The sequence below is a fragment of the Lytechinus pictus genome, chromosome 3 (genome assembly GCF_037042905.1).
Source record: "Lytechinus pictus isolate F3 Inbred chromosome 3, Lp3.0, whole genome shotgun sequence".
Lineage (NCBI taxonomy): Eukaryota > Metazoa > Echinodermata > Echinoidea > Temnopleuroida > Toxopneustidae > Lytechinus > Lytechinus pictus.
Window position 1 is genome coordinate 61,815,481 of NC_087247.1, and position 62,182 is coordinate 61,877,662.

The 62,182-nt window shown below is 36.1% G+C and overlaps 2 protein-coding genes across 3 annotated transcripts in view; one reads left to right on the top strand and one right to left on the bottom strand.

Annotated features, from left to right (window-relative positions):
• LOC129255437 (D-ribitol-5-phosphate cytidylyltransferase-like) overlaps positions 1–7,479 on the bottom strand; it is an 18,287-nt gene extending 10,808 nt beyond the window's left edge. Inside the window, exon 1 of one of the 2 annotated variants that reach the window (XM_064097527.1) lies at positions 7,240–7,479. In XM_064097527.1, coding sequence (XP_063953597.1) covers positions 7,240–7,364 — 125 coding nt within the window. In that variant the 5' untranslated portion in view covers positions 7,365–7,479. The remainder of the gene's footprint in view (positions 1–7,239) is intronic. The other variant, XM_064097528.1, reaches the window with a different exon arrangement.
• A 5,238-nt stretch (positions 7,480–12,717) lies between these two features.
• On the top strand, positions 12,718–51,904 carry LOC129256848 (hepatoma-derived growth factor-related protein 2-like). The gene is made up of 17 exons (XM_054895041.2): positions 12,718–12,921; positions 24,842–24,934; positions 26,154–26,230; positions 26,673–26,811; positions 32,163–32,303; positions 32,748–32,801; positions 34,876–34,995; positions 35,450–35,654; positions 37,058–37,148; positions 37,686–38,352; positions 39,072–39,136; positions 41,345–41,367; positions 43,786–43,850; positions 44,857–44,964; positions 45,874–46,033; positions 46,655–48,026; positions 49,503–51,904. The coding sequence occupies exons 2-17, from the start codon at positions 24,857–24,859 to the stop codon at positions 49,558–49,560; spliced, it is 3,423 nt and encodes a 1,140-aa protein (XP_054751016.2). The 5' UTR covers positions 12,718–12,921; positions 24,842–24,856; the 3' UTR covers positions 49,561–51,904.
• The last annotated feature ends 10,278 nt before the right edge of the window (positions 51,905–62,182 follow it).

A 62,182-nucleotide genomic window follows, 5' to 3' on the forward strand; every position in this document is an offset into this window, starting at 1 on the left:
AAACTTTGAAAGTTATGACAGCAATCTAATAAATTACCTCTCAAATGGCCAAAGTTCAATGACCTTAAATGACATTTGACTTTGGACATGTGACCTGAAACTCACATGAGATGTTCAGTGATACTCGGTGACTCTTATGTCCAAGTTTTATGAACTAGACCAATATACTTACAGAGTTATGATGGTAATTCAACAAATACCCCCAACATGGCCAAAGTCCATTGACCTTTGACCTTGGTCATGTGACCTGAAACTCTCACAAGATGTTCAGTGACACTTGGTTACTCTCATGTCCACGTTTTATGAACTAGACCAATACACTTACAGAGATATGATGGTAATTAAACAAATACATGTACCCCCAACATGGCCAAAGTTCATTGACCTTAAATGACCTTTGACGTTGGTCATGTGACCTGACAGTCAGACAGCAGGTCCCAAGAGAGTGGCTTCTTTCATCCAAGTGATATTCATGACTTGAGATGTTTTGCATATTTAATGAGCTTGATGCGGACCAAAACACCTCTTTTCATTCGGTCATTGCTGCTCTAATTGTGCATCGAATTTCATGAATTTGGTATCAATATCATTGTAAAGAAAAATAATCATTCTTTCAGGTCATGTGTTAGAATTTACTAAAAGATTTTGTAATATAGGTTAAAATTTTGATCTAAAATATGCTACAAAATAATTATTTTCACCTGACAAAAGCTGCTATTTTCACACTTTATTTTTGTTTGAGCCCAAATGATTTTTAGATCATGATAAAGCTGAATATGTATGCTTTAAAATGGTTTAGGTTTCAAAATAAGAATTGGTTTAATCAGGTCAAGATCACACTTTTCATTGGCCAAGTACATAAAGCAGCTTGAAAACAAGAATACTGCACTCTGATTGGTCAAAGAGACCACACACTGGCAAATTTCAACGGTTCCAGTGCCTGGGTTCATCCAGCCAATCAGAACTCTGGATTTCATGCAAGTACAAAATTTCAGAAATCTCGTCTTGTACCTTGGTGGGAAAAGTGTGATCTTGACCCAAATAAAAGGTGCCGCATATCAAGAGTGGCATTGTGAGAAAGTACAGAAGTTCAGCTTTATGGTGATATAGATATAATTGAGGCTCAAAATAAAAAGTTTTGCACAATTTGCAAAAGAAACCAGAGGAAGAAAATTCAGTTTTGAGGCACATTTTCAGGCCAGAAATTTACTTATTTAACAAAATATTGTATACAAAATAAATGACCAATATGAAAGAGTAACATTTACTCTATCTGATGGTGTAATAATATTTAATTTAACTTGAGGTTAAAACAGGTAAATTCTTAGAGAAAGAAAATCTCACGAACCACGAGATTTTGCAAGGAGGATTCAGCCATGAGATGATTTGGATGAATCTGGCCTTTTTGCTCATTAGCATAGGGACCTGTGGTCTGACTGCTGATATTCGCACAGGATGTTCAGTGATACTTGATTACTCTTATGTCTAAGTTATATGAACTAGACCAATAAACTTTCAAAGTTAATGATGGTAATTCAACATAACCCCAACTTGGCCAAAGTTCATTGACCTTTGACCTTGGTCATGTGACCTGAAATGCGCACAAGATGTTCAGTGATACTTGATGTCCAAGTTTTATGAATTAGACCAATAAACTTTTAAAGTTATGATGGTAATTCAATAAATACCCCCAATTTGGCCAAAGTTCATTGACCCTAAATGACCTTTGAACTTGATCATGTGACCTGAAACTTGCACAGGATGTTCAGTGATACTTGATTACTCTTTATGTCCAAGTTCCATGAATCAGTTTCATAAACTTTCAAAGTTATGATGGTAATGCAACATATACCCCCAATTTGGGCAAAGTTCATTGACCCTAAACAGGGTGCTACATAACTTTTTAGAAGCACTGGCCCGGTTGGGCAAGTAAATTTTTAAATCGTTGGAATATACTTGCCCAAAAATCAAATTCACTTGCCTGAAAAAATCCTTGATAAACCATTGACCCTTTTCTCTCTTTTGACATGAAATGATCTACCTTTTTATTGCATTTCTTTTTCCAAAGTGTTTTTATTTTGCCTGCCATGACCAAAATTAATTTTGGTCATTCTACTGTGAGAATTTTGCTTGCCCAATTCGGGCAAGTTGTTTTGATCTTTACTTCAAAACACTTGCCCAACTCTAACTTTTACTTGCCCTGGGCAATCAGGCAAGTGCTTATGTAGCACCCTGCCCTAAATGACCTTTGACCTTGGTCATGTGACGTGAAACTCAAGCAGGATGTTCAGTAATACTTGATTAACCTTATGTCCAAGTTTCATGAACTAGGTCAATATATAAGTTATCCTGTCATTTCAAAAACTTAACCTTCGGTTAAGATTTGGTGTTGATGCCGCCGCCGTAGCGGCACCTAGTCTCACACTGCTATGGAGGTGAGACAAAAATAGTATGTGTGGCTCGAATTCACAAAGGTGGTTTTGAAAACCCACTGTTGAGTCCATGGTTTATGCAGATTTCTTGTATAAATTAGGCTTATTTTACCGCGTATATGAAAAATATGTCCAACGCTGATGTGCGCTTTCATCACAGTGTGCCAAATTGACTGGTTATCCACGCTAATTTATTCATGAGTCCACTGTTTTGAATAAATGAATCCACTCTTCAAAGGACTCATGAATAAAATAGCATATCTAACCATGGCAACAGGCATCAATTTGGCGCACTGTGACAAAAGCGCGCATCAGCACTGGACATTTTTTATACACGCACCCGATACGTGCTAAATTAAGCGTAATTTATACAGGAAATCTGCATAAACCATGGATTAAACCATGGGTTTTCAAAATCACTTTTGTGAATTCGGGCCAATGAGACTATCGTAATCCTTGTTAATCTGCACAATTTGCAAAGTGCGCAAGTAAGCCAAACTCTAGATACTGTGGTGCTCAAAATTCAGTGAAACCCACTAGAAAATGAATATATTTAGAGAGTTCAAGTTCTGCCATGTTTTAGATATTTAATTGTGAACTTCACAATTTCTTTGGGCAAGCCTAACATTGTAGTCAGAATTGGCAATTTTTTTCATTTAAAAAAAAAATAATTGGATTTATTTTATCTAAATCAGATTTTTTCCGTTTAAATTGGATTTTTTTTTAACAAAATTTTTTAAAACAAAGCGCACACCAAAAATATAATCATTTACACTGACATACATGTAAATTTCAAAATCATATATTTAACTACTAAAATTATTCTTAGCTTTCTATTTCATAATTAATTCAAGTCAAAATAAAATTTATAGAAAATATTAACGTCATGAAGTTGGTGTTACTATTATTCTTAACATGAAATAAGGATCAGTTTCTTTGGAAGAATTACATGACTGAGACTCACATTCTCCAAAGAGAAACACGCAAATCGCGCGGTTTGCGCGCTGGCGTCAAGCGAAAGACAATGAAATCAAGATGCAGGGCGACTTAAACACGGTGGCAAGTTCTTCCTGTCTTTTCATAAAATTTTTCTTGTTTTTTGAATGAATTCTTGTTTAGAAATGAAATCAATATCGTAGAAATGTCGGAAATGAAGTTGTATCCCATGTACATGATTTTTAGGGCTAGATCTTTTACTTTTAGAAGTAGAAATCTCGGGGGGGGGGGGGGGGAAGTTTCAGGTTTTTGGGCGGTGTCATGTACATGTATGGGAAGCAATTCCAGGACCGGAGCCTACGTATAGTTAACCCAGGGAGCTCCGGCCCGCTGCGCGGGCCGGAGCCCAGGGGCTTACCGTGTATTTGACCATACTCACGGGACTAGGGTGATTTATGGTCTAAATATTTCTCCAAATGAATTGTGAAAACAGAAATTATGCACTTACCACGATTATATGGATGAAGGTCTAACGAGTGGCAGTTTCCTGATTTCAAGGCACAGACTGGAACTTCAAAAAAACGAAAAGTTCTCTCCTTCTACCCCCGTCTCGATCGGCCATTTTTGTTATGAATCGTAACAAAATGGCCGATCGAGACTGGGGTAGAAGGAGAGAACTTTTCGTTTTTTTGAAGTTCCAGTCTGTGCCTCGTTGTCAGGAATCTGCCACTCGTTAGACCTTCATCCATATAATCGTGGTAAGTGCATAATTTCTGTTTTCACAATTCATTTGGAGAAATATTTAGACCATAAATCACGCTAGTCCTGTGAGTATGGTCAAATACACGGTAAGCTCCTGGGCTCCCGCCCGCTCCCTGGGTTAACGTATAGTAGACTGATTTGGCCTTATCGTGAAATAAGTCCCCTCTCTTCTCGTGTGTGTGTGCGCTCGTTGTGTACAACTACAAAGACAAGTCAAGACAATGGGAGAGGAAAGAAGTCACCGCCGCTGACGAAATAAACGGCAGTGAATCAAGTGGTGACTTAAACCACAATAATGCCACTGATTTTTACTCTCCAGGACTCAGGAGCCTCCAGGCTAAGTTAGACCAGTCGTGAATCAACATTCATGACCAGGCTTGTTCACGACATTCCCACGGTCTACGCCCAGCCTTGGAGCGGTGCCGATACCAGACTCTTCATCATCCGTCAGCGGAGAGTTACGGGTGGATTTCAGAAGCATGTCCGATTCAACTTAACCGTACGTTAACGTAAGTCTGGTATAGACCTTATCGCAAATAGATTCACGCAAAGGATCATGGGATCGCAAAGGGAGCAATAGCGCCGCTGTTGTCTGGATGCGACCATGCGAGCGCAAGCAGCCGACAATAAAGTGTACGATTTCCATAGTGTATCAAAATACGATCGACGCCCGCAGCCAACATTTTGCTAACTTCCAGTAAACGCCTCGTCATATTTGTTCCAGAGTCTAGCATCACTCTTCTTCTTAATCATGGGTGGCAGAGATAGATGTGCTGTCTATAGCTGCAAGAATTACCACAGATTTTATGAAGACAAGTGCAATTTTCTTTCATTTTCGCACTGTCTGTGCGTATTTTGAGCTGTGCAGCTGCTGTGCAAATCGTGCTTGTATATATGCACGGACAGCGGGCATGCACTCTCGGCCCAGGGGTACGTCGGCGAGGCAGTGGAGGAAACTGGTCCCGGAATTCCAAGCAATAATAAAATGATGATCAATAAAACAAACTCTGCAGTAGATTTGATTACTTTATTCTAGTTATATATTTTTGTAATATCAATCGATCAATCAGTCAAGAATACACGTTTTATAAATAATTATCTCAATCATGATTTTATTCAGAGTAGGCCTATAAACCGAGCTGTGTTTTCTTTTTCTCTCCACAGATAGGCTACATAATATTATTGCATATTATTCAGGATCGTGGTCGGACATTCTGAAGTTTTATTAGTGGCATGCATAGACAAAATAATGAATGAAATAGAAAAAAATGAGAATAGATAAAAGTATATTGAGAGAAAAATAAGCTAAAAAAAGAAATTAATGAGGAAGGTGATCTGTAAGAGAAGTGACTGAATGCGATGAAATTAATTGAAGATGTAAATGTTGAAATAAGATTTTTTATCAAAAGAATGGAATATATACCATTTATATGAATTAAATATCCATCTGCTAAGTCTCAGACAAAATAAAATTACAGAGAGGTTGGAGGGATAGGGCCTATACGGGATCATAAAATGTTTTAAATACAGGATTACAGGAATACAGGGATATTCTGCATGTGATGTCATAGGCCTATTATTTCATATGTCCTTAATATTATGTATGTATATCCCGGGGGGGCCACTTACATTGACGAGTGGATACCATGCGCGACCAAAAAAACACGTAAAAAGGATGTCTTTTTCACGATAGGGCACGTTACGTACGTAACGTGATAAGGGTGTCAAAAACACAAAAATAATGAAAAAAGGGTGTCTATTTCGCTAGGGCAATTACGTGTTTAGGGTCGAATTTGCGGGGATGATAAAACAAAATTAAAATGTTTTATAAAGGATGTCTTTTTTGCCCCAACACTTCGTGTTTAGAGTCCAATTTGCGCGAGGTGTAGAAGGTGGGGTTGTACTAAACCAAATAAGGTAAAGCCGACGACCGAAGGACCCGTAACAATAAAACATTCCTGTACTTGTTTAGGGGTTCATTTCAGGGAATATTTGCCAAGAGTATCGTTTTGTTTCCAATACTTGTTAAGGGTAGGGTTTCACACGCCAATACTTGTTAAGAGGTGCATTTTCAGAATATGGAAATTACGTGTTTAGGGTGCTTTTCGAGACCCCATGGTCGCGCATGGTATCCACTCGTGAATGGAAGTGGCCCCCCCGGGATGTATATATATACACTAGCTTATTTTTTGTCTCATGCATCCCCTATATAGAACTTGTATGATCAAACTAAACAGCCCGAGTTGCAAAAAAGGACTATATTTCCCCCAAAATAACAAAAAACTAGCTGAATTTATATGGAGATATAATCTACATTATGATTCTCATGAATATTCTGTAATGGAAAAATATGCTATCTAATTCGGATCGCCGACGTGCTCTTTTCTAAAGTCGTTCGGCATTGACCCGCAATCACCGTCTCACTTTTCCCACAAAATCTTCCCAAGTTTAGCCCACAGAAAACTTCGAAAATACGGTGAGTATTGAGTTCATACTTTCACTGGGCGATCATGATACAAAGATTGTTCTATAAATCCACATTCAAGTATCCAAAATAATTTAAATACGAAGAAATCAGACTTTAAAAAAGCCTGGATTTTGAGTGACACTACACAAAACATATGGCGTTGTATGGCTTCCCGAAAGCCGATTCCGCGTTTGCCCCCTTTCGCATCCCGTAATCCTCTGCGATGACAGACGCCCTCACGCGACAAACGCTATTTGCGATAAGGTCTAGTATTATTAAGACTAAGAATAGATTAAGAATTAGTTAATCACTTAATGTTAATTGACATGTTATACCGAGGTTGTTTTACCTGACTGCTAAGAAAGCACGAATGCCTGTGAGCAAGCAACCAGGGGACCAACGGCCTCTCCGAGGGACCTGGTAATGAGGATAAATGCCTTACCAAAGCCAAAGGGCACTAGCGCACCACTTGGGAATCGAACCCGGGTCACCAGAATCCGAAACCCCCGCTCTACCGCCTGGCTTATCTGCTTATCAGCTATCGCGCCTCTCGATAAGTTAGTAGAGTATTAGTACTATTAGTAAGATCTTTCTGAAAACAAACATCAATCAAACAAAAAGTCAATTTCGTTTTAACGTTACCTCTGAAAATTCCAGAGTGTGTGAAGAATAAGAGGAAAGCCAGCAATTTCACAAAATTGTTTAGGTGTTTTAAGGCCAGTTCTTTCACCTGTACCGGCAGCGGGTAATATCGCAATCACTCTCATTGTTACGCCGCGGGGCCTGGATGAGCCTAGCCTAGCCTCGATCAGTGCAGCCGGCCTATAGCCGCGACGGCGTCGCCCGATCGGTTAGCTCGCCTTGGCACTGAGCTGCTCTAAATGAAAAGTCGCAGCGCTAGCGTTGAAGGCATGAGATTGAAGGTAGCATATTATTTTTCTTCCTTTTCCATTCACTTTACCAATTTGAGGCATACCGGCATCCAAATTAGTATACTAGTAAATATGATATTATTTTCTGAATATTACCGGTATGTCAAAATCTATCACAAAATTTGATTTTTGTACAATTAAAATGTCGACATTTTTGCTCGCTGGCAACTTTTGATAAAATTTGCCAAATACGTCATTTCTGGCCCCCTCAAAATTGTTGGCTGATAACGCTACTGTCTGTTTGGAGAAATTGTAAGTTGAACCCATACTAGGGAGAACCCGAGTTCATCTTTTGACGACAACGTACAACGAGGGGCGATGGGATGTCCAGCTCTACGTCACTCTCAATGGGACAGTTCGCGATGAATATTCATTAGATCGTGGTCGTGTGCATGAGGGTGTGTGTGTGTGTGTGTGTGTGTGTACAATACCGAGTGTAAATAACCAAAGAGAGTTTTCAAATGGTGTGTGTGTATAAAACAACGTAGTCGTAGGAGTTTATTTAACAGAGAATGAGTAGTATAGTGTAGAAAATAAAAGTGTACAATGAAGTTTTACAGAAGAGGAAATAATATGAATATATGGAGGACAATGCAAGATGAGATGAGGCAAGTGAACAATGAGGTTTTACAAAAGAGGAAATAATACAAATATATATGGAGGACAATGTAAAATGAGATGAGGCAAGTGTGCAGTGAGGTATTTTCAAAAGAGGAGATAATACAAATATATATGGAGGACATTGTAAGATGAGATGAGACAAGTGTGCAGTGATTTTTTTTCAATTAATGGTGTAGAATTAATTGTAATACAAATATATGGAAAGGCAAGTGGAGGTGAGGCAAGTGTACAGGATTTTGACAAGAACTGTAGTTAAAGGGATGGTCCGGGCTGAAAATATTTATATCTTAATACACAGAATAGAATTCACTGAGTAAAATGCCGAAAATTTCATCAAAATCGGATAACAAAAAGTAAAGTTATTGAAGTTTAAACTTTAGCAATAGTTTGTGAAAACAGTCGTCATGAATATTCATTAGGTGGGCTGATGATGTCACATCTCCACTTTCCGTTTTCTTATGTTATTACATAAAATCACATTTTTTTTTCATACTTGTGTGAATAATATGTCTCCATTATAATGAAATAAGTTGCAGCAATAAATATCTAATGCATATAAGTTGTCAATCCAATTTTTCTAGTTCTTGGAGGAAAAATTTAAATAAACCTAATTTCATATAATAAAATACAAAAGAACAAGTGGGGATGTGACATCATCAGCCCACCTAATGAATATTCATGACGACTGTTTTCACAAAATATTGCTAAACTTTAAAATTCAATAACTTTGTTATTTGTTGTCCGATTTTGATGAATTTTTCGGCATTTTGCTCACTGAATTCTATTCTGTTTATTAAGCTATAAATACTTTCAGCTCGGACCATCCCTTTAAAGCCGAAGGACAGGTCCGCCCATACAGAAAGTTGATTTGAATAAAAAGAGACAAATCCAACAAGCATAACACTGAAAATTTCATCAAAATCGGATGTAAAATGACATGTATGACATTTTAAAGTTTCACTTACTTTCACAAAAAACTGTTATATTCACATCCGTGTCGGTATGCAAATGAGGAGACTAATGATATCACTCACTCACTATTTCTTTTGTATTTAGTTATAAACAAGTTGCCCCCCCTGGCGGACTTCACCGGGAAAATAAAAGAAAAACGGGAAAAAGAAAAAAAAGGAGGGAGAAAGAAAGGGAAAGGGGAAAAGGAAAGGAGGAAAAGAAAAGGGAAAGGGAAAAGCGAAAAGAAAACGATTTTTTTAATGGAAAAGGAAGGAAAGCGGAAAAATGTACGAAAGAACAGTTGAGAAAGAACAAATAGCGGGAAACGAAGTTAGAATGTAATTAGTCAAAAGCAAAATTGGAAAACAAACAAAAGGGACAAGAAAAAAAATAATAACACGACCGGGCTGCCGATGATTGAAATTAAAGAGCGGGAAGAAAGATGGACTGCATACAACATTGTGCTATAAGCTTGCTAAATTGTATGCAAATAAGCTACCGGGGCTTTGCCCCAGACCCCACACAGTAGGGGCTCTTCATTTATAACATTCAAATGGCTCTATAACGCCCTCGTTCAATCACGTTCAATCACTGGCATACAGGCGGGGGAGGGGTCTTGGTTCCACACCCAAGATGAAATAAAAGAAATTATAGGAGACGACGTATAATGGAATGAATGGAAACAATGAAATGTGTTATTTGCTGAATATAATGGAAAATCTATCAAATAATTAGAATTTAATGTCAATAGGCATTTTTTTCCAGCTCGCTTTGCACGCTGGCGACTTTTTACAAATTTTTCCCACATTACTATGTTTTGCCCCCTCAAAATATTTGGTTCATTACGCAACTGGGTTGAATAAATGTGTAGTGTAAAAGCTATATTCTGTATATGCCCGCGATTTGATTAAAATAGCGGCAATCTGCGAGGTTTAAATGGTTTTGATATCAAGAAGTTCCGGGGGCTCCGCCCCGGACCCCAATCGCACAGCACTGCGTATGGAAGGGTTGGGTCATGGCCCCAAAAGTTCTACAAACAAGAACAAACAAAAAAGGAGGAAAGAAAAGCAAAGGAAAAGTGTAGGATATAATTTTATGTACTGAATATAATGTCAAAAAATAGCTCAAAGTTAGATTCTCATGATAAGGTGATTTTTTTCTCGCTCGCTTCGCTCGCTCGGGACTTTTATAAAGCAACTTTTTAGCACATGTGCTATACTTCGCACCTCGTTTTTTTTTTTTACTCTTCACGCTACTGCCGCAAAGAATCCTGTTCACAATGGCGTACAGACCACAAAAAAAGGAATCTAAAGAGAGAAAAGTGAAATATATTATTCCTTGGATAATCATGTCAAAATATATCACAAAATTTGATTTTTGTATTAAAAAGGTAAAAAAAATTGCTCGCTCGCTTCGCTCGCTCGCAACTTTCTTTTAAAGATAAATTCTGCCCGATACGCGATATCTGGCCTTCTCAAAATAGTCGCCTCATTACACCATTATCATGATTATGCCTGTTCATACCATGATATGACCGGGAAATGTTTGGCTCTTGCCCCCCCTGGCCACCGACCCCTGTTACGCCGCTGGTCTTGAATTGATCAAATTGAAATATGACATACTGTAGCACAAGTGGAAGCTATGTTGTCATAAGAATAATAATAAAAATCAGAGTATATAATTAGCCACAGTAGATTTGATTGACTTATACTTCGGGTTTATGTGGCTATACATATTTCAAGTAATTGGTTTTGGGGGTTTTTTTTTTTGGGGGGGGGATGTCCTCAGTGATAGTTGATACCCACTGTGTGTTTGGCCAACTTTAATTGGTAAGCATACATTGACTTAACTTGTAAAATCTAAAGTATATAGACCATGCGCATGTACAGAAAATGAAGTCCAAGAATATATTTAAAAACAACAACAACAACAAACAGTATACATGCATAACAGATAATACAACCTATTTGAACAAAATAACTTTCACAATTTGCAAGCACTACATTTGACAGTAAGCTCTACTATTAATACTTTTGAAAAAAAAACTCACTGTACACTTGCCTCACCTCATCTTACATTGTCCTCCATATATATCTTATCATTATACATTCTTTGATAAAACCTCACTGTACACTTACCCCCGGGGGGGGGGCACTTACATTGACGAGTGGATACCATGCGCGACCAAGAAAACACGTAAAAATTATGTCTTTTTCAAAATAGGGCACGTTACGTACGTAACGTGATAAGGGTGTCAAAAACACAAAAATAATGAAAAAAGGGTATCTATTTCGCTAGGAAAGCTACGTGTTTAGGGTATGATAAAACAAAATTAAAATGTTGTATAAAGGATGTCCTTTTTGCCCCAACACTACGTGTTTAGAGTCCCGATTTGCGCGAGGTGAGGAAGGTGGGACCTTACTAAACCAAATGGTGTGTAAATTAGGTAAAACCGACGACCGACGGACCCGTGACACAACAATAAAATATACTTGTTTAGGGGTTCATTTCAGGGAATACTTGCCAAGAGTATAGTTTTGTTTCCAATACTTGTTAAGGGTAGGGTTTCAGACGCCAATACTTGTTAAGAGGTGCATTTTCAGAACATGGAAAATACGTGTTTAGGGTGCTTTTCGAGACCCCGTGGTCGCGCATGGTATCCACTCGTCAATGGAAGTGCCCCCCCCCCCCGGGACACCTACCTCATCTCAGCTTACATTGTCCTCCATATATATTTGTATTATCTCCTCTTTTGTAAAACCTCAGCATCATTGTACACTTGCCTCATCTCATCTTACATTGTCCTCCATATATATTTGTATCATCTCCTCTTTTGAAAAAATCTCACTGCACACTTGCCTTAAGGGGCCTTATCTCATCTTACATTGTCCTCTACATATATTTTATCATTATACATTCTTTGTTAAAACCTCACTGTACACCTACCTCAGCTCGTCCTCCAAATATATTTGTATTATCTCCTCTTTTGAAAAACCTCACTGTACACTTGCCTCATCTCATCTTACATTGTCCTCTACATATATCTTTTTAGTATACATTCTTTGATAAAAAACCTCACTGTACACCTAGCTACCTCATCTCATCTTACATTGTCCTCCATATATATTTGTATTATCTCCCTTTTTGAAAAACTTCATCCACTATACTACTCATTCTCTGTTAAATAAACTCCTACGTTGTTTTATACACACACACACCATTTGAAAACTCTCTTTGCTTATTTACACTCGGTATTATACACACACACACACACACACACACACACACACACACACACACCCGCACACACACACACACACACGACCACGATCTAATGAATATTCATCGCGAACTGTCCCATTGAGAGTGACGTAGAGCTGGACATTCCATCGCCCCTCGTTGTACGTTGTCGTCAAAAGTGCCTACCGTTTAGTTTAGGTATACGCAGCAGGATGAATGCCAATAACATGATATTAGAAACACTGACCTTATACACTGAAGACATGGTAGGCAATATGCATGTAAATTGTCATAAAAATAAATCTTTATTTAAAAATGAAATGAAATACTGTACAGTGACAGTCATAAAGGTGGATACAATAAGATATCAACCTCTATCATAATTGACAATCATTAGATCGGACACGTGACGTGCACGCTATATCGTAGACGAAAATTTTCTCGTCAAACTTCATTCCAATCACTGAAAAATGGCGCTTTTCTGTGGAGCGTAAAGCTCGTCCATGCTGATTCCGACAACAAAACCTGGTAATGATACCTTAGTCCACATAGCTTTGGTCGCTGTAATAATAATAATTTAGTGAGTATGAAATGTTTCAGAGAGCATGTATAGATCTAAGTTCGTAGTAATAATAACTGGGGATCCTGCCCGGAATTTACGGAAAGTGACTGACCAGGGCAGGGCAGTAGGCCTAGGCCTAGCTAAAATAATAAAGTTAGGCAGTAGGCCTAGAGGCTAGAGGCGCACGGCCAATAAATATGGGAGACTCCAAAAAGAGTCCAATAGGGGAGACAATCTCCCACATTGGAAACTTGCTTTGCAAAAGGACAAAAGAAACAACACCAACAAAAGCATGATTTGGCGTAGACAGCTGGCAGCCGTCTGTTTTGAGGAGTTTTTTAACATTTTTTTTTTTTTTTTCTCCTCGTACACAGACGGCTCGCTAGCGTGCAGCCACCATTAGGGGACTTGCAATGCAAACTCCCCCGTCGGGGCTCTTCAATTTTTGTCTTTAATGAATAAAAATCTTGAAAATTAACGCGACCAAAATGCAAATTAATATTCCCTCAGTCTTGGCATTAATTGCCAAAAAACGGAGAAAAATCAAGTTAAAAGGAACAAAAACAGTGACTTACCTCGGCTGTCGCGCAAATTCACTTCCCCGTTTTATCCGATCTTAAGTACATAAACATATGGCCATTGAGTCCCCTGTACAGATCGCGCTAGAACTTCGGTCTCTGTATTTGGTGAGTGAAGCCAACGGAGTTCAGCTGAACAACCAACATAACAGAGACCGAAGCTTTTGGTCTAGATTTGGCGCTAGTGTAGTTTCGCACCTCCCCGTTTAATGGTTTTCAAACATGTACAATCTCACCCTAAATAATTCACAACCTAAAATACTTGCATCTGAGCCTCCAAAGTCCAGTAGAAGTTGAATATTTGCCGTTTTGACACTTTTTTACAAAGTTTTATGATGGGGTGTCCAAACTTCGCGCACTTTTCAAAAATATTCATCAGGCTTAAATTTGTTCACAAAATATTCATAATTTATACAAAACCAATTCAAGAAATAGTAACCACATTGACGGCAAGATCGTAAACTGTAAAATCATGGACGAAAATGTAAAGTAGGTCAAGGGGATTCGCCGGTATCGCGATCTCAAAATTCTATTCCGATCGGCGAATGCGCGCTGTGCTGGAAAACCGTTCAGAAAAAGTGTGACCTAATTTCGCGGACCAAAGTTTTTGTGGACATTTAAACAAAAACTCAAGCTCAAAAAATGAAATATTTATATCAGATTGATGGCAAAATGCCATAGAATCGGTTAGTACCACATTTAACTCACATTTTTGATGATTTCTGCTTGCAAAATGGTGATATCGTGATGCTTGTTGAGAATATCAGATTTCTTAAAAACGGGCGCTAACAGTGACTAATTTGCCGATCTTTTGCCAATATTTTCATGAATACTGAACTCATCCTAAAGAAACTTACACCAAAGGGTAATTTTAGGTCGCTTTTCACGTTGATGATGTCAGATTTTAAGAATATTGGCTAGTTTTTTAGATAATGACCGTCCGCGAAGTATGGACACGCGCGAAGTTTGGACTCACTGCCATACACCTATTTCGGAATTACTCGGTCGCTTGATCAAGCTCAGCGCTGCACATAAGCAGTCGGTACGCGTACAGTACGTACCACCTAGTGAAGTGCAAGAAGAGCAAGTTTTTCTATGGTATCTTCAAAAAGATTTTTTCCCCTCTTTCAGCTTGCACCAAGTATTACGGTAGTGGTTGTGCAGAGTGGTTGATGTTTGTTGTGTGAAGGTATGTGTGTGGGGTGTGCGTGTGTGTGATTTTTTGAATGAAATAAGAAATGTGAAAAATGTGAATACAGTTGAAAGTTCTCTGACCTAGGCTAGAGTTCAAAACAAGGCTCTAGGTACATTATTATTTCTTATTTCATCGCTAAATCTACGTGTATTCACATTTTTCACATTTCTTATTTCATTCAAACAAGCACACACACGCACACCCCACACACACCTTCACACAACAAACATCAACCACTCTGCACAACCACTACCGTAATACTTGGTGCAAGCTGAAAGAGGGGAAAAAAATCTTTTTGAAGATACCATAGAAAAACTCGCTCTTCTTGCACTTCACTAGGTGGTACGTACTACGCGTACCGACTGCTTATGTGCAGCGCTGAGCTTCAAGCGACCGAGTGATTCCGAAATAGGTGTAAAACTTTGTAAAAAAAAGTGTCAAAACGGCAAATATTCAACTTCTACTGGACTTTGGAGGCTCAGATGCAAGTATTTTAGGTTGTGAATTATTTAGGGTGAGATTGTACATGTTTGAAAACCATTAAACGGGGAGGTGCGAAACTACACTAGCGCCCATGATTTTTTCCACCCAAAATTTTGTCTCACTGAGGTCAGAAGCCCATTTGTTTTGTGTGTGATTGACAACAAAAATCCTTATCAAATCAAAAGTAGACGGTGAATTTGAAAGTAGACGGTAAACTAAAACTACAAGGGGGTAATTTTTCATGAGGAATCTGCTTATCACATTTTTATTTGCCACCAAGCAAGGTAATCCTTTTGCAGCAAATGTAAACAAAGGAAATTGGTCTCCAAAACTGGAGACTGTCTCTGAAATTGGATACCCAAATTCTTTACAAAAGTCTCTGATATATTATTGGAGATAATCTCCCATTTGGAGACAGTCTCCAATATTGCCTTGGCCGTGCGCCTCTACTGCAGTCTGCACTGTCTAACTTATACCTCAGGCGATGTTCGTGCAGGCTCCACTTCACTACCGCTACACTACGCTCCACCTACCCGAACAAGGTGGGATGGCAATCATGGTTATCATAAAAATTAAAGAACAAAAATATAACGAGGGATATGAATGAGTTAATATCTTACTCTACCAGGCGCGTAGCCAGGGGGGGCAGTCGCCCCCCAAAAACGTCCCCAAAAAGAAGAAAAAAAAGGGAAAAAAGTTGAGAAAAGGAAAAGGAGGAAAGGGAAGAAAGGTAGCTTGTTTGTTTTTTTTATTCTTTATTTTTTTTCCCCTAAAGAGAAACCCCTTCTCTCTTGCTCTAAATTTATATATGAATTTTGCTTCCGCGCTGTGCGCGGTTAAATGACAATATTGAAGTTCTCCATTGTTTCCCCTACCCTTTCTCTAACCCTGTTTTTCCACCTCGGCTATATGTGTTTCTTGCCAGTTAAAGTTCAAATGTACACATTATGGCATGGAATTTGAGTAAGATTAGGCCGAACTATATGAAGTTTTTTTTTTTTTTAATTGATCGCGCAACTTCTGGTCGGGTCGGCTCCGGGCGGGTAAAATCTATATATCAATTTCTGCTGTCACCTTCATAAAGTCAACTTTTCCCGCTTTTCAGCTCATTACTAAACAACCATAATTTTGGGGCAACCAGGTTCCTAATTCAAAAAGAGGAAGGTATAAAATTTGTGTCGTATTAAATAAAAAGTACAATATTTTTATCGAATTCTATTAAACTTCATGTCATTTCCCTGCACATTCATCTCCTGTCCTGTTTTGCGCCCTCAGTTTGAAATTTTGAATGACACTTTAGTTTCTTTATAGTTCAAAATGAAGCGCTTCAGGATAAGTCAAAGAAATTAGGCATCCTTTTTTATATAATTTCAATAAATCACAGAAGTTTCAACTTTTTGCGCACGATTTTCCTCGTAATGAAGTTCAATAATCTTATAAAATCAATTGAATTAGAGCCGATGGGGTATTAGAGATATCTGCATTTGATGAAACGTCCGCCCTTTGAAATTTCAGAGTTTCATTACCCTGCGCGGGGAGGAATATCTTCCTCCCGGCATATACACTCCTTCTCCTCTGTTTTGCGAGTTAATGATTTTGGGCCAGTATCTTTTTCCTCACACGTATTATTCACAGCCACCGATCGCATGCGATGTTTTGAAATCGGCCGTGAATAATACGTGTGAGGAAAAAGATACTGGCCCAAAATCACCAATTTTGAGGATAACCGGAGGATGGACACGGAGTGAAATACGGGTGTAGAGTAAGATATTAAGTCAGTCATATCCCTTGTTATATTTTTGTTCTTTAATTTTTACGATAACCATGATTCCCATCCCACCTTTTATGACTCAGAATATCCGATCTAGTTCACTGTCCCGATGTTCGGGTAGGTGGAGCGTAGTGTAGCGGTAGTGAAGTTGAGTGGAGCCTGCACGAACATCGCCTGAGGTACTGACACAACAGTCGACACGTTTATTGCGGTGGCCTAACCCAAGGAGCTCCGGCCCACTTCGCGGGCTGGAGCCCAGGAGTCGACCGTGCAAAACGAGGGAGACACTGGGGTAGATTGGGGTCTCAATGGTATTAGTAATCTTAATAAAATGTGGAAACGGAAATTATGACTTACTATGATTATATGGATGAAGGTCTATCGTGACACAAATTCGATCGAGGCACAGCTCAGTGCCAGTGGAACTAGCGTATAGCCTGGATGATTCTAAGTTCTGGAGAGTAAAAAAGTATCTACTGTACTGACGTAGACTTACTCTCCATGAAGCCCACTCACACAACATGCGAGGTTAGTATACTAACCTCGCACAACGCATGTGATTTCATACTGTGCATTTTTAAGTTTTCATTTATGACACGAATGTCAGGGAATGAAACATGCCAAAAAGTTCAACATATTTCCTATACGTAATTTACAATAATCTCCTAGCTTAATTTTATAAATTCGAAATTATTTGTAAAAATGATTTTTTAATGCTTACCTCCAAATTTCGGCCAAGATACTCCGTCTGTCCGTCCAAGTACTGCGGTAGAAATCACGCAAACAACAATTGAAATGCGATTTTTTTTTCCTATTGAACAGTCTCGATTTAAGTCGTCGGCGCATTGGAAATTGTAGAAAAAAAATCAACAGGTTGCATTTCATGTATATTTACTTATAGGTAAAGTACGCCATCTTTTGACAGATGATGATGAAAGTGGATTGAACGAGCAAGAAAATAATGCTGAGCGCCTCGAATGCAGCTAGCAGTACAAGCTGCAGACAAACAGTACAAACCGGCATATGAATAATATCGCGCGCCCTCTTTAGGCAAAAATTGTTATCCACGCTGATCAGGAGGCATCTACGTGAAGATCAAGCAAAAATGCTTTTTTTTTATTAAAAAAAACAGCAAAGAGAATTCAACAAACGATCCATATGGTTCGGTAAGTGTCATAGCGCAATTAGAAATCTTAGCTATAATGGTATGTTATAGTTATTTGAGCAAAAAGGGTGTGAAAGATTCGCGTGCACCAGGTGCATATGAATCCTTCGCACGCGAGATGAATTGAACCCATTGGTGCGTTAAGCCTGGTTCGGTTAGCCATTGGTCTGTACACACCGTAGGTTTTCCCACGGTGAAACTAGACCTAAATCACACGTTTTGCTTAGGATTTTGAGCCCAAACTAACGTACATGGGCCAAAAACAATATTTACCCCCCAAATTTAATATGTTTGTATATATTCATTCAAGAAATAGTAGTAAATATGACAAATAATTAAGAGCATGAGCGTTGACTTACCCAGTCTGTTTTGGTCGCCATCTTGATGTCTTTATTATCGATACCTAGATACCACACGCGTGTATAGCTGCCAATTTAAATTTTAAAATACTTGCATCGGCCGATAAATATCATGAATCGGTCGATAATTATCAAGGATTAAAGAAATTTTTATGATATTAATCGACCGATGCAATTATTTAACGATTTTACGATAGCCTCCAGGTTAAGTTGATCCTCAAAAACATGAAAAACAAAAAGTTCTGTCGCGATATCTCCTTTCAAATTCAAAACAAAATGGCCGATCGAGACCGAGGCTATATTTTGGGTTTTTTTGAAGGTCCAGTCCGTGCCTCGATGTCAGGATTTGCGTGTCACCATACACTCACACGTATTGTGAATGTGAGGTTAGTAATGTTATACAAACCCCACCCAAGGCAAGGGTTCATTACATGCCGCCGCGCACAGAAAAATCAAGCCATAGAACTAGAAGTCGTGTGTTGTGGATACCAGAAGTGGGATCCCAGCACGTGCGACCCACTAGTTCGCGGTCACGCGCATCTTCCTGAGAAAGTCACAAAGACGAATGCATTGGAATGGAAGTCGGCAACATGCGCGATCGTTTGGAACATGTTTTAAAAGGGTTTTGAGGTGTTAATGCTTTACAATAAAATGAGTGATTTTTATTAGAAAGATAAACGAATGACGCATCTTCTGAGCAAATCGCAAAGGAAGATAAAATGAAAATAATTCTCAGATCACAGGTCAATGAACGATCAGCGGGACATCTTTTATAAGTATTTTTATGTTAGGTGCTAGCGATTTAGAATTATTGGAATGATCTCTTGATCTCGTACGATGTAAGAGAGTAGCACAGTGATGTCCGTCGATAATACGACTTTTAAAAGTTCACGGCAGGATACGCTATCACCACGAGGTTGAAGAGAAGATATCTATCCTCGTAAACATCGTCAGAGATAATACCGCGTCTTTCTCCCTGAATAATGCAACCTCTAAATAGCTAGCACCTCAAAAACAATCTTGAAATATGTTCTGAACGATCACGCACTGTAACTAGATCTACGCCGATTTTTTATATCCGATTTTTTCCTTCAAGGGGCATGATTGAAGATCGGCAAGTGATCGCCGATTGTGGTGAAATCGAATGGAATCGGTTACAAGCTTAGATACAAACCTCGTACCACTCATTCAATGAACAAGGTTATGATATAACCTTGTTCTCAGTTACATCTTATGTGGCAAAATAAGGTTGAAAATGTTCGGATTATTTTCTAAGAATATTTTCTCTTTTTCTTTTGGACAAATGCTTGATTTTTTTACACTGTCAGTTTCCATTACAGCTTTTCATTATATAACTTGGCTCTTAAGTAAATTTGATTCTTTAAATTATTTGTTCTTTATTAAAAATAGAGCTTGAAAATGAAAATTTTCTTGCCATATTACTTTCCACCAATAGAGGGCGTACACAAAAAAATATGCCAAAAATTCAAGTTTTTGAGCACTCTGGTCAATACAAAAATTATTCTAAGTTACTAATGAAAATTGAATTGCAACTGTATGGAAATTAATAATTTTGGTCACAAAAGTGATATTTCAATGATTTTTTAAAGTGTGTGCTCAATACAGCATTGGCATACTATAGTCCTACCTGTAGATTCTCCACAGGCATGATGGTTGCAGTGGGGCAGTGCCTTGTTCTCAGTTACATCTCCATGTGTGGCAAAATAAGGTTGACAATGTGTGGCTTATTTTCTCTTTTTCTTTTGGACAAATGCTTGATTTTTTTACACTGTCAGTTTCCATGACAGCTTTTCATTATATAACTTGGCTCTTAAGTAAATTTGATTCTTTGAATTATTTTTTTCTTTATTAAAACTAGATCTAGAGCTTGAAAAATAAAAATTTTCTTGCCTTATTACTTTCCAAATAGAGGGCGTACACAAAAATATGCCCAAAATTCAAGTTTTTGAGCGCTCTGGTCAATACAAAAATTATTCTAAGTTACTAATGAAAATTCAATTGCAATTGTATGGAAATTAATCATTTTAGTCACAAAAGTGATATTTAATGATTTTTTTAAGTGTGTGCTCTATACAGCGTTGGCATACCATAGTCCTACCTGTAGATTCCCCACAGGCATGATGGTAGCAGTGAGCCAGTGCCTCGCACCACGTATGTGTTTACGCTATGCCTATGGATTTTAGAGTTGTCGGTTAACATAACGCGAATAATGTTAAAAATTGTTAGCCGAAACTCATTCCGCGACTCACCAGGGCTTTTTCTGGTGAAAAGCGTTCCATTCTCAATTGTACAAATTTTTTAATGTAAAAAGCAAAATCGCTTACCTCGGCCTGGAAAGTTACTTCGCTTGTCTCTTCGACGGAAATGAAACAAAGGAAGGTCGTTGGTGGCTCTAATACAATTCACAACCTTAATAAGCCAGTTCACGGTTAGCTCATGATCAACTTTTCTCAAATGACCTTTGTGATTTTTCATTAGGATAAGCACTATCATTTTCAAATGTAGATGTTGCGTAAGCTTTACCGGTAGAGTATTCAAATTCCAAGAACAAAAGGCATTGTATAGACCAGGTGACTAGAATAGTACATCAGGGATAAAGTTTGGAAATCTATTTTATTGTCTGCCTTTGGCACATTTGACTATTGTTTAGGCTACTGTCAAATACCAGTGATTATGAAGGCTCTATTTATTACTCTTCAGCTTGGATGTGATAAATATTTTGAAAGGAATACATGAATAATCATCAAATCACAAATGCCTATGTCAGTGAATTTGAAAGCCACCTTCATGGTTGTCTCCAATGACCTTTTTCTGCTCGCGTGCAGTTTACAACCGTGAACAGGCTTATTCAGCTTGTCTGTATTTTTTTAACTAGATTCTTGATTCATTGTACATGTATGCGCAATTCCAATGATTGTTTGATAAAATAGAGACACCAATAAATGCAATAACTTAAAAAACATAGTTTTAATATTATTTTTGCTGATGATGATACTTTTGGAAAATATTCAAAGCAATGACAAATGAAACAAAAAATATAGAAAATTCTACGTACCTTGAACGAAGCCCCGCAAGTGCTACCGTTCGTTTGTCAATTAACGTTCCACTAAAGTAAAAAGTACTAAAAAGATTGGATCTCCACATTTCTTGTTGAGAATCTGTACTGCTCCACTAGCACTAACGAGTGAAATGTTGCTGAGGGCCCCTGGTGGGCTCGAGGATGCGGAGCCCCTTGAAGCTTTGGAATATGAGGATTTTTTAATGGCCAAGACATGCAAGAGGGGATCTAATATAAATAGTATGCAAGAAAAACAAATGCAAACAAACTACACAATTTATTATTTTTCAAATGATAAGTGACTTTTCACAACATACCAGTGATACCGCTAGTTCACGAGGGCATGCACACATCACAGCAGACAACACCTTGCAGCATTTCTCTTTCACAACCTTGGATTTTAAATAATCGGCTTCGGAAACAAAGTTTCTGATTTTCAGTATGTCTAAAACTCCTGTGAAAATTATTTGATGGTTAAAACTTACCCGACTTACTTTTCGTGTTGCCACACTAATATGCAAATTAAGAACTTTATATCTGTGTATATGTCACCACATTTTCCGATATGACGTGCTTTGCCAGGAGTCCAAGTTGTTGATTAAAAGCATGGCTTGTCAAGTATAAGAGTGTTAAATCATGGATTTATTGTTATTTCTAAATGCTGCATCTGAGCAATTCCATCAATTTTCAATTCATTATCTGGAAATACGAAATTACTAGCCATAGAAATAGTTGAAAACGTGATAGATATCCGACGGGGCTATCAGATCACTTGTGATCAGAGAGAAAATTTGTATACCTCTATCGTGATGTACATACTATTGACAGTCACACATGAATCCATACACCAAGCATGTAAAAACCATAATGTTAGAATAAATAAAAAATAAAATCAATAAAGACTTAAGTTTAAAATATAACTGACTTGTTTTTTCCTTTGTGTTAAATTATCATCAAACATCAATTCTACATACATATTTTTCCCATTTTTTTTCATACCGCAGGCCTCTACAAATTTTTTTTTGTCACTTGCCCTGTCGGGCAAGTAATGAAAAAAATTTGCTTGCCCGATAGAAAAAACTGCTTGCCCTATTTTTTTTATTATTTTTTTTTATTATGATGGCACTATTATTTTTAAAGGTCTTACAAAATAACAATTAAGAATCATGTACAGTATAAAAGAACACACATTTAAAAGTTTATTTCCAGCAACGTAGTCCTGAGTAATTACGTTTATTTTGATTTTTTTTTGCTATTTATAAATGGGGCTTAATTTAAGGTTTAAAAAAACCTTTACCAAAAGTTGCTAAAATTTCAATATTTTGCATCTTTAAATCCACGAAATGGTTATCTGTTTGCCATATTTCCTTAGAATTGTTTTGATTTAGTTGGAAACTACAAAGAAAGCCAGTGAAAATATTCAGCTCTTTATTGACTCTGAAAAAGATCGTTTTATGATGTTAAAAAAAAGTAGAGTGGCTAAAATTTCACATTTTGCATCTTTAAATCCATGAAATGGTCATTTATTTTCCATATTTACTTGAATTTAAAAAAAAAATTAGTTGGAAACTATCAAGAAAATTAAGAATATTCACCTCTCGTCTTTTCTTCATTATTTTATGATGTAATAACACTCGGTCAATATTTGTTATTGTAGTCCCGCATGTAGACTTTCATGGGTTTTTTTTTCATGGTGTTGCAGCATTGATCATTGATCGTATCGTTTGATCGTTTTGATCGTTTTACACTTGGTCAACATGAAAGTCTACATGTGGGACCACAAAAATAAAAAACATTTACCGAGTGTAACATCAGACATCATAAATCAGAGCCAAGAAAGAGCTGAGTATTCTTCATTTTTTCAGTAGTTTCCAACTAAATACAATTTCAAGGTAATATGGAAAATAGATGGCCATTTCATGGATTTTTGCAAAATGTGAAATTTTAGCCACTTCTGGTGTTTTTAATTTTGGTGTGCATTGGCAAATTGCTCAAGTAGCGCATGCGCAGTCATTGCACACATAGAACGTACGATGCGATCGATGGCACAGTTTTTCGAACGAGGTACCTGGCGATAAATTATTGGTAATTGGCGCTGATTTTACATCAGTTTCCACTGTTTTTTTTTTACTGGTTTGACATAATATGAGAGATAGTTGTGATTATCCAAAAGATATTGAAATTTAGAGGGTTTACTGATTTTTATTTCCAAAACAACCACTTGCCGGATCGGGCAATTGACTTTGAGAAATGGTTGCCCCGGGCAAGCGGGTTTGTCGCGCCCTGCATACCTGCTCCCACGCGCCATTCCGCAAGGCTCGGTGCGCCACAAGTGGTGCGCGCCGCTATTTGAGAATCCCTGGGTTAGTGTTTGCAAGTGTATTTACGCAACTAAAGGCAAGACTACATAATATTTTTGGGGTAAATCAAGCATTGTTACATATTTACCCAAAAAATTGTGATGTGAAATTTTGTCTTAAAAGATGATCACGTAAATTTATTTTGGTAAAAGTTATCCCTAACAAGTTATATATCATCATTGGAAAGGCCTCACTCTAAAGAGTTGAAATATGCATGTTATTTTCCTATAGGGTGTAAAGTTTTTCTGATTCTAAGATTTCTTGGGAAGTATATGTTTTTCGCATATTTTCACCTTTAACTATTTGACATTACCCTATGCCTTTTCTGATTGCATTTTTTAATTCCTCAGACAATTTCCTTTCAGAATATATATACTGTTATGGGTTTAGGATGTCAAACATAAGAAAAAAATGCAATTGTATGAAACAGTGCGATTTTGGAGGAAAATTTGAGTTGTAACAGAAATGGGCTCAACTCAAAACACATGGTCTATCGCTATCGAATATATATAGTAATTTGGAATGGTTGTATTTCAGTTGGATCTAGACCTCAAGGTCATTGTCCAATTCTCATTCAGACATCGCTTCGCTTGACATTACTTGGCTTCGCCGTATGGACTGAAGTTAGCGACCAAAAGATCTGCCTGCAGCCGCTCACCCATTTTTTTTGCTGCATGTTTGCATGATTCTGGTCGCTAATTTCAGTGATATCTTTGCCAATATCAATTGAATTTATTTAAATCTACATGTAGATAATCATGGACCAATGAAACCATGGTCACTTCTGATTGAGGTTCTGCTCCATTTGTACATATATTATTTTATACAGTAGCTGTGCCTGATAAATTCTGCTAATAGGGGGTCGCTTTTTTGTCTTGAAAAAGTTGTTTCATTTAAGAAATATCAATCATACTAAAGTTTTACAATATTTTCTATTTGTGAGAATAGAATACGCACACCAAGATGTCTCGTCCAAAGCACTATGAGCCTGGAGACAAGGTTTTTGCCAAGATGAAAGGATGGCCCTTTTGGCCAGCAAGGGTAAGCAAAGAGTCTTCACCTTGTATTCCTTTAAATCTCTTTATTTATCTCTCTGTCATATATTTATCTTGAAATATCACTGATTATCATCTAGAGTGTTATAGCGATGCATTAAAAACGAGCATTTTGGTCTTCATCAATTGCCCATGCAGTATCAGAGCGTATCACTTAAAAGGACCAAAATCCAACGAATATCCCATAGGCTCCTGTAAAAAATTTGCTATTGAATATGATAGCATATTCACCAGTTTCGGGCACGTGTGCAAATGCCTGAAATATACAACGCGTACAACAATGAAAGCAATGCGATGTGCAGCATGGAGCACAACTTCGCTCAAAGACGTCATAATGAACTAAATGCAATTCACATGTCAACAACCAAATTTGATCTTATGAAGTGATAATGGCATAGATAGATACATGTATGACTCGTTGACTTGTTAAATCAAATTGCTCCCTTTTTTTTGGGGGGGGGGGGGTGGGATAGATAATTATATTGGATGGCTTTATTTCATGAAATACCAGAAATATTCCAGTCGTTAGTACCAATATTCCCGAACTCCTGGAATATTTCTGGTATTCCATTCTGAGCCATCGTTATTCTTTATTTTAATCATGATTACTGTACATACATACGTGACCAGCCATCCCAAAAGCAGCAGTTTGTCTTTAGGAAAGGTTCTCTGTATAAAGCTTAAATAATAATTTGGTCTTCAAAATGTCAAAATAAGAGTGAGTATTATTCTTCATACTCTAAAAATTTGTAGTTTTAAAGTTGAATAAAGGACGAGATACAGGAGTTTTTTTCCACACACTGCTTTGAAGTTTCAGTATAATTATAGATTGCACAGTGTGTACTTCTCTTGCCCGAGAAAACTTCAAACTTTAAACCTTTTTTTCTTATAATTCTTTGAATCTCTCACTAAATTTCTTCTACATTCAATCAAATACTTGTGTGGGTCATTGTGTAATTTTTACAAGTTATATATCATTCTAAAATCTAAGTGCTTAGGATGTGCTTTATCAAGTTTAAGAAAAATCTAAAATAATTATTTTGGGCAACTTATTGTTGGTTTTGTATGTATCAACAACATAATATGAAAATATTTGTTTGCTTTCAAAAATCCACTTGCCTTTTAAAATAAGATTTTAATCCATGTTTCCTATCGACTTTATACATATTTACCTTTTTTCTTCATTTCTCTGTCTTCACTTTCAGGTTGATGATGTACCAGAAGGTGGTGTCAAGCCACCACCAAACAAATATCCAATATTCTTTTTTGGCACACATGAAAGGTAATTAAAGAGTTCCACATTGTATCTAGGAGAAAATTAAAACATTTCTTATTTTGTATAATAAAATACGAAATAAATAGTGAGTGGATGACATTATCGGGTCCCTCATTTGCATACCAAACAGGATGTGCATAACTATCTTATTTATTTGAGCAAACCTTTGAAATGTCATAATTTTCTTATTTTAGAACCGAATTTGATAAAAAAATTCAGCTCTATACTTTTTTTTTATTTGCTTTTTTTATTCAAATCGACTTTGTGGGGGAGGGCTTTACCCAGAAGTTCTGTTTTGTGGCATATCAAAGGATACTGTTAAGCTTATTCCTTTTAACTTGTTCTGTTTGAGGTATTTTTTTAACATCTTGAGTGATGGTCAATTCTTTCAATAAGAAATCAGTATGTGAGTCTTTGGAACTAAAAACTAGTTTTGTTTTCATTTCAGTGCTTTCATGGGATTTAAGGACCTGTATCCATACAAGGAATTTAAAGAGAAGTTTGGCAAACCCCACAAACGCTTTGAAGCATTCAACATTGGCCTATGGGAAATAGAAAACAACCCCCATGTCAAGTTCCATGGATTAGTGAGTATAACCTTACATCTTGAAGGTTTATTGTCTGTCTTGAGTAGTCCTAGGATGTATTTTGATAGGATATTCATCTCTCTCTGTAAATGAGTAATTCAAGTATCTATATTTGCCAACTTTATTTATTTTGTAAAAAAATTGAATTCTTATGAAAAGCTTTAGATGCATATTTAGTCTTGAAATAATAAAGATTATAAAATTCACTTGTGCAATTTGTTCATTTTTGTCTCACCTGCATAGCAGAGTGAGACTATAGGCGCCGCTTTTCCGACGGCGGCGGCGGTGGCGACGGCGGCGGCGGCGTCAACACCAAATCTTAACCTGAGGTTAAGTTTTTGAAATGACAGCATAACTTAGAAAGTATATGGACCTAGTTCATGAAACTTGGCCATAAGGTTAATCAAGTATTACTGAACATCCTGCCTGAGTTTCATGTCACATGACCAAGGTCAAAGGTCATTTAGGGTCAATGAACTTAGACCATGTTGGGGGAATCAACATCAAAATCTTAACCTAAGGTTAAGTTTTTGAAATGTCATCATAACTTAGAAAATATATGGACCTAGTTCATGACACTTATACATAAGGTTAATCAAGTATCACTGAACATCCTGCATGAGTTTCACGTCACATGACCAAGGTCAAAGGTCATTTAGGGTCAATGAACTTTGGCCGAATTGGGGGTATCTGTTGAATTACCATCATAACTTTGAAAGTTTATGGATCTGATTCATGAAACTTGGACATAATAGTAATCAAGTATTACTGAACATCCTGTGCAAGTTTCAGGTCACATGATCAAGGTCAAAGGTCATTTAGGGTCAATGAACTTTGGCCAAATTGGGGTATTTGTTGAATTACAGCCATAAATTTGAAAGTGTGTTGGTCTAGTTCATAAAACTTGGACATAATAGTAATCAAGTATCACTGAACATCCAATGCGAGTTTCAGGTCACATGATCAAGGTCAAAGGTCATGTAAGGTCAAAGAACTTTGGCCACGTTGGGGGTATTTGTTGAATTGCCATCATATCTCTATAAGTGTATTGGTCTAGTTCATAAAACGTGGAAATAAGAGTAACCAAGTATCACTGAACATCTTGTGCGAGTTATAGTAGCTTTCAAAATCAGCACTGCTGCTATATTGAATCGCGTGATGCAGGTGAGACGGCCAGAGGCATTCCACTTGTTAATGGGAAGAAATTATTCTTTTGATCTGTAAACTTTTCCTTCTTTATTCCTTCAACAAATGACATATAATTGAATGATGGTATAAACATCCAAATGTCCTAAAACTTGAAATTACATATATTATAAACATCTAGGGCTGTTATTGTTGAGAAAATTCTCTGTCGATATCATGCTAAAAATATATTACCGATATCGATAACTATCGACAAAAGAACATAGTCAATATGCATTTTTTTATGCATTGAAGTGATGTCACACACATCTTCTCTCGTTGGCCAAAATTTGTATCTCCCACGAGGCCAAGAGCATTAAGCCAAAATAGGCTAAAGAAAGGAAATTTCTGGTAACAAGCTGATTTTTTCAGGATAGGTACGGGAAAATGTCTAGAATAACATACTAAAAGTCCTCATAAATCCTCCATGGGGGTTTTCCGTAATCCAAGATGGCATCAAAAATGGCCGCCATTCACATAAAATGGACATAACTCACTCATTATTCATACTAATCATCAAATTTCGATGCATATTTCATGGTTTAAAGGCGTAAAAGGTCTAGTGATACAGGTTAAAGTGAAAATAAGCAGACTAGGGTACCTAAAAATCCAAGATGGCGTCCAAAATGGCTGCCAAAGCCTAAAAATCCACTAATCATCTATTACTTCCTTTAATGTCTTTAATTTTGTTTCTTTTCAATGGTTTGAATGGTCAAGTAATAAATTGGGACAAGTTACATGGACAGTCAGTGGTCAAGTCTGAAAATCCAAGATGGCTTCCAAAAATGGAGTCTGAAATGGCTGTTTTTACTTACGAATGGACATAGTTCATTCAATATCTGCCTGAGATATATGATTTTGGTGTCTAAACCATGGTTTGAAAGGTCAAATAATACATTTGCACAAGTAAAAAGGACATTCAGTGGTCAGGTATGTCCAAAAATCCAAGATGGCTTCCAAAAATGGAGTCTAAATTGACCGCTGTTATGACATACTTCATTAAAAAATCCACCTGAGAGATATGATTTTGGTGTCTATACCTTGGTTTGAAAGGTCAAATGATACCTTTGGACAAGTTAAAAGGACATTCAGTGGTAAGGTATGTCTAAATATCCAAGATGGCTTCCAAAAATGGAGTCTAAATTGACCGCTGCTACTGAAAAATTGACATACTTCATTAAAAAATCCACATGATAGATATAATTGTGGTGTCTAAACAATGGTTTAAAGGGTCGAATAATATATAGGCACAAGTAAAAAAGACAGTCAGAAGTTCAGTATGTCCAAAAATCGAAGACGGCTGCTAAAAATGGAGTCTAAAATGGTCGCTGCTACATACAAATTGACAAAGTTTATTTAATATCTGCATGGGAGATAAGATTTTGGTGTCTAAACCATGATTTATAGGGTCAAATAATACATTTGGACTAGTTAAAAGGACAGACAGTGGTCAATTATGCCCAAAACTGCAAGATGGCTTCCAAAAATTGGGTATAAATGATTGGTTACTGTTTTCTAAAAAATCGACAGTTCGTTTAATATACACATAAGAAATTGGTTTTTGGTGTCTAGACCATGGGCCATTGGTCCAGTATGTTCAGGAAATGGAATCCAAGATAATTCCCAAAAATGGAGTATAAATCAGTTATATCGGGAGGATTGACTTGTGAGACATAGTGATTCAGTTTGCTTTTAGCCTCCCAGGCACAGGTGACGCCAAAACAAATAATAAAAATAAAATGACTTCTGAGACTTACAAATGGATATTTGATATCTGCCTGATATGATTTTGGAGTCTAAAGCATGGTTTGAAGGGTCAAATAATATTTTGGGATTGTTAACAATGATATTGCAGTTGTCCATTTTTCCTAAAAAATCCAAAATGGCTTACAAAATGGCATGTAAAATGACTCCAATCACTTAAACAAAATGATCATAATTCATACAATATCCTCATGTGAGGAATAATTGTGGTGTCTACGCTTAAATACATTTGGGAAAAGTAATCTTAAGGAATTAGGAGTAGGTAACAGCAAGCATTTTTGCTCAATTTTGGAACCAAATTGCACATATAATGGAAAACTGATCATTCTTGCAATCAAATTGTCCTTAACTCCTTAATGAATATTTGACATTTCAAACCATAGTGCAGAAAAAAATTATTTCTCACAGGTGAATATTGAGTATGACTATTTTTAAGTGATAAGAGTTAAACGCCATACTGGAAGCCATCTTGGATTATGAAGCAAAATGGACGATTGCATATCATCATAAGCTGTCCCAAAGTATTATTCAACACTTGAAACTATAGTATAGACACTCTCATATTATCCCTCAGGCGGATATAAAATTGACTATGTTATTTTGTAAAGAAACATCAGCCATTTTAGACTCCATTTTTGAAAGCTATCTTGGATTTTTGGACACACTGGACCACTGACTGTTCTTGTAAGTTGTCCCAAAGTTTCATTTGGCTCTTTAGACCATGGGTTTAAAAACCAAAATCATACCTCACAGGCAGATATTGAATAAAGTATGTATTTTTTTAAGTACCAGCAGTCAATTAAGACTCCATTTTTGGATGCCATCTTGGATTTTTGGACATACTAGACCAATGACTGCCCTTTTAACCTGTCCAAATGTTTTTATTAGACCCTTCAAACCATGGTTAAGACACCAAAGTCTTATCTCCCACGCAGATATTAAAAGACCTATGTCAATTTGTATGTAACAGCAGCCATTTAAGACTCCATTTTTAGAAGCCGTCTTCGATTTTTGGACACACTTGACCACTAAATGTCCTTTAAACATGTCTAAATGTAATATTTGACCTTTCAAACCACGGTTTAGACACCAAAATCATATATCTCGGGCAGATATAAAATGAACTTTGTCCATTCGTAAGTAAAAACAGCAATTTTAGACTCCATGTTTGGAAGCCATCTTGGTTTTTTTGACATACTTGACCACTGAATGTCCTTGTAACTTGTTCCAATTTATTACTTGACCATTAAAACCATTAAATAGAAACAAACTTAAAGACATTATAGTAATAGATGAATAGTGGATTTTTAAGGCTTTGGCAGCCATTTTAGACGCCATCTTGGATTATTAGGTACCCTAGTCTGCTTATTTTCACTCTAACCTATATCACTAGATCTTTTTACCTCTTTAAACCATGAAATATGCACTGAAATTTGATGTCTAGTGTGAATAATGAGTGAGTTATGCCCATTTTCTGAGAATGGCGGCCATTTTGATTTAAGACGCCATCTTGGATTACGGAAAAACCCCTCAAAGGATTAATAAGGACTTTTAGTATGTTATTCTGGACACATTCCAGGACCTATCCTGAAAAAATTAGCTTGTTACCAGAAATTTCCATTTTAAACCTAATGCTCTTGGCCTACACTGTACCAAGAACGTTTTAAAATCCGCATTCAGTGGATGTAATTGACTACATAACATCTTTTAACAAACATATTTGGCATAAATACATCCTCACCTTTTTACGTTATTAGCATTATTTTAGGGTTGGATGAAGTTTTATCGATAATTGGACATCGTTCTGAGCAGTCAACGTCTTTCGCCTATCCACCATTTTGATATCGTGCTGTACATTTTGGAACGTAGAGGGCAGCAACACATGGCTGTGTGCTAGCTGCATTCTACGTTAGTTGGTTCTTTGCTATAATTGAACTTGTGATGTTTTTTTGATCGAATGGAGTCGAGTGCGGTCATGATGTTTCGATTGTCACGATCTCATCCCCACTTCGCTATAATAATAGTATGTGGGGCGAGATCGTCTTTTGTGGCTTGTATTCGTATTTTGTTGAGATTTTGGAGTAATTTATGTTGCTGTTCTGTGCAGTTTGAGGGAAAATATGTTTTCCGTGATTTTCCGTTTGAAAAGCCACTTGCAAAGGGCCGTTTCAGTGAATTCCGTGAAATTGACGAAAATCACTGTGTTCCTACTTAATAATATAATATCGGGTATTATCGACAATGAGAGACAGGTTATCGATATTGCTAAGTGGCAAAAAGAAGCGATTATCGATGGAACTAGCGATAAAGACGTTATTGATAATAGCCCTATAATCATCACATTTTAAACATCTGACCTGCCAATGTAAAGATGATTACTATTTTGTCATTGTTATATAAAGCATCCTGGATCTTCTACTGATGATGAGGCAGCTGATGGAGCAGTCAAGACAGAAGGAGATGAGATAGATATGGAGGAGGAAGAGGATGATTCTGATGGTGGTTTGGTTGTAGATGAAGGAGCAAAGAAATCAAAACCAAAGGTAATTTTTAAAAAAGGAGACATTGAAATCATGCCCACAATTGGCAGGTAGTATGTATGATGATTTACAGTTGTTTGTATAGTATTTTCAATACATGCTTTTGAGTTTCTTCTAAAAGTATTATGCTCCTCTGACCCCCTAGCAAAAAATTATATGTATGGCCCTTCATGCCACCCCCCCCCCCCCCTTGGGCTGTTTGCTGTCTAATCTGAAATTTCTTGTGACATGCCTGGCACTGAAAGTGATTGTACCAGTATCAAAGTTTTTTGCAATTGCATGTAACCCATCCAACTTGGCAATATTCAGACAATAATATCAGTATTACTGATCAAATTTGGTACAGCTGATAACAGAATTGATTTTATTATTTTAAGCAATCTAGATGAACAAAACAATTATTATAACAATAATGATTATTAACCACAATGCTTGTTCTTTCTTTAGGAGAAGAAACAGTCTCAACCAAGAAAAAGAAAAGCAAGTGGAGAAACTAAAAAGGTAGTTTAATGCTATTAATGTTTATATTATTACCCAATAATAGCTGACCCTGAGAATAATAGATGAAAATCAAATATGAGTGCATTATTTATGATGACTGAATGCTATACAACAATTTTAGGGGGAGTACCTCTATTTCATTTTGCATTAATCAAGTAAATGAAATATATTAAAGGGGAATGAAACCTTCGGAACAAGTGGGCTTGTGTGGAAGAAGAAAAATCAGAGAAAAAGATCAAAGAAAGTTTGAGAAAAATCAGACAAATAATGAGAAAGTTATGAGCATTTGAAAGACTGATCTGTACACTATCTGGATGGGCGATTGCACATTGATTAGCTATTCAGAAATAAAGTCAACGATGCGGAGCTGCCGCCATCTTGGGACCATAAAAAAGACGTTGTTTTTGCACTAGAAGACATGGGCATCCATTCTATTTTTCTCTAGTTCTATAAATTTTGGAGGTTTTCCAACTTAATTTGGCACTATAAACTTGTATAAAACTCTTGGTTTATGTGTGTTCTATTTATTTACAAATTGTGATAATAAGGATAGAAGAAAAATGGGAAAAATAGTGCTATTTGGAGGAGGTATAGTCCCATATTTTACATTTCGTGTGAACGCAATGAATGATAATGTGTCAGAGGATTATACTCCATAATCACCAGGAATGGCAAAATTCACAAAAAATTGCTGGGGATGATTTTTCAGTTCAATAGCCTTACTGAAATTAGTGATTCTTAGCTTCAAAATATTATATATCTCACAAAACAATACAAAGAGGAGAACGTTAACTACCAGTGTTAGGCTACTTCTGAGAAAACAGCGATTAAAGTTAACAAATCTATTGAAGCACATGGTCTACCTAAAAAAAAAGAGGATTAGATGTCAATAAGATTTTAAGATGTCTTTTATTAGTTTCAAATCCTGTTCATTTTACAGAGAATGAAAGCTTGGAAGTTGAAAATAAGATGGCTTTGATAAGGGTAGCCTAATACTGTAAAAGTGGAAATTTTCACGGCAAGATTGGCGATCACAAATTTATGAGCATCTATTTTAATGCAAGTTTTGAACCGCGGTTCAATTGCGTGTATCGTTTTGGCAAAGAGATTGCATAATTTAAAACCTATAGAGGGCGACAAAATCATATGCATATCGCATCGCGAGAATTTGTTCTAAAGCAATGCGATCATTTTTTTAACAGTTGCAAATCATTATTTAAATTATGATTTGGTTGAAATGTAAATTGCTTTTGCTGTTTGATTAGTGAGTGTTTAGATCTGTTTAGTTTTTAAGTTTGTTGATTGATCCCATTCACTTTGAATAGCTGTAATCCCCCCGGTGCTCGGCTGTCCATACCAGGCCAGCAGCGCCTCCGTTTTGCCTTCCCTGATGTCCGCCCTGCAAAGAAAAGTTGCACTAAATGTCACAAAAGCTCATGATTGGATCAAAACTATGCTGAATTACGCTACTTTAGAGCTAGAATTATGATCAGAAAATACAATTTCGTCGCCAAAATGTTAATTAAAACCATTCACAGATGGGGAAAAATGAAGTGACTTTGTGATTATGGAGTGTGCAGCGAGAATTCAAGAACCCGCGAATATGTTTTGAAGTCGCCAAGCGCAAGAAATTAATCCCGCGAAAATAACAGCGTTTACAGTAGTTCGGATCACAAGAACAAATTGTGTCTAATGAAAATGTAACAAAAATAAGAGAAAATAATGGTTTGAAGGAAAAGGATTTGGGCATTTATATCCCCATAATTTAAGATCAAATTCAACACAGAATAATAAAAAGAAATCAGACCAGGATATAATATTGTTTTATGAAGGGAGTAACATGAAAAAATCAAATTGCTAGCAATTTTGTTCTCGATCGAATAAAGTGCTAGATGTAATATCCTTCAGCTGTACTGATGTGAGGGCAATATTTAAAATTGGAATTGGTTTACATAAATTCTTATGTAGATGTAGGGTTTTTTAAGGTGTGGGTGTGCCTGAAAGCAACTATGGCCAATATTTCTTGATTATTAGCATGAATGATTAATTATTGATTGTTATATTTTATTGACAGGCCAAACCAAAGAAATCTCGCAGATCATCAGGCAGTGTGAAAGCTCAACCTGTAACAGATGTTGAAATAGATGAAACTGATTATGATGCTACACCATCAGAAAATGACAGCAGTGGGGAGGTAAGTCAATTTGATAAAAGGGGCGGGACCATCCTTTGTATCACCAACTTTACCGTTATAGTCTTGTGGAACTACAGTATCTATCTTTGTTGCATGTCACCATTATTGAAAAGATGGTAAGATGATATATTCACATCAAGCTATTTGAGGACATTCATATTATAGAGATTCCATACGTGTCGTACGGGACATATTGACAACAATTTAAAGTCTCTTGGCTGAGTGCTTTAGCAATAAAACTTTCTTTTTTGTCAATAATAAAGTTAAAATGGGTAGTGATGTGAAAAACTTGAATATTACCACAAAACATGTTGAAGTTTCTTGTTTGGACAGCAGGTTGAAAAGTCTTGTGAAAATGGCTGATTTTTCTAGCATGGAATCACCCTTTTGTGTCAGAATGTGTGTCAACTTTGCCTGTAAAATAATTTTCAGTATTATTTTGTTTTCCCAACAGGAATTTTCACCTAAACAAAAGAAGGGTCGGAAGTCAGAAGGTAAAGGTAGCATGATGTCAAAATCTCAAGTGGACTCTGAAGATGATGATGATGAGGAGGAGGAGGAAGTCAAATCAGACAAAGACTCGAATGAAGAGGATGATGATTTTGAGAAGACTAAGAAGAGCAAAAAGAAAACACCTGCCAAGAAACAAACTCCAAAAGGTAGATTCAAATGTGAAATTTTTTCTTAAATTCTGGTACATTGTCTGCACAGTAAAATGCTTTGTTTTAAAACAATTCAAAATGTTTTAGAACAGAAAGAATAATCAAAATATGTTATTTATTACCACAACCCTGTTTTAAATTATAGTTATAAATCTAAATGTTTTTGAAAAATAATACTTCCAATTGAATTTCTTTAAACAGTTGTAACATAGAAACATTTTTACTGTACTCTATAATATTCTCTCATTTACTATTTGTGTATGGAAAGATGTTATCTTGATCATATTTGTCATTTTTTTGGTGTTATCAATGCATATTAAATTTGCAAAGAAGGTGAATTTTCTTTTTTTTTAAGTATAAATTTTGTACGCATAACTTCATGCGTTTATTTTCATTGTAAAAACCCAAAAGTAAACGTAAAATCTTTTAAAATTTGCCACAACTGACACAGTCATTATATCGTTAGTCAGTACAATTAGAAAACTTTGTACTTGCACTTGAAAAGTAAAGATCTTGAAAGCAAAGGAAAGTAGTGGATTCTTTATCTGGTATACATGGAGATGTTGGAATTGGTCATTTGAATAGAATAATTTGACAAGATTAAATTTATTTTGTGGAGATCAGTACCAATTAAAGTCCAGATACAATGGTTTATCACCTCACTTGTTGTTATCAAGGATTTACAAACGAAAAGGGCATAATTGACTTTTGTTTATTTCAATATTTTTTGTGCCCAAATAATCAGTAGCACCAAAAGATGGAAACCAACCTTATCTAGGCTGGGGTATTTTGGAAGCCCCCCCCCCCCCCCCTTGAGATCTCGGCCGTCAACCACACTAACCGGCAAAATATTGGCTCACACGTTGCCTGGAACATGGCTTCAAAATTGTGTAGTTATTAATTTCATGAAAATTGCTATTTATTAATTATGCTAATTTATGCATAATTAGTATGCAAAGTAATACTTTTTGCTCCTACTTCCTAAATAAATCTCAAAATGTCCTAAAATTTGGTGTAGAATCTCTTCGTTAAGTTCTTAGCAAATGCACATTTTAAAAAATGTGATATGAGATCAATTTATCATGTATAATATTGTTATTTCTTATGTATTTCTTTGTTTCTCATTGTTTTTCTTTAAAAGATGCGAGAGGCTTGAAGGAAAAATGTAGCGAAACATCGTGGCGAAAGCTCTTCTGATTCCAAAAATACATGTATTGCACAAAAAGTCGAGGGGTGGCCTCAGAGCCCCCCCCCCCCCCTTCCTGGCCTAGATAGGGTTAACTCTATTCAACTTCTATTGTACATAAAGTAAATTAACAATTTACCACATATCAATACATTTACTACTTAAAAAATTACCACACAACAATCACTTTTGTTTCATACTTTTGTACTTGCAGAGAAGAAACCCAGAGCAACTCCCAAATCAAGTGCCAAAAAGAAGCCACCTCCTAAGCCAGCATTAGATTCATTAAGTGATACATTGTCAAGGTAATATACTCATACACAGTTTAATTTTGAGCAAATTAAGACATGGTTATAAACTGATGCTTGATGAGATCATTTGGACTGGCATAACTTGCGCGCTTTGATGAGGTGTAATATGAAGATCTCTTCTAACATCTGGGTACATTTGCACCATTTGAGCATTATATCGTATGTAAACCAGGGAGCGTTTCATGAAAGAACTTGTCGGACAAAAATGTTGATGAAATGCTCCCCAGGACAAGTTACATGGGCAAAATGAATAGTATTGCATTAGTATAGAATTATACCACTATTGCCATGGGAATTTCCATTGTATTAGGAAATATTTTATTGACTACTCTATATTTTATTGTTCTTTATTAGTACATGTCATTCATTAACTTATTTTGTTAAAAATTGATTGAGCTCATCTGTAATCTATCCCTAATGTGAATCTTTATTTGTGTTAAGAAATATAATGATTTAAGTTTTGGTTGATTTATTGATTTATTTTTCTTTTCTTTTAATGTTATTTTTCTTTTCTTTTAATGTTAACACCAGTGACAGTGAACCAGACTTCCATTCATCCTGGAAGAAAAAAGATGAAGAGAAAAAAAGGAAGATTGAAGAAATGAAGAAAAAGCAAGAACAAGAACAGCTAAAACAGATGAGAGAAAGAGAACGTTTAGATGAACAGAAAGAAAAACTTGAGAAGGCCAAAAAGAAGGAAGAGAAAAAGAAGAGAAAGTCTTCTGAGAGTGAAGAAAAATTGAAGGCTGCAAAAGAAGAATTGATAGAAGAGGTGAAAAAAGAACCACAGTCAAGTGACGATGAAATCCAGAAAGAAATAGCACCAAAGAAAAAAGAAAAGGGTGAAGGAAATTTAAAACAAAAGATTGAATCCGAAGAGGAGGAAGAAGAAGAGGACCAAAACAAAGATCAACAGAATGAAGGTGATGATGATAAGGATGAAGATTCAAAAGCTGACAGAATGAAGCGAAAAGAAGAGAAGGAAAAGGAAAAAGAGCGGAAACGTTTGGAAAAAGAGAAGAGGAAACAGGAGGAAAAGGAAAAGAAGAAAGAAGAAAAGTTAAAGAAGAAACAAGATGAAAAGAGAAGAGAATTGGAGATGAAGAAGAAGCGGGAAGAAGCTAAAAAGAAAGAAGAGGAGAGAAAGAAAGCTGAAGCCAAAAGGAAACAAGAAGAAATGAAAAGAAAACAAGAAGAGGTGGGTTAATTTTTGTTATTTTCCCCTTGTTTTAAATATTTTCTTTATTACAAAAAAATTATTTTAAGTTATCTTATTTGCCTTTCGTTAAATTGTAAGCAAGAAAAATGGCAAAGTTTGTTATTTGGTATGTACTAGTAGGCAATTTGCAAATTCTTTTGTGTGATAACTATAAATTCTCTATGCTTGATTTCTTTCTGTGTATTTTTATTTTGTTACTGTTCTTCACCAATGAAATGTGATCGATAAAAGAGATCATCATTTAATTTTTTTTTTAATGTTTTTATTTTTTTATTTGTTAAAAGAAATTGATTACTTTTATTTTATTTTAGTTATCAAAGTTTTTTATCTATATATTTCTGTGGGGGGGGGGGGGAAACACCCACACACATGCTTACAAGTCTCAACTAATAACCGTCTTGATGAAAGACACCTCTTATCCCCCCGCCTTTTATAATGCCTCCTTGGGTTTCATCTCTTCATTCAACTTCAAGATGTCCTTGTAGTTGGTTTTAATTCATTTGATAGAGGAAATGTAAACAAATAGGAGACTGACCATTCATATCAGTTTGCCTGATTAATGTATACATACATTACATGTATGAAATAGACTAGTCTTTTGTCATCAATTTGACCTGAATGACCGACAATGTCATCAATGAAAATACATCGCTAAATTTTTGTATATATTGTTTATTTACCTTTTCATTATTTCACAGAAGAGGAAAAAAGAATTAGCTGCCTTCAAGGCAAAGGAACTTGAACGGAAGAAAGTAAAAGAAGGGTGAGGAAATTCATTTCTTGTTAATCATATAAAACTAAGAGATCAAATGTTTTTACTTGTGCCGCAAAAGTTTAAATTAATGTTGTAACCCGCACCCGTTGCGGTACGGGTTAACCTGCCGGTATGCCCCCGATCGCGGGTTGCGGGCCGGGCCGAGTTCATTCTCAAACCCGCGGACCGTCATACCAAAAAAAGGGAGAAGTAACAACGCATAATAAAAACATTAACAATGAAAATTGAGTAAGGATCATGTGCTTCTTACGTGGCGGATTCTTTTAGAGACGTAGATATTTCCTTTTAAAAAATGCCGGCGTATTTTTGTCTTGTGAACAGTGAACCGGACTGAGACAGTTCGACATAATACATCGAGTTGCTCTTTCAAAGGAGCGCCAGTGCAGCGCAGTCAGAGAAAGGAATGTTTTACGACTGGGAGAGGGGGAGAGAGAGAGAGGGGAGGGGATGTGTTCGGAGCATGTAGACAGAAGCCAGAATACATTGCGTAATCATGTCTGGCAAGGAGCGAGTGATAGGCCACGTGGTAGAGAAAGGATTGCTTTATGACTTGGAGTGGGGCGAGTCGAGCCCGTTTCCACGGCAACGCTCGCTGTTTGAGCTCGAGGGATTTGCGGTGCACGGCAGTGAGGCAGTTGTTTGCTTATAAATTGGATTACCAAATTAGGTCATGACCTGATAGAGCGTGCCGTCAGGTCAGAGTGTTAGCTGCCCTTTTTTGTAATTTTTTGAAGACATGCTAAGCTGGTCTAGTCTAGTGGCTAACTAACCCTCCTTTTCGTTATTTCACACATTTTCTGATGAAAACTGGAGCCCCCGCACCCTGAATGCCCAGATCTCTTAATTTTTCCGATGTACAATTGATTGAAAGTCTTTAAGATTTCTGAAGATGTAAAATTGGATTGCAAGTTTCTTGCAAATACCTCTCTCTTGACCGATCGATCAAGAGAGATAAAAAATAAATAAAAGCCTAGCTAAGCACTAGTAACACGAGCTGTTTACGTAAGTTCATGGGCGCCCTCGTGCACGTTTGTATTAGTTTACAAAGAATTGGAAGAAATACAAAAACAGAAGGAAATAATATGGAGATATACAAGAAGAAAAAATTGACTGTATCATTATCCTGGTATTTATTTCAATTTGATTACTTTACAGACGAGGTCCCATAGAATTGAATATTGTAATTATGATTGTTGTGAGTCGCCGTGTCGACCGACCTGGACTGAAAAACAACATTGCCGATCTTTGCTGGGCAGCCTGGGCTAGCTAGTGCGCGCTGAGCTGCGGCTCCACTCAGAGGAGTTAATTGCGTAATGCTTTCAGTTTCGAGATCAGAGCGGACCCATTTCGTGGTACAAAGTCACCCCAAAAAACATTTTCTCTCCGGAATAAAAGGCAAATTTGCAAATTGTAAGTAAATTCACTCTAGGCTAGGTTAGTAGTTGGCATATATTTTCCTGATTTGAGCCTGTATAGTGTGGGGATTGCAGAAATAATATTTTTCATTATTTTCAAAGATAAATTGACTCGCAGGTTAAAACCCCGACGGGTCAGCGGGTCCCGCTTGCAAATTATTGGATTATACGGGACGGTACGGTTCGGGTTTTCACTTGCGGGTTACAACATTAGTTTAAATATTGCATTGGTTTTATTTCATCAAGATGAATAAACATTTTCTACTCAGTATTTACCTCTTGCTTTCAGGATTTGAATTATAAGAATGTTCAGCAATAGACCGGTTTACTAATGTAGTCAAATATATGGATGTTTATTCCCTCGGGGCCTAGTAACGAGATATTCCATTAACCTGTACCTATCAATGGTATTTCAATACTTGGAATCCACTTTGCACACATTAGTTGTTGCTATGTCGGGCAAACCTCGGGCAAGCTTTCCGGTTGTTAGAGGCAACCTTTGTTAAACTGGTATGCATAAAATTTGAATATGTTAGTAAACCGGTCTATTCAGTCCAATTTCTACATAACTCACCATCAGCTCATTGAAAACCGTAACACTGAATGGTAGAAATTAATGAGATGACTGAGAGACATAACCTAACAGCTTTAAAAGAAGTATTATTTTGTTTAATGACTTTCAGAATTTGACATTTTAAAGAAAATATAGCATTCCAATTATTCACAATGAAGAATTGCTTTGCTTCATGTATGTTTCAAGCCTTGATTTTTTTTCTTGCAGATTTTTGAAAGACAAGTATAAAGGTAAATGATATGAATTCAATACTGTTATAAACTGTGTTTTTTTTTTTTGGAAAGCACTGTAGTTACTAATTTAATTTTCTTGATGATACTATAATATTATGACCTTTCCTCTGAATAAGAGGAGATAATAAGAAACTTTCACAAATTGAATTACAATAGAATAAATGAAGATTTTTCATTCACAATTATGACAATTCAGGATGACTTACTTTAATCTTATTGCTTTCATTGACTTGTGACTTACAAACTACGTCAACACACAATTTTGATTTGTTGTTTCAATCATATAAATTTTGATCAAATTAAATGATTTTTTTCTTGCCTACATAGCAGAGCGAGACTATAGGCGTCTCTTTTGCAGCGGCGTCAACATCAAATCTTAAATGAAGATTAAGTTTTTGAATTGACATCATAATGTAGAAAGTTTATGGAACTAGTTCAAGTAACTTTGACATAAAGTTAATCAAGTATTAATGAACATCTTGCCTGAGTATCTGGTCACATGACCAAGGTCTCTGGCAATTTAGGGTCAATTAACGTTGACTATGTTGGGGAAATCAACATCAAAATCTTTACCTAGGGTTAAGTTTTTTAAATGTCACCATAACTTAGAAAGTATATGAACCTAGTTCATGAAACATGTACATAAGGTTAATGAAGTATTACTGAGTATCCTGCTTGAGTTTCAGGTCACATGACTAAGGTCAGAGGGCATTTAGGGTCAACAAACTTTGGCTAAGTTGGGGGTATTTGTTGAATTACCATCTTAACTTTGAAAGTTTATGGATCTAGTTCATAAAACTTGAACATAGGAGTCATCATGTATCACTGATCGTCCCGTTCAAGTTTCGTATCACATGACCAAGGTCAATGAACTTAGACCATGTTGGGGGTATTTGTTGAATTACCATCATAAATCTGAATGTTTATGGATCTAGTTCATAAAACTTAGACATAAGAGTAATCAAGTATCACTGAACACCTTGTGTGAGTTTTATGTCACATGACCAATTTCAAAGGTCATTTAAGGTCAATGAACTTTGGCCATGTTGGGGTTATTTGTTGAATTGACCATCATAAATCTGAATGTTTATGGATCTAGTTCATAAAACCTAGACATAAGAGTAATCAATTTTCACTGAACATCCCATGTGAGTTTCAGGTCATATGTTTAAAGTCAAAGGTCATTTAACCCTAAAATGGCCGGGGGGGGTTGAATCAACCCCCCCCTCAACATTTTCTGCGATCATTCCGCCGCGCGAAATTTTTTGACCGCGCCACTCGCAGAGTTTATACTTTTAAGTCTCGCGCATCTTTTGAGACCAAATTTACGACGCTCAGGTACGCGGTTTGGAAATTACGCAACATTTTGTAAGTGCATGTCAGACCAAAAATTGTTCCAAAACGTGATTTTGTGTACAAAGTCAATGCAAATTGAGTTTTCTCATCTTATTCATAAAGATATGATTATTTTTACTTTAAATAGCTGAAAGCAATTGATTTTAGGATAATTATGCTTCAAAAAGGTTGTGCAATAAATCTGGTGAAAAAAACAAAGAAAAACAAAAGGTTGAAAAACATGGAAATACATAAGAAATTCATAAAACAATAAAATACATAAGAAATTGATTTCCAAACCGAAGTTTTTTTCAATTGCCATTGTTAAGAATGCTACAAAGAATATTTTTACCAAAAATTAGCATTCTAGGAGCTTTATTTAGTGAATTAGAGCAAAAAGTATGATTTATGCATAAATTAGCATAATTAATTCATATAAAATAAAATCTCATTATTTTGGAAAATTTTACCATACAGCCTTGTAGATTACATCGCACACTACCAGCGTGCAAATTTTTGCGGCGCTCGCGCGATCGGCGACCGAGATCTCAGGGGGGGGTTGAATCAACCCCCCCCGGCCACAGAACATCAAAAAAAGCCCGGCCTAGTTAGGGTTAAGGTCAATGAACTTTGGCTATTTTGGGGGTAATTGTTGAATTGCCATCATAACTTTAAAATTTTATGGATATAGTTTATGAAATGTGGACATAGGGGTAATTAAGTATCACTGACTAGTCTTCTATCACGTGATCAAGGTCAAATGTCATTTAGGGTCAATGAACTATATCATATATATATTATATGAATGGCGTTTTTTTTAATAATCATTTTATAGTAGTTTTCAAAGTCGGCACTGCCGCTATATTGAATCGTTTAATGCAGGCAAGACTGCCAGAGGCACTCCACTTGTTATTTTTTTTGGGGGGGGGGTTCTGGAAAAATGGAAAATATCATAATTTTTCTATTCTATCAGAGGAGATGATTAATGTATGTGCCCATCACAGTTAATTAGAAGAACCCCTTCAATTTGTAATGGTATTTTATTGACCAATCAATCAATTTTGACATTTTTTATTTCAGAAACCGAAGAAAAAATTGAAACTTACCATGTGAGCCTCAAGCAGTCACTTGCACTCGATAATCCAGTGAGTATTTTTATTGTGTAATTTGATTTTGATTTTGATTTTATTCATATATATATACATCATTTTCAACATTACATAATATTCATATTAGTATAAAACATTCATATTATATATACATGATTGGAGCATCTTAGTTTGAGATAAAGTTTTTTTAAGGAATATTAATTATTTGTTGAGTCATAATCTACATTGTTCTTTCTCAGACATGAAACTCAACAGTGTTTCTTTCATGAATTCGATTGTTTTGTAATTACTACTCTGTCCAACTAAAACCTTATTACAGGGGTATCCAGGCTGAAAATAGTATGGTTTGAACAGATAAAGTAAAATCAGATTAATATTATTTGTTTGGCGTCACCTGTGCCTGGGAGGCGAAAAGCGAACTGAATCACTGACCCGCAGGTCTCTCCTCCCGTATAACTGATTGGGGGGAGTGCAGGTGGACCACTACACCGGGGTTTCCCCCTACTATTATACGAATAGTGCAGTGGGTTCTCAACGTGCAAAGATGGTGACTCTCCTCTACACAGGGCCTCCATTTAACGTTCTATCCGAGGGACGGAGTGTTTTCCATTGTAACACAGCCTGCATCTATGAAATATGGGAGAGGCGTTCAGTCATCCGCCCGGGGTGGACTCGAACCCATGATCTTTGGTTCGACGGGCAGACGCATTACCGACTGAGCCAACAACGCTCTCAAAACACTGAACACTGAAAATTTCATCAAAGTTGGACAAGAAATAACTAATTTATGACATTTTAAAGATTTGAATTATTTTTATGAAACAGTTGTATGTCTTCATGAATATGCAATGAGCAAGCAGATGATGTGATATCAGAACTTATTTGGATTTGAATATATGAAAATATATTAATTTCAAATTTTTTCCACCAAGAAATGAAAAAAAAATTAATTGAAAAGTGATTTAATGCATAACATATTCATTGCTGCAACTTTTTTGTTATAAGGGAGACAAATCTCTTTTATGTTGATTTTTTTTTCTAGGAGCCAGCACGTAGCTTGCAGATTATGGCAAACATCGACCAGATAGTTGATCGCTTGACACCTAGTCTTCTAAAAAAACATGTTGACTTTGTGCAGACAATAAAAAAGGTAATTAATGTATGGATAATTTAATGGGGGGCATTGTGTGATATTTTTGGTTTCCAATTTCCGTAAATATTGTCTTTTTAAGCCATTAAGATTTCAGTTGGCTACCGAATATTGTACAGTAGACTCTACTCTTTTTTTTTATTCAGTGCATCTTATGTTAGACTTCACACTAGCTTTATTATAGTTTGGATGGCATAAAGTTCAGATTTCCAAAACACCAAATATGTCACTTGGCAACTTGTCACCTTATTTATGGAAATTGAATTAAAAGAATTTCTTTGATTTAAAAAAAATGATGAATATGACTTAGTCAACATTTTCTGTTGTCTGGATATAATGAACGATTGTCATATAAAATTAATTACATATTTATTATATTTTATAATTGGTCACAGAAATGCTGAATTATAAGGGGAAAATAGAAGAGGTCAATGATACTAAATGTGTAAAAATATATGACACTATCATTTGTATTATTTCTTTGCCTGAGAGCTTGTTGACATTTATGTAAGGAAAATTTAAGCAACTTTATATGATTTTTGTTATTACTGTGACAGTTGTTATTTCAAAATTTATGATACATTGTGTAACTTTTGATTTGATTGGGATTTCGAACTGAATATGTTTCATTTTAATGTTTTTATTATATATATCTATCTGCATATGAATTTGTACTTGTCTTTTGATCAGATGTGGAAATATAAATTTGAATTGAATTTATTTATGTAACCCCTTATTTGATTATTAATAAATCCTCTAATATAGACAACCAAAAAAAATCATTTGAATAATTTCCTTTTACTCTAATCTTGGTCGACATTTGCACCAAGGATATCTATTAAATGCTATGTTAAGGTATGTTTTATCACACCAATCATAGCGACCTTGAAATCTTGATTTTATTAACAGGTGCGTAAGTACAAGTCTAGTGATGCAGTTCGCAAGAAGGCAGAATATCTCTATAACAAGCTTAAACTAGTGTTTCTCATGCAAGATTCTGAGAGTGCGGCACAGCTTAAGAAAGAAATGGAGAATGAATCAAAGAAGGCTTCTCAAACACCTAAATCAGGTAAAACGCAGTAGCCCTTAAATGTTTTACATGTACCATTCAATAAATAGGACAACTGTTTATTAATATGTTATGGATATTTGCTCTATGCTAAGTCCACTGCAAACTAAATGACCTTTCTGATCATGATTTGGATATGATTATTGAATACAAGCATGTAAAGATGCAATATCATATTGCCTAAAGTTCAAAATTGTTGTATGATTACTGAAGTCAAAACTTTGGTCTACTACAAACATGATAAGCATAAGATTAAAGCAATAAATGTTGCATTGGGACATGAATGTCAGAGTAATTGTTTAGTTTCAGTCTTGTTTAAGAAATCATATTTATGTAGCAGAGAGTTATTGTGAAGTGAAAGGGGAAAGAAATTATGAAATTAACTTTAGTTGATTTGAAAGTGCAACATATTCCCTGAATGATGTCTATATTTGTTTTCATTTTCACAGCTGTTCATGCACTTTTGAAGTAAAAAAAAATAACTGAAAGCTGTAATATATATATATCTCCTTGGACATTTCTTTTCAAGGAAAATGTAATAATATATTTCTAACTTGACCCCAGTAATCCTCTTCGGTATATGGCTGCTACTATTTCCTTCTTATATCTGTTATCTTACAGATGATAAAGAAAACAGACTTAGTGAGCCTGTGACTGATATGAAAACAGATGAGAAAGATATGGTGAATGAAAGCAAAGCAGAGCAAGCCAAGGAAAATGGTGATATGGACACTAGTGAAGTTACAACAGAAAAATCAGAACAGCATGTCATACAAACAGATGAAGTCGATAAAGAATTGGCTCAAAATGAATCTGCTAACTCTACTGAAATTGATGGAAAGGATGAATATGTTGACATTGTACCGACTGAAGTATCACCTAATCCTGGAGATGATGTTTCAGAGCAGAAAGAGACTGACCAAGAACCAGCTGTGAATGAAGAATCCCATGTAGAAAGTGTAGATAACAAGGAGGAAACACAAGAACAAGAGCAAAGTCGAGAGGAGGAGGAGGATAAAGAGAAAAGAAAGTCAAGTGAATCACCAGAAAGTGCATTTGGACGTGATATTTTTTCAGGATCTAGTTTGGCAAGGGATTTGTTGAAGCGGGCAGCAGAGGAAGGATTAGTGAATTTGGATGGAGAAAAATCAGATGAAGTGGAGCAGGTTGAGGCTGAAGAGAAAGAGGAAGGTGAGATAGATGATGATGATGATGATGATGATGATGATGATGATGATGATGAAGATGGCGATGGGGATGATATGGCTTTAGCAACTCCTGATAATGACAGTGATGATATGGAGCTTGAAACTCCTGAAGAACAAACTGTTGAAAAAGAGAAACAGCCTGAAGAAACTGAGGAAGAAACTGAAGAAGAATCAAGGCTAGGAGAAGATTGGTGGGAGCGTGCTCGTTCATTGCTTCAGTCTAGGCAAGGATTTGAAACTATTGACCAGAGCAAGTCAAAAGATGGTGTTAAAAAGATCAGTGGGACCAGTAATCTTCCATTGCCAAGCACAGACTCTTCAAACAAAAAGAATGAGAGCCGTCAACATAGATGGGAAAGCTCCAGAACGGAATCTTCAAAGCATAAGCGAGAATCATCCAGATCAATATCTGCAGTATATGGCAGTGCAAACAGGAAAGCACACAGCAGTATTCCTCCAGAGTATGGCAAAGCTTTGAAGAAGCAAGACTCAGATGATGATGATGATGAGATTCCTCCAGAGTATGGACAAGCAAACAGGCATCAAAATGTTGATGACGATGATGAAGTGGATAATGATGATGTCCCTCCAGAGTATGGCAAAGCTCTACGTCAGCAGTCCGATTCAAAGTCTTCCTCCTGGAAGAAGGCACCTGTTTCTGTGCCTCAGGATGTTCAGAGGATACCTGTTTTAGGTGCTCCATCTTACCCAGTGATACCACACCAACCTATCCCACCTCATGGTGATGACATGGACATCTCTGATGGGGAACAAGAACAAGACAGGTGAGCATATTAATCCTATATATTATATATGCATTGCCATGTACTGTGATTTTCTCATCAAGAATAAACATTGGTTTATAACAATAGGTAATGAATTCCTCATAAGGCACCATACAAACATTGGAGCTCAATCAAACTGAATCCACCATTGCCTGATTGGTGCTGCTGGTCACCAGTGCAATTTACTCTCGACTGATGGACCACTGAAATAATGAAATGCATTAGAAATTTACAGCTCTGTCAAAGACTGACAATCAACCAGTTTTAGAACTAGATTTTCTTAGAGTTTCATGTGATATCATTATATTATTAGTTATGTAGAACTGTTGAATAAGATTTCCCATGCAGGATTTGTTAGTTTCTTGCTTGAATTCATCAACCTGTAACATGTAATTTTGTTTGGTCTGTTTGCGAATCTTAATTACTTAGTAACCGAGTCACAAACAGAATAAAATGGCTGCACCCACGCAACAACATTATAATGTTACAGGCCAAGAAATTCAAGCAAGAAAATTGAAAAAATCCTTCTCAAGTACTATTATTTCCATAGTAAGTTGTACTTTGTTAAAGGTTTGAAATGTAGTATAATGTAAAAGTTTAGACATTTATAAGGAAATAGGATCTTAAAGTGGTGGATACTCAGTCTTTGGTGACACTGAATTATTAGCACATTTTTTCTTTTATTTCAGTTCATCCATCTCTGATAAGAAATCACCAGTGGTCACTAGTTTGTTTAAAAAGTTATATCTTAGATATTTTAACTCTTGAGTAAAAAAAATGTGATATGCTTGCATAAAGTTTGAGATAGATTAGAATACTCATATATATGAATAATACAATATACAGTTGAGTCTGCATAAATAAACTTACCATGAATCAAATATCCCTCATGATAGGGAAGCAGTTTTTTTTTCAGACCAGAAGAGCTTGTGTTTTTGCCTTAAGTCAACTCTCACCCAAGTTGAATATTTATGTGATCCAAAGAAATTTTGATTTTGCAGATTCACCTGTATATATATGCTTTATTTAGTCCAGTATTAAAGTTTAACCCTAATACTGCTTGGGGTAAAAAGAATCAAAATACCCCAGGACTATTTAGATAGATCAGATTATTTTTAGTAATCCTTTTGATGTTATTTATTTTGCTTTGTTCTTAAAAAAAAAAAGTGTGCCTTTTGATCGCATTTGCATTTGATTCCTTTTTAAATAGTTTAATTGATATAAGACAGAAATGTTACACCAATTCCATTATCTAGAGTTAAAATAATTGTAATAATCATAACATTGTAAATGTGCTTATTACTGATGTTTCTAATTGAACAAATTTTCTTCCTCAATCACTAATTCTCAGAATCAGGAAAACAAATCCCAAACAAAAACAAATATTCCGCATACGGTAGGTAGTTGTTTAGATATATTTTTAGTAAATTATTAGCTTTGATTGCACATGGTATGTTTTTTTTTTCATGACACTAGGCCCAAGGACAAAGACCATGCATTTAGTGATGACTGCATGGACACAGACTCTGATTGACATGCAAAGATCTCCTATACAGTTGGTGTGATGGCTGCTACCTGATCACAATGGTACTCACCTGTCAGTATACGGATCAAGAATTATCATAGACAACGACCTGTAAACATGAGATCTCATTAAATGGTGTGTTTTTTTTATATGAAAGAGTTTCTACTGGATTTAGCAGCTCTTGTTTTTTAAGTTGTTTATTTACAATGTATTTCCTTGTGGTGAAGATAGTATTCATTTGCTTCACAGACCTTTGAACATTGGCTGGAAATAAGTGAGCCGCTTTTGCAGCTACCCATTTGGTAATAGCATGAAAAAGTTATTCATTGATATATTCATAACTTGATACTCTCCAGAGAGTATGATTTTGTAGAATCTGGAAATGCTATGTAGACATCTGATAATTCAAGGAATCAGACTTCTGATGGTAATTGGTATTGACAAATTAGTCCTGAACCTGTTGCATAAAACTTGACCTTGATTAGAACATCCCATCCTTTAATCCTTTGAACCCTGAATTATTTGGGACGGTTGTGACCCTCGCCCTGAATTATTTGAAAATATTAAGCTTATGAAGAAATACAATTATTCTCATGATTCAAGCCCAGCTATTCCAAACGGCACCTCATTCCGCTGGTACCCTGCCTTGCCCGGCTGATACTCTGTAGCTTCCCGTACTAACGATAATCTAAAATTTTGTCTCAAAATCACTGCTGACAGAAATGAAATTCACCAATAGCTTACGCATAGTCCATATATGACTCGCTGTGTATCATCGCATGAGCCTCCTTGGTAATGGTTGGGTAGTAAATTCTGTAATTTTTTATGCTAAAACCTTACAAATAAAAACCATTTATCAATGAAAATAAAAACTGAAGTTATCGACTGAATATCTCTAAGATGACATCAATTTTAAAAGGTCACCTGATATCTAAAAACCCTTGCTTTTGAGTCATATGACTTGTAGCCGGTATTCCGGCTTTTTCGGGTATATGCATGTTTACGGTGAAGCCGGTATTCTGGCTTATCGGGTTCAAAGGGTTATTAATGAATTGATAACCAGATCTTATCAAGAGCTTATTGAAATTTACCAGTCTCACAAATTGACTGTCAATTGTAAGTTTTGGAAACTGAATGGCCCAAATTCACAAAGGTGGTTTTGAAAATCCACGGTTGAGTCCATGGTTTATGCAGATTTCCTGTATAAATTACCATGGTTAGATACGCTATTTTATTCATGAGTCCACTGTTTGAAGAGTGGACTCATGAATAACAACAGTGGACTCATGAATAAAATAGCGTGGATAACCATGGCAACAGGCGTCAATTTGTCACACTGACAAAAGCATGCATCGGCATTGGACATTTTTTATTCACTCGCTAAATTAAGCGTAATTTATACAGGAAATCTGCATAAACCATGGACTCAACCATGGGTTTTCAAAACCACCTTTGTGAATTCGGGCCAAATTGTTGTCCAGTACATTCCTGTGATTTGAATCTTAATGTCTATGTATCGTAGCTGAAGATTACTCCCAATTCAAATTATAAGCAACTGGAATTTTATATATGTTGTCAAATGTTCAACAAAAATATTATTCATTCTCAATTTTTAACTGATCATCTTGAAAATTAAGCCAGTTATTCGTTTCTATCATTGATTCATTTTAATTTAAAAAAATGAATGCATGTGTACGTTAATGTGTAAGAAATTAACTTTTATGAATATATATTAGAAATGAATGAATGTTCAGTTTGTTGAAGTTTGGCATATTTTGGGATTGTTTTCACAGAGGTGTTTTTTACTCTTAAATCTAGTGTTCAAATCCCACCATTATACATTTTAATAGATATGCCACACGGATCTAATTGTTCTCAGGCAATAAGGCATCAATATGGTTTTGAAGCAGCTTTCAGATTAAAGTCTTCTATGCCTTCCCTGAGCTAACACATTTCTGTTTGCATTAGCTTCCTATACAAGCCCATACTGCAATCTTTTCAATTGAAGTGTTTCTAATTGTAATTGTACATGCATTTTAATGCAAAATCTTCCAATTAATTTCTGTTATTTCTATATGTTATAGCTTGCCAAATTTCTGTATTGATACAAGAATTTAAAAAAATATGTTGAGCAGATATTAATATTCATAATGAAAATAATAATATTCCACTAGTACTTTGGAACCATGTTCTTTAGTGCTTTAAATCTTTGTTTCAATTTATGCACTGTCAAAGTATCTGTAACTAAAATCCAATGGGTTGTAGTTTATACATGCATAAAGTTCATTTTTCCTTTCATACTTTCGAAATAAAGGCCTAGGATATTTTTTTTATATCCTACTTTAACAAGTTATAGCAATCATAAATCTTGAAAATCTAGTTGTACTCGTAGTTCATCCTTTTTTAATCTGAATCAAGATAACCCTGCTGCGCTGACTGACCTACTTTTTCTGAAGCCACACGCTCAGCACACAGAATGTGTATTAGTGCTTGCGCCGTCATGATCTGTAACACCAATGATGGAATAGTGCACTATTCCATTATTGACGTCGCGGAATAGCATTTTTTCTTCAGTGGGCGTTTGATTTTCAACATCATCACAAAATAGCGAGAATATGTTTGGTCACATGATGCTAATTGAACCAATCAGCATACATGATTTAATTTATGTAGGATATAATGATTGATAAACTGGAGTAAACTTAAGCAGTAGTAACAATAAAACAAACAAAATAATTGAATCATATATGAAATAGCAGACTTACAGTATTTTGAAATAATATGCATTATTTGAGGGAAAAGTGGCCTGTTTACAAATTAATAAGTGGGATTTCAATGTACAACCTTTTTTCTTAGTTTTATATTCATGTGAGAATGGTTTTATTGTCTCGCCTGCACAGCAGATAGAGACTATAGGCGCCGCTTTTCCGATGGCGGCGACGTCGTTAACATTGAATCTTAACCAAGGTTAAGTTTTTGATATGGACCTAGTTCATAAAACTTAGACATAAGGGTAATAGTGTATCAGTTCTATCACTGAAGATTCTGCCTGAGTTTTGGGTCACATGACCAAGGTCAATGGTCACTTATGGTCAACGAACTTTGACCATGTTGGAGGTATTTGTGGAATTGTCATCATAACTTTGAAATTTTATGGATCTAGTTCATGAAACTTTGACACAAGAGCCAATTAAGTATCCCTGAACATCTCGTGCGAGTTTCAGGTCACATGACCGAGATCAAAGGTCAATAAACTTTTGCCATGTTGGGGTCATTCGTTGAATTGGCATCATAACTTAAAAAGTTTATGGATCTACGCATGTAGTTCATGAAACTTAGACATAAGGGTTATCAGTTATGTTTTGCACACGTCTTAGGTCACATGATTATTGTCAAAGGTCCTGTTGGGTTGATGGATATACTGTATTAGCTATTATTTTTGCTGAGGTTTTATTTCCGTGAATTGCCGATCGGCCACTTATTTAACAACGCACAAAAATATTGACACATTTAGTAATTGGTGCCAATGTCCCCAACAGAAAAGCTTCACTATTTCAAACATCCTGTGTGTGAAAATATGGAGACAAGCACCTATATATCCAATATACAAAAAATAAGGTTGAAAAAGTATGGTTAGTAATTCAAAAGGTTAGCTAGAATTTCACTTTTTTATATGTCAAACAATATCAGAGCCTAAATTATTTCCTAACATATGTTTATCAATCTTTATTCACTCACTTTAATATTACAATGTATTGTCCATAAAAAATTTGATTTTATTGTCATCTGATTGACTCTATACACACACATGCAGCTATTTGCATACCCATTAATGTTCATAAGTCACATGACCAGAGGTTTTGAAGGTGTAAGATCTGTCCACAAAATTCAACATTTTTGCACTGAAACCAACTTTTTTTTAAATGAATCTAACAAAACAACTTCCAAAGATTACTCTTACAGATCAAACTGTGACATGATGAATATTCAAATCTAAAGGTACAAAAAAGTGAAATTTATACCTCTTTTTTCACACTATGTAACTGATTTTTACACGGACATATTCATGTACAAAAGACACGTCACATTGGGGTTATGAAGAGCATGTGATATTTTTGCACACATTTTGCACTATTTTTGCTTCTGAAATTGTGAAATTCAGAAAATGTACTTCCTCTGATCATGAAATTAAAACAACCCGCGAAAATGTCAGGACCCCCGCGATTCGCCAAAAATTCTGTACGCGAAAATAATAGCTTATACAGTCAGTAGTATTTTATCATCATATGAGTGTTTTCTTTTGTGAATAATTATTCAATAGCTGTTTTCAAAGCCAGCACTGCTGCTACATGTATATCGAATCGTGTAATGCATGCGAGACTGCCAGAGGCGTTCCACTTATATGATCACGATATCTCTTATTTGATTTGGGTGAGATTTTGATATGCACATATCTTTGAAAAGTAGAGATTTGAGGTATCATATGATGAAATAAAAGGGGGAAAGAGCTTTTTAAATCACAGCATCTGATGACTGATGTGCTTATCACTGTTGGACCTTATACTCAACTTCCTAAATGCAGCACCTGCTTTTTTCATCCAATTTTCTTGCATGTTTAGTTGAACCTATCTCACTACCAAGAATGTTCAAAGCTCATTTTATTACTTTTTTTTGTTTTGATAGGGTTTTATTTGAAACATCCACTTAAAAGGATGCTCCGGGCTGAAAATATTTATATCTGAATAGTAAAAGTAAAATTCACAGCAAAATGCCAAAAAATTCATCAAAATCGGATAACAAGTAACAAAGTTTTGTCCCATTTTGATCAAATTTTCAGTGTTTTGTTAGCCTGATTTTTCTTTATCTGTTAAAATCATATTTACTTCAGCCTGGAGTACTGTAAGTATATCACATGTACATGTATTGGCTCTTGACCAACCTCTGCAGGGAGGTGTTTCATAGAACTGTTCATAATATTACAAACTACTTCATAATTGACAGCGAAAATGTGTTTTAATTGTCATGTAAGTTTCATTAATTGAATTTGAAATATGCAGATCATTGATGATTCTTGCTTGAAATGTACATTTTAGTGCAAGGTGTATCTGAATATAGACATTTGGATATCACTTGGTAGTCCGGGTTATAACTGAGCAAGGTGCCACTTGGAGAAGGAGAAATTTTCATATAGTGCCTCTAGACCAATTTTTTACGCTGAATATGAATATATGAGGTAAACAGGCTGTATCCTGAAAATTAACCTGTGAGGGCGCTTTTTTCAAAATGGCCGCCATATTTTCTGAGAATTTGAATTTTCGTACATAGATTTTGACATAAGCATTCAATTGCCATAAAATTAGTGTCATATGAAAGCCAAATAAATTCCCTACAATTTGGTACTATTTATAGGGGATAAGTTGGTCATTTGGTTGAGATTTTAAGTAGAAAACTGCATTTTTTGTATTTTTTTCCCAAAAATTAAAAATTTTACAAATACATGATTTTACATAATTCTATGAAAAATTTATTAATTACCTTGAAATGTTCCTGAAAACTTTATTGATATACTATTATCATGTGGATGAAATTCCAACTCTGTATCATTCTTTTTAGCAAATTTATAAGGTATCAAACTTGAATACTTCAATTTCAGAAATGTCGCTTTTTGTATGCATTTCCATAGATTAATACGTATAACATTTATAATACATGTATGTATAATACATGTATGTATAATGTATAGTTAAAACTTAAATGCTATTATCTCCACTAGTTAATCACTTGCAGAGTCAGGAGTAGGCTTTTCTCTATCAGCTACATAAAACATTTTCAGGGGGTGGGGGTGTCGAAGTCCTCCCCCCCCCCCCCCGTTGCTATATCATGTTGTTGTATATTGCCTATTTGTTAGAAAACTAACTGTTTTTTGGAGCACCCATTGAGGCAAAAGGCATTTCTGTTATACAGTACATCCACTTTAATTGCTTTGAAACCACTTGGCGAGGAAAGAGTAGGCTTTTTTCTACCAGCTAAATCTAAAGAAGTGGCACATCGAAGCCTACCCCTCTCGGGGGGGGGGGGGGGCTGTGGAAGTCACCCCTCCCCTTTTGCTTATTGCTAATTTATTTGGAAATTCATTTTGGACCCAATATTGAGGCAAAAAAGCGTTTGTGCTTTATCATTTATTTTATTGATTTGAAAGAGTAGAGTTTGTTCTACAAGCTACATAAATAAGCGCAGCACATCGAACGCTAGCCCTCTCAGGTGCTGTCTAAGTCACCCCACCCACTTCCTCCATATCATGTATAATGCCTATTTATAGGCAATTTCACTATTTTGGATCACCCATTGACAAGATTGAGGCATAAGGGCATTTCTACTATATATCATACAGCCAATTTGGTATATCAGCTACACATTATTAAGAAGCGCTTGCACATCGAAACCTAGCCCTCTCAGGGGCTGTCTTAGTCAACCTCTCCACCTCTATATTATGTTTATTGCCTGTGTATTGGAAATTACACCATTTTAAATCACCAATTGAGGCAAAAGGGCATTTCTACTATATAGTACAGCCAATTTTATTTTCTTGCAATGACTTGGATAGGAAAGCGTAGGCTTTGCTATACAAACAAGTGCTGGCAAATAAAAGCCTACCCCTCCGGGATGCAGTTGAAATCACCCCATGCCTTTTGCATTATTGCATATTTATTGAAAAAAATCACAATTTTGAAGCCCCCATTTAGGCAAAAAGGCGTTTCTGATTTATAGTTCTTCCACTTTTACTGCCTTGAAACCACTTCTTAGGGAGGAAAGAATAGGTTTTGCTTTATCAGCCAAATATAAAGTGCTGGCAAATAAAAGCCTACCCCCTCCGGGTGGCTGTTGAGATCATCCAATCCCTTTTTCATTATCGCCTATTTATTGGAAAATTCACCATTTTGGAGCCCCCATTTATGCAAAAAAGCGTTCTGATATATAGTTCTACCACTTATACTGCCTTGAAACCACTTAGGGAGGAAAGAATAGGTTTTGCCTTATCAGGCACATATAAAGAAGTGCCGGCAAATAAAAGCCTGCTCCCTTCAAGGGACTGTTGAAATTACTCCCCCCCCCCCCCCCTCTTGAAATTCACCATTTTGGAGCCCCAATTGAGGCAAAAAGGCATTTCTGATATATAGTTCTGCCACTATTACCGCCTTGAAACTACTTGGACAGGAAAGAGTAGGCTTTCCTCTATCAGCTATATAATATAAAGAAGTGGATCTACTATATACCAGAAACACCTTTTTTGCCTCAATGGGGGCTCCAAAATGGCAAGTTTTCCAATGAATTGGCAAAAAATCGTAAAAAAAGTGGGGTAACATCTATAGTCCCCTGAAGTGGGTCAGGCTTTGATATGGCAGCAATTCGACATATATAGCTGAAAGAGGGGAATCTACTCTCTAAACTCTTCCTCTCCAAATGGTTTCAAGAAAATGAAATCGGGTGTTTATACAGCAGAAGTGCATATTGCCTCAATGGGGCTCAGAAATTGTGAATTTTCAATTAATTAGGCAATAATTCAAAAGGGGTGGGATGGTTTGACAGCCACCCAGATGGGTAAGCTTCAATGTGCCAGCACTTCTTTATAGGTAGCTGATAGAGCAATTAAAGCATATTCTGTCCTCCTTAATTGGTTTCAAGGCAGTAAAAGTGGCAGAACTATATATCAGAGTTGCCTTTTTACCTCAATGGGGGCTCAAAAATTGTGAATTTTCCAATAAATAGGCAATAATGCAAAGGGGGAGGGGGTGATTTCGACAGACCCCAGAAGGGGGTAGGCTTTTATTTGCCAGCACATCTTTATAGCTGATAAAGCAAAGCCCATTCTTTCCTCTCTAAGCGGTTTCAAGGCAATAAAAGTGGCAGAACTATATATCAGAGACGCCTTTTTGCTTCAATGGGGGCTCCAAAATGGTGAATTTTCAACAAGTAGCCAAATACCAAAAATTAGTGGGGTAACTTTTACAGCCGCCTGAATGAGATAGGCTTCAATTTGCCAACACTTCTTTATATGGAGCTAATAGAGCAAAGCCTACTCTTTGCTCTCCAAGTCATTGCAAGAAAATAGAATTTGCTGTACTATAATAGTAGAAACGCCCTTTTGCTTTAATGAGTGATCCAAAATTGTGAATGTCCAATAGATAGTCAAATACCGAAAATTGGTGAGGTAAATTCTACAGCCCCCGAACATTCTGAAGGGGATAGCTAGGCTTTGATTTGCCAACACTTCTTTACAGCTGATAGAGCAAAGCCTACTCTTTCTTCTCTGAGTCATTGCAAGAAAATAAAATTGGCTGTACTATATAGTAGAAACGCGCTTTTGCCTCAATGGGTGATCCAAAATGGTGAAATATCCAATAAAATAGGCAATATACATGATATAGAGGAGGGGGGGGGGTTGACTTAGACAGCCCCTGAGAGGGCTAGGGTTCGACGTGCCAGCGCTTATTAATATGTAGCTGGTAAACTCTACTCTACCCTACTCTTTCCTCTCTAAGTGGTCTCAAATCAATAAAATGGGGTGTACAACAAAGCACAAACGCTTTTTGGCCTCAATGTTGTGAACTTTCAAATAAATTGGCAATATTAAGCAAAAGCTCCCCCTCCCCGAGAGGGGTAGGCTTCGATGTGCCACTTCTTTAGATTTAGCTGGTAGAAAAAAGTCTATTCTTTTCCTCGCCAAGTGGTTTCAAAGCAATTAAAGTGGATGTACTGTATAACAGAAATGCCTTTTGCCTCAATGGGTGCTCCAAAAACAAATAGGCAATATACAACAACATGATATAGCAACGGGGGGGGGGGGGGGGGGGGGGGACTTCGACACCCCACCCCCTGAAAATGTTAGGCTTCGATGTGCCAAAATTTTGTTTTATGTAGCTGATAGAGAATTAAAGCCTTCTCTTAACTCTGCAAGTGATTAACTAGTGGAGATAATTGCATTTAAGTTTTAACTATACATCATACATACATGTATCATACATGTTATACGTATTAATCTATGGAAATGCAAACAAAAAGCGACATTTCTGAAATTGAAGTATTCAAGTTTGATACCTTATAAATTTGCTAAAAAGAATGATACAGAGTTGTAATTTCATCCACATGATAATAGTATATCAATAAAGTTTTCAGGAACATTTCAAGGTAATTAATAAATTTTTCATAGAATTATGTAAAATCATGTATTTGTAAAATTTTCAATTTTTGGGAAAAAAATACAAAAAATGCAGTTTTCTACTTAAAATCTCAGCCAAATGACCTACTTATCCCCTATAAATAGTACCAAATTGTAGGGAATTTATTTGGCTTTCATATGACACGAATTTTATGGCAATTGAATGCTTATGTCAAAATCTATGTACGAAAATTCAAATTCTCAGAAAATATGGCGGCCATTTTGAAAAAAGCGCCCTCACAGGTTAATTTTCAGGATACAGCCTGTTTACCTCATATATTCATATTCAGCGTAAAAAACTGGTCTAGAGGCACTATATGAAAATTTCTCCTTCTCCAAGTGGCACCTTGCTCAGTTATAACCCGGACTATGGGACTTAAGGCTTGCATTTGAACATTTCATATTCTCGTCATTCATAAAGGTATGTATAATTTCCAGCAGCTTTATGAAAAACAGATTACTTTTATAAAAGGGGACTGCCCTCTAAGGAACATGGGGTCCTCTAATAGACTCCTTTGCTGCTGGCTAGTAATGATTGGTTTGAATTATGGTGGCCATTTGACTTTATAAGAAAATGATATTGTTTGGAAGTACATGTAGTAGACATAAAAAGACCTTTACAAATATTGTGATATAAATGTTTGTAATGAGTAAAGTTAATGGACATCATTCTATTAGGTAATCATAAGATTATTGATTTCTGGGTAAGGAACCGAGAGCTGATGCTATTAAATGTGATTTTGATATATTGGCCCGTATTCTGAAGCCAGGTTAAATTTAGACCACGGTCTAACTCTGCTAAAATTATGGAAAGCCAAAAATGTCAAAATTGTCCTTACAATCGTATGTTATTTTTACTGTGCTCTTTCATAACTCGTGAATGGTATAGAAACAGTTATGATTTGAGAGAAAAATGAGCTGATACATTGAAATTCTACTGTTAGAGATTTATGCCACTATTGGCTATCCATAGTTAAACCACAACTTTAAACCAGAGTTTGAATGAAACCCAAGTTCAGAAAATGGGCCTTTGAATGTGACATTTAGCTTACAAAAGGATAAGTGCTTAAGTAGATTCTCTACATATAAAATTCACAAAACAAACCAGAAGTGAAATGTAGCAAGGCCAGATACATGTATATCAATGCACTAACAATTTGTTTTATATTCCAAAATCAAGAAACATGTTATATCGTTTTTCTGTGGTGCTGCAATAAAATTGATGGAAGAGCTTGAACATAGTTTTGAGGGACAGGCACATTAAATTTCCCATCATTATTTTTTTTTTTTTGCAGAGTTTGTGTATAATACAAGCAAATCATGACTGGACTGTACAGAATTCTTTCAATGTAATAAATGACATGTGCATATGTAAACTTTATCAGTTTTATGACTATTATGTGTTTGGGTTTAAGTAATTGTTTACTTGCATTAAGTACTGTTAAACTTGCCAACAAAAAATCCCTATGACAAAACTACTTATTTGGCTAGAAAGAAAAAAAGTCCTGATTTTGTGAATACCTAGACTTTGGCAAGGTTTTGACTTGAAAGAGACTTGACTTATGTTGGCTTTCTTACATCTATTTCTTCAAAATATCATGGGGTCTAGCAATACTATTTCTGCCATACCATAGCATATAAAAACATTTGGCATACAATAAGTTCCAAAGCTGGAAGTACAGATAAACTGATTTAGCTTGATATAGTTTCTTTTGCCAACCAACTTCAAATTTTATGCCGTGCTACCCACATTTTATTGCATTGCAAGTTAAAATAAGATAAGGGAAAGAAAATGAATTACAAAATATATCCAATATTTTTATTTTATTGCAAAGAGAAAGAAAATTAATCAATTTTGGGGGAATTTCGCTGGATAACTTCATTCACGCTTTCATGTTCAATACTAGTAAAATTACACATGTAATATTGTCACCTGGATTGCCAAAGAGCAATAGGTTGTGTGTATTTGGCAGTTTTCAAATTCCAGTATGGCTGGTGTAAGGGTGTTAGCTCAAACACATGCTATGCGAAACGTATAGTGCACACGAGTGTTGACATTGTTCCACCTGACCAACAGGAATGGGAATACTTAATGCCCTTCTGCCAGCCAAGTGATGTTATGATAGGGTGGGAAGTGTGAGATTCATATAAAAGCAGATACCGGAATGTAGTTGGGATGCAGCTAGAATGTGGGTAAAACTAAATGAGATTAGAATGGCAAAACAAGAGGATGAAGGAAAACAAACGGGGTTTTCAAAGAGCATGACAGCAGAATACCTAATACCTGCCTCATTTTTTTCTAAAGGTCAATATGTGAGATGTGTGCAAATCATGTAGAGTCATGGTTATTTTCTCACAATTTTAGCATGTTTGCTAGGTATAGATACATTTTGTCAAGTCTAGCGTGTGCATCAACAGCAAAGCACATAACCGAGTGACCACATTTAAATATTTAAATCACTGAATGTTGATGTCAAACTTTAGACAGCATTGACTAAGCTAAATATTATTTTCCAGAATGTATTAATTTTGACCGAAATTCTTTTCCTTCCTTACAGCCCATCATTATTTTGGTAAAGGGTCAATTATGTGAATTACACTCCAGTATTTTCCAAGCTTTAAAACCTTGCAGTAGCTGTTCAATCTTTTTTCAACTGCTAATTCTCTGAACGTGGTGATTGGTGGGGATTTTTTTTACCCGATTGCTAAGAAAGCGCGAATGCTTATAAGCAAGCGACCAGAGGACCGACGGCTTAAGGTCCTCTCCAAGGGACCTAGGAGCCATTTCATAAAGCTGTTCGTAAGTTAAGAGCGACTTTAAGAATAACTGGTGATCCTTTCTTTTGGTAAATGATATTCACCATTAAATGTTTATTGGCGATGGTTTAGCGCAAAAGAAAGGATCACCAGTTGTTCTTAAAGTCGCTCTTAACTTAAGAACAGCTTTATGAAACATCCATCTGGTAATGAGGATTAATCGGGGGGGGGGGTAGTCTGTATATTGTGGACAGTGGGTATGTGCTATAGAGGGGACCTCCGTTTTTACACTCTTTTCCATTCCAGGGCATATCATTTTGCCCTCGGCAGCCAGGTGCCAAATATAACCTGTTACGAGGCATGAGGATTTGTTTTCCTTTCAGGGCATACCATTTTCATTCCGCCCCATAGTTTATGACGTCATCTTCCCAGCATTTTCTGAGGTGTTATGATTCTGCTCTCGTGGCTCTGATTCGTGGGTTCCTGAAGCCTTCATGTGTAAAGCTTATATAAATTCAAATGGGTAGCGAGCTAGCTGTCTACTTGCAGTGCAGTGCAGTGAATGGAACCCCCACTCTACTGACTGAGCTATCATTTAAATATTCAAATCAAATATATCTAGCACCCTCTAGGTGATACTTTTATTTTCCTTAAAAG

Coding starts and splice junctions, on each gene's coding strand:
- LOC129256848 (XM_054895041.2), top strand. CDS start 24,857: ATGTCTCGTCCAAAGCACTATGAGCCTGGAGACAAGGTTTTTGCCAAG. Junction 34,996..35,449: donor AAAATGACAGCAGTGGGGAG/GTAAGTCAATTT, acceptor TTTTCCCAACAG/GAATTTTCACCTAAACAAAA. Junction 35,655..37,057: donor CAAGAAACAAACTCCAAAAG/GTAGATTCAAAT, acceptor TTGTACTTGCAG/AGAAGAAACCCAGAGCAACT.